Source organism: Lactuca serriola, chromosome 8 (assembly GCF_051521515.1).
Source record: "Lactuca serriola cultivar US96UC23 chromosome 8, Lser_US96UC23_V15, whole genome shotgun sequence".
Lineage (NCBI taxonomy): Eukaryota > Viridiplantae > Streptophyta > Magnoliopsida > Asterales > Asteraceae > Lactuca > Lactuca serriola.
Window position 1 is genome coordinate 76,552,247 of NC_136415.1, and position 72,089 is coordinate 76,624,335.

General features: G+C 34.8%; 3 protein-coding genes and 3 pseudogenes across 5 annotated transcripts; 2 read left to right on the top strand and 4 right to left on the bottom strand.

Annotated features, from left to right (window-relative positions):
* Window positions 1–5,575: 5,575 nt before the first annotated feature.
* On the top strand, window positions 5,576–8,727 carry LOC145067067 (uncharacterized). Its single transcript, XM_079014283.1, has 3 exons — window positions 5,576–8,008; window positions 8,106–8,554; window positions 8,670–8,727. Exons 1-3 carry the CDS (start codon window positions 5,576–5,578, stop codon window positions 8,725–8,727), a joined length of 2,940 nt encoding a protein of 979 aa, XP_078870409.1.
* A 1,518-nt stretch (window positions 8,728–10,245) lies between these two features.
* Window positions 10,246–20,302, bottom strand: LOC145065737 (TMV resistance protein N-like). The gene is made up of 5 exons (XM_079012794.1): window positions 20,091–20,302; window positions 12,407–13,260; window positions 11,749–12,321; window positions 10,814–10,889; window positions 10,246–10,720 (listed from the first exon to the last, which is right to left on the bottom strand). The coding sequence occupies exons 2-5, from the start codon at window positions 12,974–12,976 to the stop codon at window positions 10,578–10,580; spliced, it is 1,362 nt and encodes a 453-aa protein (XP_078868920.1). The 5' UTR covers window positions 12,977–13,260; window positions 20,091–20,302; the 3' UTR covers window positions 10,246–10,577.
* LOC145067068 (disease resistance protein Roq1-like) lies at window positions 19,812–23,535 on the bottom strand (annotated as a pseudogene). Its single transcript, XR_013688820.1, has 5 exons — window positions 23,373–23,535; window positions 21,915–22,469; window positions 20,400–21,512; window positions 20,091–20,306; window positions 19,812–19,865 (listed from the first exon to the last, which is right to left on the bottom strand). The product of XR_013688820.1 is annotated as a disease resistance protein Roq1-like (transcript).
* Window positions 23,536–30,883: 7,348 nt separating this feature from the next.
* On the top strand, window positions 30,884–36,473 carry LOC145065845 (receptor-like protein EIX2; annotated as a pseudogene). The gene is made up of 2 exons (XR_013688542.1): window positions 30,884–31,061; window positions 33,138–36,473. The product of XR_013688542.1 is annotated as a receptor-like protein EIX2 (transcript).
* A 20,425-nt stretch (window positions 36,474–56,898) lies between these two features.
* On the bottom strand, window positions 56,899–57,353 carry LOC145067070 (heavy metal-associated isoprenylated plant protein 39 pseudogene; annotated as a pseudogene).
* LOC145069217 (disease resistance protein Roq1-like) lies at window positions 57,133–70,461 on the bottom strand. Its single transcript, XM_079016168.1, has 7 exons — window positions 70,299–70,461; window positions 67,105–67,659; window positions 65,583–66,702; window positions 65,251–65,457; window positions 58,621–59,475; window positions 57,981–58,537; window positions 57,133–57,208 (listed from the first exon to the last, which is right to left on the bottom strand). The coding sequence occupies exons 2-6, from the start codon at window positions 67,593–67,595 to the stop codon at window positions 58,103–58,105; spliced, it is 3,108 nt and encodes a 1,035-aa protein (XP_078872294.1). The 5' UTR covers window positions 67,596–67,659; window positions 70,299–70,461; the 3' UTR covers window positions 57,133–57,208; window positions 57,981–58,102.
* Window positions 70,462–72,089: the final 1,628 nt, after the last annotated feature.

Sequence of the window (72,089 nt, forward strand, 5' to 3'; positions counted from 1 at the left end):
GTCACTAGGAATCCAACTATTTTGGAACTTATACACAGTAACCTGTGTGATTTTCACTCCACTCCTTCTTTGGGAAATAAAAAGTATGTATTCACTTTTATTGATGACTACACTCATTTTTTCTATGTGTATTTGTTACATTCCAAGTATGAAGACTTAGATAAATTCAAAATATACAAAACCGAGGTGGAATTGCAGTTGGACATTCCGGTTAAATGTCTCAGCCTCTCAGGACTGATAGGGGAGGTGAATATATGGATCCCATATACTTCCAATCAGTAGGTATCATTCATGAGACCACGACACCTTACACATCCTAACAAAATGGTATTGTTGAACGTAAAAATCGAGTTTTAAAGGAAATGATAACTCGATGTTGTCTTACTCGAGATTGAGTGAAGGATTATGGGGAGAGGCCATGTTAACTGCCTGCAATTTATTAAATAGGGTTCCAAATAAAAGGAACAAAATAGTCCCATATGCACTTTGGTTCAAGAAAAATCTGAATCTAAGTTATTTTCGGGTTTGGGGATGTCGGGAAGTTGTAAAACTCACCGAGCCCAAAAAGAAGAATTTGGGAGAACGTGGAATTGGTTGTATATTCATTGGATATGCTGAACATTCTAAGGCATGTAGGTTTTATGTAATAGAACCTAATGATTCGGTTTCGGTTAACACTGTTATCGAATCACAAGATGCAATTTTTGATGAGATGCGGTTTTCATCAATTCAAAGACCTAAGGATCTGACTTTTGGTGCTCATAAAGAGCAAAATTCAGAAAGTCAAGATGGTGGTAATATGACATATCCATGATTTTTATAATATGATTTTATTATTCATAATTATTGTTTATTAGTTTTAAAACCACTTATTATTATTAATAAATGAAAGAAAATTTTTAAAAGACACTTATTATTATAATTAAAATGTTTAACATGTACTAAAATATAAAGTAATAAGATAGACAATTTGCATTTTAAAAGAGACATACATGGATACTATAAATAATATTGCATATCCACGATTTTTAATTAATTATTACTTTGAAGCAACATAAACATATAGACATATATATATATATATATATATATATATATATATATATATATATAATATTTAATTAAATATTATCTATATAACTTTCCATAACATATGATCGATAACATGAATTTACTCTAATTTACATTAAAGTTTCAACCACAATATACAATGATTGTCTTAAAAAAAATACTTAAACCATGAAAAATATAAAATAAAAATTAGTATATAACAAACTTACAAATTAAAAACTTTAAAATAATAACATGGCTCGAAAAATGGTTCAAAGCCCTCAAACCAACTCAAAACTTTTAAACTTATTTTCTTTGTAAATTGTGTATGTGATTTGTATTTGTATGTCTACTCAAATATAATGACATTTTTATAGTAGACTATCAATTAATTTCTTATTAAACATATTATATAAATTATAAAATCTTTTATGATGTATGATTAATTACTTTGAAGATGAAAATATATGAGGGTTTCAAATGCATGTGATGTTTGGATTTTTTGTGTGGGGGGTTTCAAATGAATGAGACAATAAGAAAAATATCTCATTTATAAATATAGTATGATAGTATGATATAATATGATATAGATATAGATATTTATTTTAATTTATTTTGATTAAGAGAAAATTAAAAAGGAACCAAGACCAAAAGAATACACGATCGTTGATACAAATTGTCCATTGACTTCCATGTTGACTTTAAAGTCATGCGAGGCATACAAAGAAACTACTTGGATCTCTTATGTATCATTTTCCTGTGAACAAATTCACGAGTTCTGTGTATCATTTCCAACTTAAATCTATTAGAATAATAATATATCTTTTCTAAATTCATACAAGTTTATGCATTTCAATATATAAAAATAATACTATAGTTTTTAAATAATGTGATTCAAGAGATTATTGCAAGTATTAGATTACGATATAGTTTTTTCATCCACATGAAAAGAAAAATAGCCTATGGCCAAAAAAAAATAGACAATTTTGTGGATACAAATCAAACGTCAACTTCCATGTATATTACGTTTGTCATTGGAAAAATAAATATAGATAAAGGCCAAATGCATATGGATACAAAATTCCCATTGACTTTCAAGTCTCCCGTCACAATGTTTGATTGATGTACTCATTAGTTTGTAACTTGTAACTTTAGTGTGATAAATTAAAATTATTGTTTTCATATTATAAAATAAGACAAATAAAATAACCAAATGAGACAAATAAACAAAGTGAATGTTGCATGTGATTTGGAGAGACTGATGTCTCAAACGTGAGGTCTACGTTGAACATCTTGGTTAAATATCTTGAACAATTTTTTAGAGTAAATTACAGAAATGGTCACTGCTATTTTTTAATCAACTACAGTGTTTTCAATTGTAACCCACCGCCGTTATGATTTGATTTGGTTTTGGTTAGGCTATGCTCCCTAACAAATATTAAATGATTAAATTGCCCCTAACATATTATTAATTTTTTTTCTAAATTATTCTTTTTATTTTTTATTTTAGGGTAAATTACAGAAATAGTACCTGTGGTTATACAATAATTTTGGATTGGGTCCTTGAAAGATTTTTATTGCTGATTTGATCTCTAGGGTTTTAATTATTTTGAATCAAGTCCCAAACATTAACATTGTTTATTTTCTTCCGTTAAATACTTTTAAATTACTATTTCATCCTTGATGTATTATTCACAAACCCATGTCTGCCCACCAGCCCTTTTAGATCTCTTGTCGTCGGTTTCTCACACCCATAACAAAAAACAAGGGTATTCATTTATTTGGAATTTTTGTTCATGAAATGCATATGGGTCTTTTGTTAATGGTTTGTATTAGAAAGTAACACAAAAAGAGTGACGCCGGAACCTTTTGAAGATTTATGGACTGCATGTAAGATGAATATTGATGGATTTGAAGGGTTCAAAAATGGTGGAACGGGAAGACGAAGTCTAGGTTCAAGAATGGTGGAACACGAAGACGAAGAGTAAGTGTAAGATGAATATTGATGGATTTCCTGGAGAAGATGAAGTTGTGGTCTTGTGGGTGGTTTCCCAGAGAAGAAGATGGTGAGGGGTGGGTTGGGTAGAGGAGTAATGGGGTTAATATTTGGTTTATAGAATCGATTTGAAGGTTGTCATGAATGTGCAGGTTTTTGAAAGGCTAATATGTAGGTCTGATGCTTGGCAATTGGTATCAATTTGCATATTTTATAAGGGATTGTGCTTTTCATATGGAATTGATTTGCAAGGTCCAATGCTTGGGATCGATTTGCCTTCATAGGGTGGATATGAAGATGTGAGGGAGAGGGAAGGCAGAGGTTGGGCCGGTCTTCTTTTATCAATTCCAAAAAAATTATAAATAATACAAAAATAAGTGAAGAATAGTAAGGCTATATAAGTAAATTCACATACTTTTAACATTTATAAACTAAACGGTGTTAATAATAGGTGACTTAGTTATAAACTAAATGGTGTTAATAATAGGTGACTTAATTCAAAATGACAAAATTGCAAAAATGGTCCATGTGGTATGCAAATTTTTGGGGTTTTAGTCCAAACAATAACTTTTTTGGTTTCGTAGTCCTTTTGGAGTGGTTTGTATGTGAAAATGGTCCCTCCAAAAATTGAAATGACTATAATACCCTTGGGGTATTTATTTTTCATTTTTCTTTCATTATTCTTAAAATTTAATATTTATTTATTTATTTTAACAATTAAAAAAATAAAAAAGGTCTCTCTCTCTCTCTCTCTCTCTCTCTCTCTCTCTCTCTCTCTCTCTCTCTCTCTCTCTCTCTCTCTCTCTCTCTCTCTCTCTCTCTCTCTCTCTCTCTCTCTCTCTCTCTCTCTCTCTCTCTCTCTCTCTCTGCAAATACAAACTCAAGAACACATATTCATATTCATGAACACACACTCAAGAACACATACATACTTCAACTACCGTCCGCCACTACCACCGTGTCCTTCACTTCCTTTTTCTGTAAATTGATTTTTCTGTTAACCTCCACCATTTCCTTCTTCTCCGCACACACGAAATCAAATCTGATGAATAATTTTCAGATGAACACCTTTAAGAAGAAAAAATCAGATTGAGTGCGTGGGTCTCCGATCTCCTCCTCGGATGACAAGCTCCTCCTGTTAAAGCAAGCCCTAACGCCGCCGCCGCCTGGTAGGTCTTCTCTTTTAGCGAAGACAAGCTCAAGGATATGATGATTTTCAGATCTGAGGACCTCGTTTTCAGATCCGAGTATCTCGTTTGCAGATCTGGTAGCGGTGACGAGCTTAAGGTTTTTTCTTCTCCGGTGGTGGTGGCAATGACGATGATGGAGTTGAAAATCTGGTTCGTCTTCTCCGGTATTTTTATGAAAATGGTGGCGATAATCAGAATCTTTGCCTGAGAAAGGGGGTAAGGGAGACCGAGATCAAGATCAAAGTTTCGGTAAGCTTGATAATTAGAATCTTTTCCTGATTGTCTTCACATCAAACTCACTCACACACACATACTTAAGTCGCAGGATTTGGTTGTATCCTATGAGTTTGAGAAATTTGGTTTTAATTGTTGATGCAGAATCGATTTTCCTGGTGGGTTCATCCCAATGACATGATTTTGAAGTGTATGAGCTAATCTATGTTGTATGAATCGAGTGTTTAAGAAGGGAGAAATCAGATTTATGATGCTAGGAATGATTATTTTCAAAAAAGAAATCAGATGCTTGTTGTTGATGGATATGATTCTAGACATCTTTTTAGTTTTTGGTTTGATTGTTTCTTGAAGACCGAAAGATAAAAGGGGTGAATACTTCTTGATTTTTAATTTCTTGTTTTGTGAAAAGGACGATGAGAGAGAGAGAGAGAGAGAGAGCCCTTTCATTTTTTAATTATTAAAATAAATAAATAATTATTAAAACTTTAAAAAAATGATTTTAGAAATAGAAAATAAATACCCAAGGGTATTAAAGTCATTTCAGTTTACCAAGGGACCAAATCCGCAACCAAACTAGCTCAAAAGGACCACGAAACCAAAAAAGTCGGGGTTTGGACTAAAACCCCCAAAAAAATGCATACCACAGGGACCATTTTTGCAATTTTGTCATTCAAAATGAATTGAAAACCTAGGAATGAAATCAGCACTAAAAATCTTTTAGGGACCTAATCCAAAATTTCATATAACCACAGGGACTATTTCTGTAATTTACCCTTTATTTTAAAGAGTTGGCCGGCCAAATTTTCAATTGAGTTGTGGATACAAATTCTCCATTGACTCAGTCTTCCAATATTGCAACAAGTTATTCTTCATTTATGTCTTTATAAATGTACACATTACTTGATCATAATAATCCATTCTTACATCATCACAACTCATCTTTCAGTTTAAACTTTCTTCCAAAATAAAATTGAGTTAGCATTCATAATGGAAAATCGGAGGGGTTTGGGGCTCTATCTCATTTTCGTATGTGTTGTCATCATGGCTCTATCTCATTTTCGTATGTGTTCTCAACTTCAAACACAGTATCCAAGATCCTTTTGAAATGTTGTCATCATGGGTTGGGAATGAGTGTTGCATGTGGGAAGGAATCCAGTGTGATGGTGTCACCGGAAATGTTCAACGCCTTAAACTTAATGCAGATTCCTACTACGACTTCTTTCCTCGTAATAAGGTGAGCTCTTCTTTGGCAGAGTTGAGGCATCTCAAATACCTCGACTTGAGTGGGAATGGTTTTTTTCTAGGAAGTCAGATCCCTGAGTTCATTGGATCCTTGAAACAGCTGACCTACCTCAATCTATTTGATGCTGGTTTTGAAGGTATTATTCCTCCTCAAATTGGAAATCTTTCTAATTTAAAGGTTCTTAATCTCGGTTCAAACTTTTTAAAGGCAGATGAAATGGCATTGATTTCTCGCCTTCCGTCGCTCGAGCTTCTCGACTTGAGTTCAGTGGATCTTAGTGGAGCACAAAACTGGGATCAAACTTTGCTTCACATGACTCCCTTGTTGAAAGAGTTAAGTTTGTCGAATTGTCGACTTTCCAATGTTGAACTTGGTGTTTTTCTAAATTTGAGTAGAATACTTCCCAACATCAAACACCTCGATCTTGGCTTCAATTCTTTCGAAGGTCCACTCCCCACCTTTTTTCAAAACATGACCTCCCTCACATTCCTCGATCTTTCTGGATTTAATCTTAGTTTGGCATGGAACTTTCCAGACCTACTAAGCATGATCCCTTCTCTATCAGAGCTGCATTTGTTTGATTGTGGGCTTGATAGGACGCATCTATCTTCCCCTCGTCTTAATTTCAGTAAACTTGATAACATCCAACACCTCGATCTTGGATTTAATCCACTTGGAGGCATATTTCTGTCCTTTCTGACAAACATGAGTTCCCTAAGAGTCCTTGACCTTTCAGATACCATGCTGAATTCATCCCTTCCTATTATGCCTAAACTTCTAGAGCTTCATCTTTCTTATAACAAGTTTAAGCAGATTGAGGATGTTGGAATCTGGAGACCGTGCCACCTGACACAATTGAGAGTGACAAATAATGAGTTTGGTATGGAAATGATTGACTCACCAAAAAACGCATCAGAATGCTCCCAGGATTCTTTGGCGAATTTAAGAGTTCTTGATCTATCATACAACAAACTGGCTGGTTCAATCCCTGAATCTGTGAGCAGATTAAGATTTTTAGAAGTGCTAGATCTATCTCAAAATCACTTGACTGGTCCTGTTCCAGAGTTCCCTGGTAACCTTACCAAACTTGACCTTTCTTCTAACCAATTGACTGGTTCAATTCCAACGTCCCTTGGAAAATTAGCAGCTTTAACAGATTTGAATCTAAGTTCTAATTTGTTAAATGGGTCTATTCCACTTTCAATAGGGAAACTTGCCAAACTCCGTTCTCTTGTTCTCTCCAACAATTCTTTAGAAGGAGTAGTTACCGAAGCCTATTTTGCCAACCTTTCCATGTTGAAGGACTTGGATACTTCTTCTAACAGTAAGTTGACATTCAATGTTTCACGTGGGTGGATACCTCCATTCCAATTAAAATCTCTTAATTTCAGTTCTTGCAATATCAGTAATGGATTCCCGCAGTGGCTTCGAAAACAACGGAAGCTTCAAATCTTAGTGTTGTCAAATACTACACTTTCAGGACCTCTGCCCACATGGTTGCGGAAGATGCCCATCATTCCTGTCTTAGACCTGTCTCACAACAAATTCAGCGGACCTCTGACAAACCTTCCCAATGGTGGATATGATAAAGTGTATACATATTCTCCTGAGCCCGCATTACTTCTGGAATATAACCTTTTCAATGGGTCGATTCCAAGGTCATTGTGCAGAAGAACATATTTAGTAGGACTTGATCTTTCCAAAAATATGTTAAGTGGGAAAATTCCCAACTGTTTGGGGAATCTGAAGTATTTGACTAACATGATATTAAGCTCAAATCGGCTCTCCGGTGTCATTCCAAGTTCAATAGCTCTTAATTCATCATTATTTTGGTTAAGTTTGAATGACAATAACTTTATTGGTGAACTTCCACGAGAATTGGCGAATCTACAACGTTTGCAAGTCTTAGATTTGGGTGATAATAAGTTCTCTGGAAATATACCAAAATGGATTGGAGAAAAACTTATAGATTTGGTAGTTTTGAGGTTAAACAACTTCACCGGTAGAATTCCTCGATCTCTGTGCAAAATTTCAACTCTTCAAATTTTGGATCTTGCATACAACAACTTAACAGGGACCATCCCCCGTTGTGTAGGAAAGTTGAATGGCATGGTTGTGGGTCACTTGATGAATGTGTATTATTCAGATATCGATGATGATAAGAATGTGATTCAGGGCATGAAAGGTGTTGATCTTGAATATACAACAATTTGGGGTATGGTTTATAACATGGATCTTTCAAGCAATAAGCTTGTGGGAGAAATACCGGTCGAGCTAACTGCGCTTTCTAAGTTGGTGGGTCTCAATTTGTCTAATAATCATCTCAGTGGGGAGATTCCACACAACATTGGAAACATGACAGTTATTTTCTCTTGATTTCTCAAAAAACGAGTTGAGTGGGAGGATCCCTTTAAGCATTGCAGCTTTAACTTTTTTGAGCCATTTGAATTTGTCATACAACAACTTGTCGGGTCAAATTCCAACAGGAAATCAACTGCAAACGCTTAATGATCCTTCAATATATGCTGGGAACAAACATCTATGTGGGCCTCCATTGCCAAACACTTGCTCAAATCATCAAGATCCAACAACAACAAGAAGCAAGAAGAAACACAAAGCAACTGATGAGTGGATGAAGGTATGGTTGTTTTACGGGGACATAATGAGTGGTTTTGTAACAGGGTTTTGGGGTGTAATTGGAGTTCTGTTGTTCAAGAAGCAGTGGAGACAGAAGCTTTTCATGTTTGCTGAGGTAATGGTAGACAAGATATATTGCAGTCATGGTAAGAGTTTCCAAAATCAGGAGAGGAAGAGAAGCTGCATAGATCCTCTGGAATGCAAGTAGGTCTCCAGTATATATTATCAATGATTGTTTTTCTTTTTAGAAATGCTATTGTGCTTATTATTATATAATAGTTTTTTGTATGACTTTTGTAATATATTTGGTGTTGTTTAGAGGTGGCAATTTACAAAATTTATATTGTATTGGGTATTTATACATGATCAAGTTGTAGATTAGACTACTATGGATTTGAGTTGTAGGATTTTTTTTTTTCTTTTTAATTCTGCTATCTTGCTGCTCTCGCCCCTGACATGCTATTGATCCATCAACTTTCATCCACATTGGTCCAGATAAGTAAGAACCAAGTAATCTACTCATTATTTATTTCTTCATTTGTAAATTTTCTAGTTTTTCTAGTGAAGAAGGATGTGTGGGTGAAAGGTGGAAATTTTTTGTTGGATTTGGTATTTATAAAAGATTAAGGTCTGCTTGTATGAATACGCAATGGTAGTGGTCTTGGTTGATTATTTGGTTCTACTGCTCTCATGAGTTTGCATGAAAGTTATGAGATTAGATGAAAGGTTAATCAGTATGTAAAATGTCATCCTTTTTTTGTTTGTATGTATCTAGCTCTTTTTCCTTATAAATTTTCCATCTATCTGTAATTTCTGATTTTTAACATCTTTGTAATATTTCACCTCTTGTTTTTGTCCTGCATGATTGATACGAATAGGTAGGAGTTTGTGCATGAACGATTCTTACGAAAGAAGAGGTAGATTTTATAATATTTAGTCAAATATATTTCCGCAAATATCCTTGTACTTTTCCTCTGAATTTAACCTGTTTGTGCAGTGAAAATAAACCCGAACATATTGCTTGAGTTTTTTTTTTCATCTCCTATATTTTTTTTGATTTGACTAAGATAGTTGTGTTATTACCATTTCATCGGGTGTTCAAGCCCTTGATGTGTATTTGAGCAATTTCTTGATGTTCCTTTTTAGTTTGTCAATGTGCATAGATTGGACATGACTCATGAGTCCATGTCAATGATATAATGAATATTTGATTGAAAACTTCTTTTAAGAGAATGGACATTTAGTTTGTCAATGTACACAGGCTTGGTATCCTTTTTGTTGACTTCTTTTAGATGTAAGTAATGAGTCATTGAAGCATGCATAGTCTTTTGTTTGATAAAGTTGTTGTTCATCTCTACTATCTTGCTTCCTTGTTTCTTTTGAACCATCTCATCATTTTACTCAATTTTCTCGTCACGTATGATGCATATTTATCATCTTTTGAGGCATGAAGTGAGTTACTTTTGAGTGCTAACCCTTTAACCGTCCTTCCTTGTAAACAGTTTCTGTTCAAAATTTTACAAAGACAATTGCTTCTTCAATAGTAGCAAATTTGAATTGTCCGGTAAAGATCTTAATGCTATGCTCACAACTAGTTTTCAAGAATTAATATCATGAAAAGTGTTGATCAAGAAAATGGAAGAAGTTGGCATATAGTTTAAACATGGACCTTTCAAGCAATAAACTTGTGGGAGAAATATTGCTTGAGCTAACTGTACTTTCTATGTTTATAATATAGCTTAAGATAACGTTTTATATTATCTTTTTATTAATTTATTATCGAGTGAACCAACCTATTTGTCAAAATTTGCATTTATACAAATAAAGAAATTTGTAGCTTTTTTTTTTCGTAAATGGAATAAGCATACAAGTATTGAAGTAAATATAAAAACATGTTTAATATATAAACAAACATGAATGTTGTAATATTATCTTGAGGAAAAAAATCGACCCGTAGTTTTAATTACAAGATGAGGGTGAAAGTGGGAGACATGCATACGGAAATGTCATTTAATGTTAATAATGATGTATGACAAAACCCCTGAATAAGTTGTATTCTGAGCAATTAATCTGTTGCAACTTTTGTTGTTTGAATTTTAATTTATGGCAAAATGAGGTAGAGTGTGGTATTGCTGACATCACTCCCTCAAGTCTAAGAGCTCAGATATAACACAATCATTGTGATACTCTTGTACGATTTCAGGATTGAAGGTCCTGCTGAAAGCTTCTACCAACCTTTGGCTGTTCCAATGGTCACTATCTCTGTGTGGCAATACTTTTTCAGTTTTCCGATGATAAAAACTGGATCAACGTCCCCAGTGACAGTCATTGTCTTGTCTTTCATGTTGAAAGCTATGGACTGATCAACCCCTGTATGTATATATTTCAAAACGAGCTTTAGTCAAACATATGGTTTCACGTGAAAATAGAAGGAAAACAAAACAAACACAATATATTATTAACCTGAAAGGGTGGAAACTGCCTTCAAAACCTTCCGCTTTCCTTTATCATCGTGTACATTCACTTTGACAACCACTTTCTGCAATTGAATACAAAGTAATAACAACCAATTATGAAAGTTAATCTCCAGAATTAATTTAAACGAGGCTAAAAAGAGTAAGTTTGGTTTTATTTTTGCAGCATGGTTTTAGGCTTTCTTCTGCAGATATAGACAACATATCCATGTTCTCATCTGTAATAGCTAGCTAGGTTCAGCAGCAATTTTATTTTACCTTTCCTAATTTCTTACTTCATTTTTTGGACCATAGGTATATATATGATTCCACGAGTCAACAATCTTTTCAATGTAATATCCTATTGAATATGTAGAGAATTAATTCACAAAAGTATTATATGCTGGAATGATATTTTACAAGAATCATTCTTTTATTTTTTTTTAAGTATGTATGCAGTTTCTGTAGAAAATCAATTTTCAGAAAAGTAATTACAATTTTTATAATTATCTAAAATGATTAATGAAACAGATAAGATAATTACTTATGCAGTTCCTATGACAAATTCTGAATCCGGCAACCCAAACTCCCCCTAAAGAGGTAAATGATGGTAGAAGAAACTGCCGACAGAAATTAATAAGCCTTAAAAAAAAAAAAAAAAAAAAAAAAAAAAAACAAAAACAGCAAAACAATACAATCATACAAAGAGAAAAAACCACTACAGTAGAAGGCAAAGTAGGGGGAAATTCCATAATGGTGAAGTAAGGGAATACTGAGACTAATCGCATTTAGCTAATCATATATGGTAGAATCAGGGGGAAAGTGGGAGACAGGTGGAAATGTTATTTTGTAGACTTTGGTTTTCAAAAACACACGTTACCACTGACTACTCAAATGAAAACGTGCAAAAGAAGAAGTTTCAGAAAGTGAGTTAAGTCCACAGACCTGTGTGTAGTAAGGCCGCCATAAGATCTCAATCGAAGACTTTGAATCATGTTGTCGGATTGTAAATGTGTTTGAACCATCTTCATTTTCCTTGTCCCAAAATAATTCCGAGCAATCTGTTGTTTTCACCTCATCACCTTTACCTCCCCAAGGAATGAGATCACCTCCAACATAACTGTTAGCTGCTAAACCACTCAGATGCCCTCCGTCTATGGAAAATGATATCATATTGTATGAAGAATTCAACAATGCTGTGTGCCTCAGTGAACTAAAGGAAACATATCCTATGATTGTCCCACTTCCATCATATTTAGGATCTGCTGGTGCTTCACTAGACCCTTGCCAAAGCACGGAGAGAATATCTTCATCCACCTCCTGCCTGATGATTATATTTATACGCGGATGACTTGCTTTGGTAACAATGCATATTAAGAACCCACAAAAGTCTTTGTACCAATCATATGGAAGACGCAATGTAAATGTTGTCCCCTTAAACAGCCTACCAACAAACCCCCTTGGAATCATCTGATATCCAAGATTGACACTTATAAAGTGATCTTCAAGTGCATTTCCCTGCCATGGAAAGGACATTAAATTATTCTTCTTTTTGGGTTTTATATAAAGAGTGAAATTCCAAAAACGTAAAGATAATGCAAACCTGGAGCATGGAGTGTACTAATATGTCACCAAAAAGTGGAGGACGATCGTTCAGCCCCCGAAGTGAGACTTTCCACAACCATTTACAGTTTGAAATATCTCCAAACCTTTCAAGTGATGAACAATGATCTGCTATAACAACAGCTATATTTGATGGCAGCTCTGACAATTCTACAAGGTCATAGCATTCTGTTATGTTGAGATATTGGAGCTGAGGAAGTCGCAATCGACTAAAACTTAGTCGTGAAAAATGATTTCCTTTTAGATTGAGTTCTTCCAAGTTGGGAAACTCCCAAACAGCAGAGTCAATGTCTTCATCTCCCAGACTGCAGTACCGGAGATTTAACTTTCTTAACCCTCTGGGAAAAAACCGTAACACTGTATTGTTGTTGTGAGGTAAACAAGGCTCCTCTAAACAACATTCTTCTACATCAATCAGGTCCTCTACTGGGTTTCTAATTTTTGTGTCACCACACGTCCAACAAGTAACGACCAACTTTGAAGAATACTTTTTGTAGGATGCAACTTCTTTCCCACTAATATTCGAATGAAGATGCAGTAAACCGTTCATTTTCTGTTGGATCCCTGAGAGCTTAAAAATTTGGGGAAATCTGATAAGGAAAGGGTCTCGAGTTTCTTTAGTCGCTTAATGGGTGGAAATACCTTAAGACCAGAACAAAATTCTATAGATAGGAAAATGAGCCTTTCCAAGTTTCCAATCGATGGATGAATCTTTTTTAAACGCCGGCATCCACGAAGAATGAGTCTTTCAAGATTTGGAATTCTATCAAAATCTGGTGTCATGATTAGGTTATTCAATCTTACAAGTTCCAAGATTTTCAGATTTGGCAGATGCTGTTCCATACAAGTGCAAACAAGTCAAAGTATATCAAGGTATTAAGAGCTTAAAGTAAATTAAAAAATATATACACTTGAAACAAGCCAAAACATATGAATTATATACTAAAAAATTTATACTATTTGCAAAAGTTTGGGCTTCGGCCGGCCCCATAAAACATAAATTGTTGTGTACGGAGAAAAATTGTTGTGTGCAAATCACTTCCCATTAAAAAATATATAAAACTGGGACTAAAACAGTCGACAAGCTATTTATTTGGTTTCACCCGAAAATCAAAGAACAACACAATCCAAATAACCAGTTTAACAAATGAACTAGACAGGTTATAGTTGACCAGAATCGTGAACACCTCTAACTTGACTAAGGGAGATTCCTACCTTACATGATGTGGATCTTTTTTAACAAGCCTTTGATATGTTTTGGTCGTGTTTATCACCACCACAAATAAAGGTTATCTTTTATATTTAATTAAGATTAGTATTTCCTTAATATTTATCAATTTTATTTTGGTAAGTAGGGTTCGACAAACATTATAAGTATGACGGAATTGAAGAATCGGTTGTTGGAACGCTTCCAACCATCTAATGACGGAACTATGATACAACCGGTCGTTTCGGTCATGTTTATCAGCGCCCAAATAAAGAGGGTTATATATATATATATATATATATATATATATATATATATATATATATATATATATATATATATATACACGGGACGGTTCACTTGAGATTAAAAAAAAGTAGAGATCTTAAGATTCAACCTCAGTCACATATTTCTCATTTTCCACTCTAACGTTGTAACGTACTGACAGCAGTAGGGTATGTCTAACCATAAATGATTATACATATATGTCTATTGAGTAATCATATATGATTATGACGGTGGTAGAAGAGGTGGTGGCGACAGAGGTAGCGGGGGTATAAGTGATGGAGGTGACAGTGGTGGGGTCGACTAGTGTCAAAGGTGGTGGTAGTGGTGGTGGTGGTGGCGGTTGTGGTGGTTGGGATGGTGTCAGGGGAGAAAGGAATGGGCGGCGATATATAATCATTTATGATTATAACAGGCCTACCGCGCCGGTACGCCGGAGGGGTTAGAGCCGGAGGGGTTAGAGAGGCAAATGTAAAATATGTGGCTGGACAAACATTACAATTATGACCTTAGGATGGTTTTTATGATTATGGAATAAACATTTTGGGTCTTAGACTTTTAGAGACCCCTGTTTGTCGAATTATAGGAACAGTTTTGGTTTTTCTTTGCATCTTATTTCTGACTTGTATCAGCCTTATGTTGTTAAAGATCATCACTAGCCCAATAAAACAAATATTATTTAGAAGACTTTAGCTTGTTCTAGAATGTTCTAGAAGATTCTAGAACATTATGGAAGACTATGGAAGACTCTGGAATATACCGGAAGAGTCTAGAATACTCTAGAACGACATGGAAGACCCTGGAAGGATATGGATCATTCTAGAAGACACTGGAGCAACCTAGACCTCTCCAGAACATGGTAGAACGTTCTAGAAACATATGGAAGCATGTAGAGTATGTTAGATAGTTCTAGAGTTATCTAGTATGTAGTAAGTGTATGCTAGTATCTAGAACCTTCCTAAGAGGCCTATAAATAGGTATGGAGCTCATTTGCTCCAAACCATCCAAGAAAGCCTCAAAGAAAGCAAAGTGTGTAGTAGTCTCACAAAGTGTAAGTTCTCCTTAAGTGTCTTAATAAAAGTCTTGTTGTTTTCCATATAAAAGAGTCGTGCTCTACAATCTGGTATCAGAGCAAGGTTTCTTGATAGTGAGAACGAGTGATTCTCGTTGTATCGTGAGTAGTTTGTGACTCTGCAAGTTTAGTATCGAAACTAGCTTGTTTGGTATTACCGAGGTACTGCCAACACGATGGGTGATCTCCAAGTCGTCGGAGGAATCAAGAAACTCAACAACAACAACTACAAAACGTGGGAAACATGTATGAAGTCCTACTTACAAGGACAAGATCTATGGGAGGTCGTTGGTGGAAGCGAAACTACGCCACCAGAGGAAGACGTTAATGGTGCTTTACGTAAATGGAAAATCAAAGCAGGCAAAGCAATGTTTGCCTTGAAGACCACAATCGAAGAAGAGATGTTGGAGCATATTCGGGATGAGAACACCCCGAAAGAAGCTTGGGATACGTTTGTGACGCTTTTCTCAAAGAAGAATGATACGAGACTACAACTTTTGGAGAACGAGCTATTATCAATCTCACAACGTGACATGACGATTGCTCAATATTTCCACAAGGTCAAGTCGATATGTCGAGAGATTACTGAACTAGATCCGCAATCCGTCATTGCAGAAGCTCGAATGAAGAGGATCATTATCCATGGACTGAGGCCGGAATATAGAAGCTTTGTTACTGCTGTACAAGGATGGCCCGCTCAACCATCACTTGTAGAGTTTGAGAATTTGCTGGCTAGCCAAGAAGCTATGGCTAAGCAAATGGGAGGCATCACGCTGAAGAGTGAAGAAGAAGCACTCTACACAAGTAAAAGTCGGAGGAATTTTAAGCCACCTCCTAAACAAGGATACAAAAATGCTGACAAAGGGAAGAGTCAACCAGGAACCTCACAACCATGGAGATCTCAAAAGACCGACAATAAGAGTTCTCGGGGGAGGAGGTTCGAAGGCAACTGCAACAACTGTGGAAAGTGGGGTCACATGTCCAAGGATTGTTGGTCAAAGAAAAAGTCTGTGGAAAGCAATGTAGTAACTTCCAAAAAGGAAATAGAGGATGAATGGGATGCTGAGGCATTATGTGTCATAGAAGAAAATGAGTTGGCACTCATGACAATGATGGGAGAGCGTATCAACTATGAAAATGACTGGATCATTGATTCAGGATGCTCCAATCACATGACTGGCGATCAGAACAAACTACAAGACGTGAAGGAGTACAAAGGGAGTCGCATGGTACTTACAGCCAACAATGCACGACTTCCAATTGCTCAGATTGGAAAAACGACGATCATGCCTGGTAATAAATCTGACATGGTGTCACTACATAATGTGTATCACGTGCCAGGTATGAAGAAGAACTTGTTGTCAGTATCACAACTAACATCGTCAGGCAACTACGTCTTGTTTGGCCCACAAGATGTGAAGGTCTATCGAGATCTTAAAATATCAGAAACGCCAACAATGGAAGGACGAAGAGTGGAGTCCGTTTATGTGCTCTCCGCAGAGTCTGCCTATGTAGATAAGACTCGTAAGAATGAGACAGCAGATCTATGGCATGCACGGCTGGGACATGCTGGTTATCACAAGTTGAAGGTAATAATGGAGAAATTCATGCTCAATGGCTTACCTCAACTTAAAGTTAAAACAGATGTTGTTTGTGCTGGATGTCAGTATGGTAAAGCTCATCAATTACCATACAAGGAGTCAAATTTTAGAGCAAAGAAGCCACTAGAGTTAATTCACTCAGATGTGTTCGGTCCAGTCAAGCAGACATCAGTTAGCGGGATGCGGTACATGGTGACGTTCATTGATGATTATTCGAGATATGTGTGGGTTTTCTTCATGAAAGAAAAATCTGAAACATTCTCAAAGTTTCTAGAATTCAAGACAACGGTCGAAGGAGAAGTGAGAAAGAAGATTCGGTGTCTACGCTCAGACAATGGAGGAGAATACACCTCAGAAGAATTCAATCACTATCTAAAAGAATGTGGTATACGTCATCAATTCACATGTGCCAACACACCTCAACAAAATGGTGTAGCTGAGAGAAAGAATCGACATCTTGCAGAAATTTGTCGAAGCATGCTACACGCGAAGAATGTCCCAGGAAGATTTTGGGCTGAAGCAATGCAAACTGCTGCCCATGTGATCAATAAACTTCCCCAACCAAGGTTAGGTTTCATCTCACCATTTGAGACACTATGGAACATGAAACCTACTGTTAGCTACTTCCGAGTATTTGGCTGCGTTTGCTACGTATTTGTGCCTAGTCATTTACGTAGCAAGTTTGACAAGAAAGCAGTCAGGTGTATATTTGTTGGATACGACAATCAAAGAAAAGGGTGGAGATGTTGTGATCCAACAAGTGGAAGATGCTACACTTCAAGAGATGTAGTATTCGATGAAGCATCTTCATGGTGGTCCTCAGAGAAGAAAGTACTACCAGACTCGGAAAATATTGAAGAAGTTTTAAAACAAAAGATGGGGGAGCAAACTGCACATATTTGGTCAAGTGTTGATACACCTGAAGATCCGAGCGACACTGATGTCATTGAGCAAGAAGTAACTCAAACAAGTGATGCCGGTGAAAGGGAGCCGCCGCCTCCACAACTTCGAAGGACGGAAAGAATCCGAAAGCCTAATCCCAAGTATGCTAATGCGGCCATTTTAGAAGACAGTGTTAAAGAGCCGGAGACATATGAAGAAGCAGTTAAGAATAAAGCATGGCAAAAGGCAATGGAAGAAGAAGTTATAGCCTTAAAGCAGAATCAAATGTGGGAACTGGTACCAAGACCAAGAGATATAAAACCGATTTCCTGCAAGTGGGTTTATAAATTAAAACGACGCACAGATGGATCAATTGAAAGATACAAGGCTCGTTTGGTGGCTCGAGGGTTCTCACAACAATATGGATTGGACTATGATGAAACATTTAGTCCAGTGGCGAAGATAACTACTGTACGGGTGCTGCTAGCTCTTGCGGCTAGTAAAGACTGGAAATTATGGCAGATGGATGTGAAGAATGCTTTCTTGCATGGAGAATTAGATGGGGAGATCTACATGAACCAACCAAAGGGATTTGAGGATGAAGTTAATCCCAATCATGTGTGCAAGTTGAGAAAAGCTCTTTACGGATTGAAGCAGGCACCAAGAGCCTGGTATGGTAAGATTGCTGAATTTCTTACCCGAAGTGGTTATTCAGTTGCACATGCAGACTCAAGCCTGTTCGTCAAAGAAAAAGAAGGGAAGTTGGCAATTGTGTTGGTTTATGTGGATGACTTGATCATCACCGGGGATGACGAAAGAGAAATCCATCAAACAAGAGAAAATCTATCGGTGCGATTCCAAATGAAAGAGTTGGGGGAGCTTAAACACTTCCTGGGGTTAGAAGTTGATCGTACAAAGGAAGGGTTGTTCCTCTGCCAACAAAAGTATACAAGAGATATACTTCAAAAGTTTGGCATGTTGGAGTGTAAGCCAATATCAACACCAATAGAGCAAAATTCCAAGATATGTGCTCATGAAGGAAAAGAGTTGGATGATGGAACGATGTATCGACAACTAGTAGGTAGTCTTATCTACCTAACTTTATCTCGACCTGACATTGCTTATGCAGTTGGAGTTATGAGTCGATACATGCAAAGTCCGAAGAAACCTCATTTGGATGCTGCCCGACGGATCTTGAGATATGTCAAAGGTACAATTAACTATGGTCTCTTGTATAAAAGAGGAGAAGACTGCAAGTTGGTTGGATATTGTGATGCTGATTATGCAGGAGACCATGATACCCGAAGATCAACCACTGGGTATGTGTTCAAGCTTGGGTCGGGACCAATATCATGGTGTAGTAAAAGACAACCAACAGTATCATTGTCAACCACGGAAGCGGAGTACAAAGCAGCGGCCGTAGCAGCTCAAGAAAGTACATGGTTGGTACTCCTAATGGAGGACCTACATCAAAAAGTTGACTATGCAGTACCACTTCATTGTGACAACCAATCTGCAATTCGGCTGGCAGAAAATCCAGTATTTCATGCTAGAACAAAGCATGTGGAAGTGCATTATCACTTTATCAGAGAAAAAGTCTTGATGGAAGAAATTGAGATGCGGCAGATCAAGACCGATGACCAAATAGCAGACTTGTTCACCAAAGGGCTGAGTACTGGAAAATGTGAAGGTTTTCGCTGTCAGCTTAACATGGTACGAAGAATGAGGGCTAGTGTTGAGGGGGAGTGTTAAAGATCATCACTAGCCCAATAAAACAAATATTATTTAGAAGACTTTAGCTTGTTCTAGAATGTTCTAGAAGATTCTAGAACATTATGGAAGACTATGGAAGACTCTAGAATATACCGGAAGAGTCTAGAATACTCTAGAACGACATGGAAGACCCTGGAAGGATATGGATCATTCTAGAAGACACTGGAGCAACCTAGACCTCTCCAGAACATGGTAGAACGTTCTAGAAACATATGGAAGCATGTAGAGTATGTTAGATAGTTCTAGAGTTATCTAGTATGTAGTAAGTGTATGCTAGTATCTAGAACCTTCCTAAGAGACCTATAAATAGGTATGGAGCTCATTTGCTCCAAACCATCCAAGAAAGCCTCAAAGAAAGCAAAGTGTGTAGTAGTCTCACAAAGTGTAAGTTCTCCTTAAGTGTCTTAATAAAAGTCTTGTTGTTTCCCATATAAAAGAGTCGTGCTCTACACCTTATGTTTAAAATCAGATTGTTTGATTGTTTAATTGTTTAATTGTGCATGGCAGGTGATGTGGAGCTTACAATTCAATCATCACATTTATTCCTCTAGAGATTTAATATTTCTCAGCAAATATAACCAGATATAATCCCACATATAACAATTTGCCGTCTATAAAACTAAAAAATATAACCAGGTTAAAAACCAGAAAACACGATTATAAAATAAAAATACAGGTTTACTACAAGTGATATTGCTTAATGACACCAATGACCAGTGATACAACTATGTGCTCATAGCCATAGAGCTACTTATAATTTCCTCTCTGAATTAGGCAAGTCAAGTCTATAAATATTCATCCACTTTGTTTTAATTTGTTATTTAGATAAGAGTATAAGAATTACCTTATAACCCCTCCAAAGTCGTTTCTGCGAGATGTCATCCAATATCAGACAACAAAGGTTCTCTGGTGGAAAGTTAGTAGGAAATGGACTTGCAATATCACCTCTCCAATCAATCCACCGGAGGTTTTTCAGGTTGTTCAGGTTTGCAACCGAAGGAAGTTCTACTAGATCATAGCTATTGCATTCGAATCTTATTGCTTTAATCATGTCAAGTTCCTGTAATAGATGCAAAATGATATCAGGATTCTAGAACGTCTTCCTTCTTCCAAACTATACATATATAACATGTATAGATAGCTTAATCATTACCTTCGTCGCATCCATAGCACAAATTTTTAGAACATCTTCCTTCTTCGAAACTCTACTATGTTTTTCTGGATTCTCAGGGTGTTCCCCCTAACAATGTAGCGTCCCATTTCTTGCAACAGATCATGCATATCAAACCTTCCATCTGAAATAGTTATAAGCGCCTTTTCTAACAACACCTTTATGCCTATAACAGGGTAAAAACCACAAGCATCAAGCATCGCCATTATCCCTTCATTTTCATTTTTATACTGACCTCTGAAGAAGCATGCAATATCAAGAAAATACTCTTTCTCAACCGGTGTAAGTCCATCAAAGCTGATTTTTAGCTTTTCCACAATATTTGTATCTGGGATGTCTTTCAATCTGGCTATTGCACTCCTCCACTCATTAATGTCTTTTCCACATAGAAAACAACCAAGAACTGTAAGTGCTAATGGGAGTCCACCAGCATAAGAAACCACACTTTTTGAAAGCAGCTCATAATCTTCTTTATGTTTGTGACCACATGGTGCATGCTTGCAAAAGAGCTCCATAGCCTCATCATTGTTTAACAAACTAATATTGTGTATCTCATCTACTCTAGGCGCAGTAGTTGATATTACATGTACATCTCTTGTTGTGATTATTATTCGGCTTCCTTCACCGAACCAATCATGTGATCCAGCTAATGCTTTTAATTGGTCAAGCTGATCGACATCATCAAGAACAATCAGCACCTTTCTACGGCATAACCTATGTTTTATCATGTGTTTTCCTTCCTCAACTCTCTCTACCTGCACTATCTTCTCTCTCAAAACACCATAAAGAATTTTTTGTTGCAATTCTTCTAACCCTTTCTTACTTGATTCCTCCCGGATATTTTCTAGAAAGCAACAACCATCAAACTTTCTAGATATTTCCTCATAAACAGAAGATGCAAGAGTAGTTTTACCACCACCTCCAACACCCCATATTCCAATCATCCGTACACCACCTGAACCAATTTTTAACTTCAATTTCAAACTTTGCACACGAGACGCTATTCCAATAAGGTTGGCATTTGTGCTTGGACTTACTAGCTGCAACCTCTGTGAAATTTTTTCAACAATTTCTATGATAACCTTTGATTCATGCCTACATGTTGAAATTTGGACATACAACAATAATTAAAACATGCTCACATTACAATAGAGGTAAATTTGCTTTATGCTCCATGCTCCACTAAAATGAAGAAAAGGAGTATTAATCACCCTTTATATTTCTTAGAAGTTGTAAAGTCAATAGCACAAGTAGTTTGTAACTATTTTCTTAGGAAAAGCAAATGATATCAAATAGTTAAAAGTAAAGCAAGATGGGTTTGTTGTTGTAAATTGAAGCGAGGGGTTAAATACAGAATTAAAATTAGAATTAGAACTCAATTAAGTCTATAACAGTTCAAGTAGACCAGGATATGCTGGAATTTTGGTTGAGGTTGCTGCTAATAAAGCACACATGATTTAAGCATAAACAGTGCAAAAAAAGAAAGAAGAAGATTACCCGTTGGCAATGTGCTTTGGTTCCCATCCAGAAATGTTACTTGCATCCACAAGTGCTTTTCTCCATGATTCAACCTTGGTTCTGTTCTCCAACTCATGCTTAACAAATGCTTCTCCATATTTTTGTTTCTGTTTTCGAACTTCAGATGGATCAACGCCATAAAATATGGGTATAACTATTTGGCCTCTCGTATCTTTGCATTTCATGATATGTGCAAGTTCATCTAAGCACCATGAAGAATCTGCATAGTTTTCAGAGAATATGATGACGCCAATCTGTGACTCTTCTATAGCCTTCATAAGAGATGGATTGATCAATTCGCCCCGAGGAAGTGTCTCGTTGTCTTTGTAAGTGTGTATCCCTTTTTGTACAAGAGCTGTGTAGAGATGATCCACAAACGTCTTGCGAGTATCTTCTCCTCTAAAACTTAGGAAATCATCATGATTCCACGATTGAGAAGAAAAGGCCGGAGATGATGATGAAGATGCCATCGGTTTGTTGATTTGTTGTGATAGAATGTATGCGGTTCCAGCACCTCAATAAAACAAACTATATCTGTAGAAAGAGAGAGATATGAGTTTCCAAAAAAATTCCAATTAATGAAAGCTCAAGAAATATCTCACCACTTGACATGTGAGTGCAAGTGAGTGTCAGTTTCAGCTTTTTCGGGTTCGTTAGGAGTGCTGAGATGTGTGTGTGTGTATACAGATTAGAGAGGGGACGACCACTTTTTTTGTAAGAAACTTTTGCTGGGAGATAGAGAGTCAACCTCTCGGAAGTTGACAAGTTCTTAGATACAACTATTTTCCTTCTTTTATTCGTTCTTATTCTTTTATCAATTTTTTTCTGCAATTTGCAATCAAATTGTATCAGACTCTTTACCTATATATACCAGCGCCATACTCTAGCATGTTTGTTATCTATCAATTCCAACAAAGAACATCATCATGTGAATAATAAACAATTTCCTATAACTTAATATCATTATCAACTAACGATGCCTAGAGTTTCAATTTGAAACACCGTATCATTCAACATATGTTAACAACAATCTATCATGTGCCTATGGTTTAGGTATTATTGATGTTTTTGAAATAAGACTTGCATCATATCCCAATCAAAAAAAGAGTATCTTCGATCTGATTACAATGTTATGCACTAATGATATAATCCCCAATTATCTGGTGCTTAATCCCTCCAATTACATACCCTTATAACATACAAATCAGCATATTAACTTCACAAATTGTTTAATTTAATCATCTAACAATAGGAATTAAAAACTTCACAACGTTTGACTAATTTGGGCCAAAATACGCTTCTCACAATCCAGATCGACTTTTTTTTTTTTTAACTCGTTGATAAAGTTTAATTAAAAACTCATATAAATTTCATTAACACTTCAATTTCATTATCGATGACTTAAACTTCATCAAGTTATCAGTTTGAGCAACGTACCTCAAATTCTCAGCAATACCTAGTAGACTCCTTTTCTGCAGTCAACTTATTGGCAAGCTTATACGTACTTCAATTTTCATAGCGTTCTTCTTCTAGTTTCTTTCAGCGTGGATCGATACCTTTCCTCTAGCGTTGACTTCTTTCTCTCAATTCTCTAGATCAGTTATCGAGGGGATTAAATTAATGAGAAAGTAGTTATAATTTCCTTTATGTATTTACTCAAGTTATGGAGTTTCAATATCTAGTCCCTAGATTTCTGTATTCAACGTTCTCGCCTCCAGAACCTTAAATTTTGATAATATATCCTTAGAATTTTGTTTTGCCCTATCTATTATGCTAATTTGTAAATTATTTATCCTTATTTATACACCTCCAAATTTCATTATTTACTCCGGCTCCGAATTTTATAAAAACCAGTATAATTTGGAACCTTTTTTATTTAACTTGGAAAATTTTATGTTTTAGTTATCAGTTGAGACTTAATTTGTTTTATATCAAAATTTTATTTTTTTTATATCGTGCTTGATGTAAAATGTAGTTTTGGTTCCTTTTGTTTACCAAAATTCTAAATTTTGATCCCAGTATTGGCTTTTTTGCGATTAATGGTTCAGGATTTTTGGTAACACTAGCACGGCCGTTCCAATAACTTTTCCAAGCATCGTTTGGCATGAAGCTCGTTTATGAACAAACAATGGCGGAGCGCCCCCCCTGATTTTTTTTGTTATATATAGTCCTTCTACTTTAATTTTGTACATATTAGGCCCAAAAATATACAAATTTTGGCCATGCCCCCCCACCCCCCCACCCCCCCCCCCCCCCCCGGTTCATCGATTTTTATACATATTATACTTTCGCTCCCCCCAAATCAAATGTTGAAGCTCCGCCCCTACAAAAAACAATTGAACATGTATGCACATAAAAGACACTTAAATGAACGAGCATAAATGAAAATAAACGAACAACACAAATGAACGTTTATGAATATAATTAAACGAACGAGACAATTGTTCATGTTCGTTCGTTTAACTAAACAAACAATAATTTGAACGAACATGAACAATTGTCTCGTTCGTTTAATTATATTCATAAACATTCATTTGTGTTGTTCGTTTATTTTCATTTATGCTCGTTCATTTAAGTTTCTTTTATGTGCATACATGTTCAATTGTTTTTTATTACATTACTCTATTATATGTTTGTTTATGTTCATATATGTTCATATATGTTTGTTTGTTTCTGTTTGGTTATGTTTGTTTAGTATGTTCACAAACATGAACAAGAAAACATGTTCGTTTGTTCGGCTAACTTAAATGAACATGACCATGAACAAACCCTCATTTGTATTTGTTCAATTCGTTTACAGTACTAAACACCGTTGGTGACCTTTGAGACTATTACCATCCGTTAAGCTTAATTACTAACATTATGAAAGGACTAAAATGCCCTCAAGCTATATTATGGAAGAAGGTAGATATTGTTTTCTTCTTCCTAACAACATACATTCACACCTCTCAACACCACCATAGGCTTTGATCATTTCCTTTATTATCCACCTCTCTCTTAAGCTCCACTAAAGGCATGTAGACATCACCACTAACACGCCAACCTCTTTCGTCGATATCAACAACAGTCACTGCTACGCCATCTCTGACTCAACATGGTCTTCACCTCATCAAAACCAAACTTGTCGATCCCAATCACCTTCTCCATGTTTTCAATCGATTGATTCATCAAATTGATACTACTCAAACCCTAAAATCTTTCTTTATTCTCACTACGCTTCTCTGTAACTCCAGTTAGTCAAGACATGATAGTATTATGTTGTGGAAAATGATTAGAACCAAGGTTCTGAAAGGCATGAGGTGTGGCGTGGCAGCAAGGCCGAGCCTCAAGCTTAACGAGTTATGGCGAGCCATGGCGTTTTTCAAGGCGTGATGTAAGGCAGCGAGTTTGTATTAATTTATAATTATATATATATATATATATATATATATATATATATATATATATAGAGAGAGAGAGAGAGAGAGAGAGAGAGAGGGAGATTTATATTAAATATAACAAGTTTTTAGAAGTGTTACATCAACAAATAATAACCAAAAGTTAACAAAAACACAATACTTGTATGTCCGATTAGAAAAGGTATAAAAAAAGAGCAAAAAAAGTGTTTCAAACGAAAAAACATGCGACATAACACGATCTTTGGTGTTGGGCACTTGATGGCCATGTAAGATCATAAAATTGGAAACTTTATGGTCAACGACATCATTTTGGACTTAGATTTTGAAATTGGACTTAAAGGCTTAAGGATTAAGCTCTTAATGAGTGGATTGGTAGTCAGTTGCGTACGTTGGGCGTACAAGGCGTACGACGTGCGTACACAATCAACAAGCATGTGCCTGGTCAACCATCGAGTACGCTGGACATACAGATGAGTACGTTGGGCATACTCAGTTGGGCTGACTTAGTTGACTTTTTGGATTTTGAGTTTTACCTGAATTTGAACAAGTTTGATCTAAGGGTATTTTGGGTATTTTGGATTGTGTTTAAGAATTGGTCATTCAGATGGATAGGTGACCTATAGAGGGGTGTTCTCAACCAACCTTGGGCTTTGACTTTTGTTGACTCCGTTGACTGCCGACTTTTGACCAAGTTTGACTTTAGGTCAAACTTGATGGTTTTAACTGGTGAATAAGATTTTATATGGTTCTGATGTTAGTGGATCTGCGGGAGCAAGCAATGTATCATGGAGCGTATCACAATGTTCTCGGGTTCCTTCATTTTAGGTGAGTTTCACCTCATTGTATCGTAGGTCGAAGGCACCCATGTCAGCCCACTAGTTCTGGTTATATGTTAATAGAAGGATGCCTTACGGACTGTATATAGTCATGTAGGATAGACTGAGGACTCTTGGTCTAGGCTCTCTCACATGTTCCTTGTTTTGTTGTGGTTCTAGAGTAGGACCACATGTTCGAGTGGCTATCTTACCTCTGAGTATATATGGTTATCTATTCTTGGTGCGGTAATATTTAGTATGTTGCTATGTTGTAGTGACCTGCTAGATCTGTATCCTTGTATCGAGTATGTTACTATACTGTAGTGATCTGTTAAATCTATATCTTGGTGTGTAGGATGTTGTTATGTTGTAGAGATATGTTAGATCTGTATCCTAGTATGTAGGATGTTCCTATGCTGAAGTGATCTGTTAAATTGGTATCCTGGTATGTAAGATGCTGCTATGCTATAGTGATCTGTTAGATCTGTATCCTGATATATATGATGTTGTTATGCTGAAGTGATCTGCTCGTTTGCTATGCTAAAAGACTATTATTTAAATAGGAAAAAATGGTGAGGTAGGTAAGGTAAGGTGAGGGGGTGGGGTGGGGTTGGGGGTGTATTTATTTAAGTAAATAAAAAAATCAAGGGCAAAATAGTCTTTTTAGGTAAGACATAGATCAAACACGTAAAAAAACAAACAGTAGGGACCTTTCGAGCTACAAAACAAGTTAGGGACCAAACACGCAAATTACCCTAAACCATAGGGACCATTGGTGTAATTTACTCTAAAATTAATTTTCGGTGATTTTCGATTCGATCTTCAACGATAGATGATTTTAGTAGCTTGAGACATTCTAAAAGTAATTATGAATATGATATCTTTAATATACATTATAAACATAAGATTACACATAATTGGTCCTTAATACGTAGCGGTTCGTGGTGGTTTGACCATCGAACACTGACTAATTTTTACCAATTGTTACAGCAACTGCCACACAGTGGCAACCCTTGCCCACGTCGTGGCGGTCCAATAAAATATATGTGCTTTTATTTAATCCCACGCTGTGGGCATCCTTGCACCATGTCGTGCCACAGGTTTTCCCCCAAAACTCCATCTTTACCTCCTAACAATATAAAGCTAAACTAGTCTTGAACACAGGTGTTATAAAGGTCATGATTTCTGATCAATATACTTACACAACACTCATAGATGGGCTATCCAAAGCAAAGAGATTGGAAGATTCAAATATGGTTTTAGAAGATATGTATATTACTTTTTTTGTGGCAGATTTTTGTGATGATTAGGAAATTTGTGAGGTAGTGCTGGTTGTGATCGTGGCAAAAAGAGCAATACGGTGGTGGTGTATGGCTACATGATGGGGATTTTGAGACCCTAAAAGCGTTTCAGGTAGCTTCTATTTAAATAATCAATGAACCAGATAACTGTCTTATTTGAACTAATATTATTTTATGTTCAAATCATGGTTTCTACATGTCTCCTACTCAACTATAAATAGAACCTTATACTTTGGAATTTTCAAGTACTCTTTTTTTAGATACTAGATCCAAAAATTTATCCTCTCTCGCCTCTCTCCTAATCTTCTATGGTTCTTGTGTTGTGGGTGTGAACCATTAGAGGCTCGCACACAAATAGAGCTTGTTTTCAAAGATAATTCTAGATTGCTTTGTTGGAATCAAAGATTTGTTTACAATAACAAATAAAAGGTATGCAATTTTGTGAATTTTGCTTTCAATTAGGGTTTAGAAGATTTGATGTTCAATAATATGTTGCTTAAATAGTGTTATGACATAGATCAAAGTAGGTTGCACATACCCTTAAGAATATAATGATTTTTTTCGTATTATTACATGTAAAACCTATCAATATCTTATATAAGTTAACAATGACAAAAATATGATTAAAGTCACCAGATACATTCCTCGTTTGATATGGTCCTAAAACATAAGATTTCATGAATATAGCATATAATATCCTAAAAGGAAATCTATTATAACTTTTCAGATGGTAAAAGTAATATGATTATTTGTTACATGTTTTTTATTCATTTGGTGATGATATTACTAGCTTATAAAAAAATCTATTATCACAATGTTTTTTCAATCTTATTCATACAACAAGCAACAATGCCCAAATTATTCATAAATAAATTTCATTAAAGTATATTTCTGGTATACCCGAAAATACCCAACCCGAATCATCAACCCGGATACCCGAACTATAAGACCCGAATTGTAAATAGTTCATGTTTCGGTTCATATTATTTTATGAAAAAACTCAAATTACCCGAAGCTCGAAAATTACCCAATCAATAGACCTAATTAGCAATAGTGATTAGTAGTAGATAATAAGCAATAAAGAAAAGATAAAACAAGGGAAAATTAGTCCTATGCTAAAAGCATAACATCTAAACTGTTAGATTTAACAATGCAGGGACCACCGGTGGTAACAAAACCCTCCATACGGATCACTAATTCACCCATGACAAAAAGCGAATAGTAGGACCAAAAGCGCTATTTTGGCAAAACTATAAGGACCAAAAATGTGTTTTACTCTAAAATGAATTAAATATATATTAAATAACGGAAATATGACCAGATCTCGTAAAAACGAGGAAGTTCGAGTAAAGCGAAAGATGGAAGAAGGAGAATTCATGAAGTAAATCAGTGAATTGAAAATCATAGTACAGTCGATTTAAGTATATGACTTGTAATATTGAGGAGAAATCATTCTGGGTTGAACTGGGAGCCGATTTATTAGTCGAGGTACGTTGATTATATATGTAAAGTTTGCTTAAGTTGTGTTAGATTAATGGTTGTAAGATGATTAGTTGTTGGGATGTAAGCTAAATCAAGACATAGAACTAACTTAGAAGAAAGTTGAGTTGAGATTGTGTTTCCTGACCTAATTTTGTCAATTTCTCGATTAAAATGGGTAATGGTGATTTGAGTGAATTAGGCAATGTTAAGTAATGAAATTGAGAATATTATATATTATGCTAAAACTATGGGATGATGTCAACTTAAATAAAAAAGAATCAACTAAATGATGAGGTCACGTATTGTGTTGCAGGTTTTCCATATCTCAGTTACTTGCAACAATATAATTTCTTCCTTTAATTTGATAACATCAAAAAGATTAGGGTCCCACATTGACACAAGCTCACCAGATCTTTCAATTGCCTCAGCTACTGCATAATTGCAGGTTCTTTTTCCCCAGCAAAAGTAACCTGATTTTTAAGCACCATATTTCTAACCCAAGCTCTCTTAAAATCCTTCTCCACTCCATTTAGGGTAATTATCTTTATCGCTTTGTTCACATTTAGGTAACTTCTTTATTTTTGTACACATTTGACCATTTAACTTGTTATATGTGTTTACATATTGGCAATGTCACCGGCTATAGCAGGTGACAATGCTAATATGTGAACAAATTAACAAGTTAAATAGTTAAATGTGTACGAAAAAAGAAAATTGCCTAAATGTGAACAAAACGAAAAGTTAATTACCCTGATAAGTCATTTTTTTCACTTTTAATAACGATTTTATTTTTCATATTTCCCTGAAAACATCTCCTGCTTACACTTTTTTCCTTTGAGGTTGTGAATGTTCTTCATTTTGCTTTCCTTATTTTATAAATGTAGTAATGCTTTGTTGACAATCACTTTCTTCAAACCAAACTCCACCACACTATGTGCTCTGGACCATTGGGATCACCCTCAAAATTTACAAACTTTTCTGTTTGGACCAACTTTATCTTTTTTGCTCATAATTAGACAGGTTATTGTAATTACTTTTAAAAACAAGTAAGAAAGCATTGAGTCAGTATAAGTAACATAATCAACCATTCAATGTTACATTCCTATAACACTATTAGTTACCAAAATATAAGCATATCTAGTAAGTAAGACAAGAGAATAAAAGAATGGCATCAATTGGTAGAAATGCTATATATAATTATAATGTTTTGCTGTTGATGAGATTGAATTCAATACCTAGACAATGCCTCTGTAGTACGTACATTAAGTTTCAATTTGGTTTGAGAAAGGGAGGGCTTGAATTGAGATATGGATTAGTCTTTAGTGGAATGTCTTTGAGCATTCTTTTTGTTATAATTAAGTAGGTTATATTATAAAACAAAGCAACAAATTAAAATTTTCAATTCATGTATCAGGTGAAAACATTGCAAATAGGCATCTGGCGAATGTCAAAGATTTGGTGATAGCTTCAAGAATGCAAAATCCATTTTAATTGGGAAGGTAATTTCTTGCAAGATATATCATGGTTATTAATTTTTAAATATGCCGACCACTGGGCTTTGAAAATTCTACATGTTAATTACTTTACTGTAGGTTATACACACATTTTAGCTATCCAAAACATTCTAATTTTGTAGGGTTTTTTATCATTATATTTATGTTGGTTCAACCTACAGAGCGTGAAAAAGCTTTTATGTATTCATTATCTCTTGTGTTATGATGCTTTCCTTGTTTCTGTAATTTTAGTTTTTCCCTTGGTTCAACCCTTTTGTATTATGTGTTTTGAGGGTATATATATATATATATATATATATATATATATATATATATATATATATAACGACTAACCTTGCCCTTTACTTTATTTGATTTGTTTCTTTAGGTCATTGAAGATGCATCATATATTATACTCATAACCATGTTACAGGTCATTTTTTTTAACTCGAGTGGGTGATTTTTTCTATGTGAACCTCATAATAGTTGAAAAACACCATGTCTTGTATACACCACACTTTAATAAAATAATCAAATAAACAAACCGAATGTTTCCTGTAATTTAGGGAACCCAAGTGTCAAAGATATAACATAAACTTTGGGGGCTACTTTGTGGACTTTAAGAATCATATGTGAGGTAACATATTCACAAGTTCATGTATCATTTAATGTAGTTTTTTAAATTCACATGTTCCTGTATCATTCCTGACTTTAATACATAAAAATAACAATATAGTTTTAAAATAATGTGATTCAGGAGATTGTAAGCATTAGATTACACTTTGAATAAGTTTTAAAATAAAAAAAATATATATATTTTAGGTATTTCTGTAAATCATTAAATTTCAAAATCAAGTTTATAATCTTTAATTATGATAAGTCTTAAAACCATCATATATATTGTTTTTGTGGGCAAATGCATTTACGTGTGACATGGGGAATTGATTTAGCCAAAAATCACTTTCTTTGATTGAGAGAATTAAAAAGAAAAATAGCCCATGACCAAATCAATACAATTTTGTGGATACAAATCAACATTTGATTTCCATGTCTTGTTTTGGTCAAAGGAAAAGTAAATATAGATAGACTATAAGCATGCAGTCTTGTCTTGTGGATACAAATTTTCAATTGACTTCCAAGTCTCCCATCACAATAACTTGTTTCATCACATCACATGCATGGGCTACATAGTCATCATATTTGTAACTTGTAAATTTTCTGTTATAAATTAAAATTTTATTTTCATAAACACTCCACAAAATGCAATGTCAAGTCTTGTACCCTTCTCCAGCATACTGTTAGGAACAAGCTAAAAAATCAAAAATTAAAATACGTTTCCTTTCCTTGACACATTAACATTGTTACATCAAATAATACTAAAAACAACTTGTTCTGTTGTATCTAGTTTTTTAAATCGTTGAAACCAAAAATCATTTTTATAATATAGAACAATAATTTACAAAAATTTATAATCTATCTTTGATTTCTCAAATACATAAATGCTTGTTTGTCAATATATATTGTGCTTTTTTCAATTCATAAATTGTTAAAGACTTGTGACCAAGTAATTACGTGTGCTATGGGGAATAAACTTAGACCAAAACCACTTATTTTGATTAAGAGAAAATTAAAAGTGAACCTGGACCAAAAGAATACAAGTTTGTGGATACAAATTGTCCGTTGACTTCCATGTTGACTTCAAAGTCTTATGTATCATTTTCTTGTGAACAAATTCCCAAATACATGTATCATTTCTAACTTAAATATATTAAAACAGTAATATAGTTTTTAAATTCACAAGTTTGTGTATTTTAATTTATAAAAATAATAATATAGTTTTTTTATAAATAATGTGATTCAAGAGATTGGAAGTATTAGCTCATGACCAAAAAATACAATTTTGTGGATACAAATTAAACATTGATTTCCATGCCTATTTTGGGGAAAAGTAGATATAGACAAAGACCAAAAGCATGTGGATAAACTTGTTTCATCACATTTTTTAAAACACTTGAATACTGTAGTAGTGAATGATATACTGCTTAGTTTGCAACTTGTAATTTTGTTGTGATAAATTAAAATTATTATTTTCATATAATAACATAAGACAAATAAAGAAACTGAATATTGCATGTGATTTAGGGAGGCCAAGTTCTGATACAAGTAATGTCAAAAATAATAATAAAACTAAATGGAGCCTCTTGTGTATCATAAATGTGAACATATTGATTAGTAATCTTGAACACTGTTTTTATTTAGACTTTATAATAATATCAAAATAATAACATGATTTCTAAATAATTGTAACCATCACTTAAAAATATTTATAATGTATCTATGATTTATCAAAATGGAGATGCTTGTTTGTCAAATACTGTGTTTTATTCAATTCATATTTTGTTAAAAATTTGTGGCAAAATAGAATTCCATGTGCTGTGTGGAATAGTCTTGTCCCACAAACCACTTTTTTTGATTGACAGACAAAAAAAAATAGCATAAGAATATAAGGTTGTGGATACAAATTCTCCTTTGACTTCCAAGTCTTCCAATATTCATTTATGGCTTTATAAATGTACTCGTTGCTTCATCATAATAACCCATCACTTCTTCATCACAACCCATCTTTCTACTTCAACTTTCTTCTAAACTAAAACTGAGTTAAGGTTGATAATGGGGATCCATCTCATTTTCATATGTGTGTTTTTGTTTGCAGCCACATATACTTGTTTGGGGGTTGGAAATGTTAGTGTCCTTTGCTCTGAGCAAGAGCGACTTGCTCTTCTCAACTTCAAACACAGTATTGTCAAAGATGACTCAGGAATGATGTCATCATGGGTTGGAAATGAGTGTTGCCTGTGGGAAGGAATCCAGTGTGACGGTGTCACTGGAAATGTTCAACGTCTTCATCTCAAAGGAGATTACTTCTATGACTACTTAGTTGGTAAAAAGGTGAGCTCTTCTTTGGCAGAGTTGAGGCATCTCAAATACCTCGACTTGAGTGGGAATGATTTCCAAGGAAGTCGGATCCCTGAGTTTATTGGATCCTTGAAACACCTGAGTTACCTGAGTCTCTCTTATGCTAATTTTGATGGTATTATTCCTCCTCACATTGGAAATCTTTCTAATTTAAAGGTTCTTGATCTTAGTTCAAATTATAATGAACTCAAGGCAGATGATATGGCATGGGCTTTTGGCCTTTTGTCACTCGAGCTTCTCAACTTGAGTTATGTGGATCTTAGTGGAGCACAAAACTGGGACATGATGCTTCACATGATTCCCTCCTTAAAAGAGTTAAGTTTGTCACATTGTAGACTTTCCAATGTTAATCTTGGTCCTTTTCTTAATTCCAGTAGAATACTTCCTAATATAAAACACCTCGATCTTGGCTACAATTCTTTCAAAGGTCCACTCCCTGGCCTTCTTCAAAACATGACATCCCTAACATTCCTCAGTCTTTCTGGATTTAATCATAGTTTGGCATGGAACTTTCCAAAGCTACTAAGCATGATCCCTTCTTTGTCAGAGCTTCATTTGTCAGGTTGTGGGCTGGATAAGACGCATCTATCTTCTCCACATCTTAATTACAGTACACTTTCTAACATCCAACACCTTGATCTTAGCGATAATCCACTTGGAAGCATATTTCCATCTGTATTGACAAACATGAGCTCCCTAGAAGTCCTTGACCTTTCAGATACCATGCTGAATTCATCTCTTCCTATTCTGCCTAAACTTCTAGTCCTTCATCTTTCTAGTAACAAGTTTAAGCAAATTGAGCATGTTGGTATCTGGAGACAGTGCCACCTGAAACGATTAAGTGTAACAGATAATGAGTTTGATATGGAAATGACTGACCCACCAAAAAACGCATCAGAATGCTCCCAATATTCTTTGGAGTTGCTGGAATTAAGTCAGAGTTTAAATGGTAGAATTCCAGAAACACTTGGAAGACTGGCGAATTTAAGACACCTTGATCTATCGCAGAATGGACTGACTGGTTCAATCCCTGAATCTGTAACAGGATTAAGATTTTTACAAGTACTATATCTATATGAAAACCAGTTGACTGGTCCCATTCCAGAATTCCTTGGGAATCTTACCCAACTCGCCCTTTCTTCTAACCAATTGAATGGTTCAATTCCAGAATCCCTTGGAAAATTAGCAGCTTTAACAGAATTGTATCTAGAATCTAATTTGTTAGAAGGGACTATTCCAGTTTCAATTGGGCAACTTGCCAAACTCCGTCATCTCTATATCTCTAACAATTCTTTGGAAAATTAGCCCATTTGGCTAACCTTTCGATGTTGAAGTACTTGGATAGTTCTTCCAACACTAAGCTGACATTCAATGTTTCATGTGGGTGGATACCTCCATTCCAGTTGAAAACTCTTTATCTCAGTTCTTGCAATATTGGGAATGGATTTCCGCAGTGGCTTCGACATCAGAGGAAACTTAAGAGGTTAGAGTTATCCAATGCTACACTTTCGGGGCCGCTGCCCACATGGCTGCGGAAGATGCCCATCATTCCTTATTTAGATCTCTCTCACAACAAACTCAGCGGATCTTTGAAAAACCTTCCTAATCCGAAAAATGATGATGTATATGGGTCTTTTGCTGTATTACTTCTGGAATATAACCTTTTCAGTGGGTCAATTCCAAGGTCATTATGCAGAAGAACAGATTTGAAAGGGCTTGATCTTTCAAGAAACATGTTAAGTGGGAAAATTCCCAACTGTATGGGGAATCTGCAGGGTTTGGCTATCATGAGTATAAGCTCAAATCAGCTCTCTGGTGCCATTCCTAGCTCAATTGCTCTTATTTCATCATTATTTTGGTTAAATTTGAACAAAAATAACTTTACTGGTGAAGTTCCTCCAGAATTAGGGAATCTACAAGGTTTGGGAGTCTTAGATTTGGGTGACAATAAATTATATGGAAATATACCCAATTGGATAGGGAAAAAACTTACATCTTTGGTGGTTTTGAGGTTACACAAAAACAACTTCACTGGTAGAATTCCTCCATCTCTTTGCAAAAATTCAAATCTTCAAATTTTGGATCTTGCATACAACAACTTAACCGGAACCATCCCTCCGTGTGTAGGAAACTTAAATGGCATGGTTGTGAGTCACTCGATATATGAGCATTATCCAGATTTCGATTCTGATAAGAATGTGATTCAGGTCATGAAAGGTGTTGATCTTGAATATACAACAACTTGGAGAATGGTTTATAACATGGACCTTTCAAGCAATAAACTTGTGGGAGAAATACCGGTCGAGCTAACTGCACTTTCTATGTTGGTGGGTCTGAATCTGTCTAATAATCATCTGAGAGGGGGTATTCCAGAGAGCATTGGAAAGATGATGAAGTTGGAAACTCTTGATTTCTCAAAAAACAAGTTGAGCGGGAGCATCCCTCCAAGCATGGCAGCTTTGACTTTTTTGAGCCATTTGAATTTGTCACACAACAACTTTTCGGGACAAATTCCAACAGGAAATCAACTGCAGACGCTTATTGATGATCCATCAATATATGCTGGGAACAAACATCTATGTGGACCTCCATTGCAAAACACTTGCTCAAATCATCAAGATTCAACAACAACAACAAGCAAGAAGAAACACAAAGCAGCTGATGAGAAGATGGAGGTATGGTTGTTTTATGTGGATATAATGAGTGGTTTTGGGACAGGGTTTTGGGGTGTTATTGGAGTTCTGATGTTCAAGAAGCAGTGGAGACACAAACTTTTCATGTTTGCTGAGGAAACCATGGATAAGATATACGTTGCAGTTGTGGTAAGAGTTGCCAAGTTCAAGAGAGGAAGAGAATAGCTGCATAGATCATGTGGAATGCAAGTAGTTCTTGAATGCATGTTATCAGCGATGGTTTTGCTTTTGAGATATGCTTATTCTAATGTATTACTATTTGGATTTTGTATTTGTATGACCTTTGTGATATCAGTGTTGTTTAGAGGTGCTAATTTACAAAATTTCTTTTGGATTTGGTATTTATACATGATCAAGTTGTAGATTTAGATTACTATGTATTTGAGTTGTAGATTTTTTTTTTTCTTTTTAATTCTCGACCTTCTGCTGCTGCTCTCACTCCCAACATGCGGTTGCATCCCTCAGTTTTCCTCTACATTGGTCCAAGTAAGTAAGAACCATGTAACTGACTCATTATTTATTTCTTCATTTGTAAAATCTCTAGTTTTTCATGTTTAGAAAGAGGATGTTTGGGTGAAAGGTGGAGTTTTTTTTTTTTTGTTGGATTTGGTATTTAGATAAGACTATTGGTCTAGTATGAATCTGCAATGGCAGTGATCTTGGTTGATTGTTTGATTATATTCTCATGAGTCTGCAAGTTATGAGATTAGATTAGGGTTAATCTCATATTTTTGTGTTTGTTTGTATGGTGTTCAGTCTATTCAGACAATCACTCTGATTGACATGAAGTTGTATTGTTGGTATTTGTTACAGAAATCTGTTGGTTTTGGATAGGATAGGATAGCTATGTTTTTCTCATCATCATCTATGTTATGTAATCCTCCACAAGGCATATCATCATTGACAATAGATGTAAAGAGGGTCATAAAGTCACTTCTGATACTATATTATTTCTAAGTTTATGATATTTTGTCAGTTTTTTTGATTTTGGATTTTCTTGACCCATCCCCCTTTCTACTTATGTGTTTTAAGTTTTTCATATATTGTATCATGCTTAACCTTGTTGTTTACTTTATACATTTTGTTTCTTAATTTAGATCATTTTGAGTGCATCATCGCATGGCTCTTCATGATTGCTCCTCTCCTCCATTAAACCATGTTAATTACTGGTGAGTTTTGTTGTGTACTTTGAATTGCTTCAAGTGGATAAAATATTTTGCCTGAACCATATAATTTGAAAACACATTGTCTAATATATACCACAGCCTGATTAAATAATAAACACAAACAAATAAATAAAATGAATGTTGCATTCAGTTAAAGTAGCCCAACGTTTAAGGTTTAATACAGTGTGAAAAAATAATAATAGAACAAATATGTGAACATTGGGGGCTACTTTATCGACTTTAAATTCATATGTGAGGTCTACCGTGAAAATAATTAGACTTCTTATGAATAGATTTGACTAGTTATCCTCAGAAAAGCATTTTTGTTCCAAAACAATAAAAGAATTTGTTGCAATTTTGGTGGTTATTTTGATGTTTTATAGCAATTTTGGTCATGTTCCAAGTAAAGTTACCATCTTACCGTTTATCTAAAAATATTGTAAGTTCATATATATTAAAATGCCTTTAAACATTCTTTTTATTAAATTTGTTTGCAGTTTTGGTTATATTTTTAATGGAACAATAAATTATTAAATTTGTCTATTGTATCAGGTGAAAATTACCAATTGTGTTTGGAATCTACCATGAGATTAATCTCAAATCAGCTCTCTAGTATCATTCCATGTTCAATTGCTCGTAATTCATTATTATATTGCTTAAACTAGGTGTGAGACCCGTGTATTACACGAGTTTATTAAAAATAAAAATTTAATATCAATATTTAATCATTAAATATTTTATAAAGTAATACTTTTACATAACATAATATAATCTTTTGTAATATTTATAAAAGAAATCAAATATTCTTTAAAGCATTTATTAGACTTTATTATCAAATTAATAGAATGATTCTCTTTCCTTATATGAAATTTAATTTTAAAAAAATGAAAATTCCTAAAAAATAACAAGTGGAAAATAATAATTCTAAAACTCCCATAAAATTACAAGTGGCAAAACTTTTGAGAATTTGACAAGTGGCAAAAAAAACCTTCATTTATTAGAGAGGATAATGAACAACAATAGCTTTATTGGTAAACTTCCTTGGGAATTAGGGAATCTACAAGTTTTGGAAGTCATAGATTTGGGTGACAATAAACTCGGTGGATATATTCCCAAATGTATTGGGAAAAAACTTACATATTTGGTAGTTTTGAGGTTCAACAAAAACAACTTCACTGGTAGAATTCCTTGATCTCTTTGCAAAGATGGGATCTTGATTTCAATGTACAACGTCCAAAAGCTTACCTTGAACATGGGTGGGTAATAAATTCAATTATGCATAACATTCTGTTCTTCCCTTTCTGAAGTAAATTCGTGATTTTTCTTCACGAAAATCATTTGATTTTGGAATAACTAACAAATTAGCAAATGGGTGCTGTTTTACAAGAAGCAATCGGTCATTACAAGGCCCTTATGACCCAATTAACATCATGAAGAACTAGGTAAGTATTGTATACTAATTCTTGTAAAAAAAACATGGTGGTTGTTTTGTGAATCCAACCATGAAGTTTGAAAATTTCCATTTTTCAATCAATAATTGGTACTATATTCATCTTTATGAAGGTGCTTCAACGCCGATGATTACATCTACTTCAAGGTCCTTGTGAGTTTTTATGTTCTTTCGATCTTTTACTCAGATTATACATAAACCGACATACTGGTGTTTATGGGTAATGGATTTTTAGGTTGATGTTAATATATATCATGTGTAAACCATAATATGCTCAATAATTTGCAATTATTGATGAAATAATAAAAAATTGACCCAAAATCATTCATTGATCGGTGATATTCTACACCATGTTTAGCTATGGTCGTTAATTTTATAATTGACCCAAAATCATGCATTGATTGGCTTGATTCTTTGTTTTGCAGCTTCTCTATATGTGTGTGAATGCTAACTCAGGTGATGCCTTCATTTGATCAACTTAGTGTGTTTAGCCTTAAAGAGAAATATTATATACTCCCTCTGTTTTAATGAAATTGTTTTAGGTTATGTATCTTTCATCTCACATCTGTTTTAAGGTTGCTAGAAGTTACATTTCTGGTATAAAGGGTGTCCCTGGTTGTACTTGCATACTTTGTTAGTCAGTATTAGATACATACCATATATAGGTTATGTTGTAATTTAGTTGCTACCTACAGTCAAAGTCAAACCATTCTTGTTCCATTCATATATGTTTTTTTTACAATTAAGTTTCATCACGTGCATTGTAGCAATTATTCTAATAAACGTTTATGGGTTGTGTTCTTTAATGCTTGCAGATCTCGAAGTGGTGGTTCGATGGACTCACAAAGTGGGAAACGAAAGGAAGAACAAACGAAGAGACCGATAAGGGTAACAAAGTGGGTGTGATAAACTCATTAGGACATTGTGTTCGATGGACTCACAAAGTGGGAAACGAAAGGAAGAACAAACGAAGAGACCGATAAGGGTAACAAAGTGGGTGTGATAAACTCATTAGGACATTGCTTTATTTATATAAGGGGGACCAGTAACGATGTGTCCAATCTTAGGGACCAAGGGTTGACTGTGGACCAGAGTCAATTGCCACATAAGCTGTGACTAGGCAGCCACCCCACCGGTTTTTTTAATGCTTTGTTATGGAAACTTTTTATTATAGGTCAAGGGACCATTTCAACCGGTCAATTTATATGTCGTTCCCTTAATGTACAAAAAAGATTAATTGGGTGACCTTTTAAAACAAACTTGACAAGTTCGTTAGGATAACATGACATTTTCCCTTTTCCTATTAACAAATCCACATGTTCGTTTATCTCATTTCCGACTTAGATATATCGAAATCATAATATCGGTATTTAAATTTATAATTTCGTGTATCATTTCAAGAGATTGTAAGTATTAGATTACACTTTGGATAAGTTTCAACGTGCTCCCAACCTGTTTGTTTCTTTGTCACTTTAGCCCAACCAATTTATCACTTTTATTTTAAAAAGTTTGTCATCTTATTATTATTTTTTTTTTTGCATATGAAGGGAACCAACTTGTGTTTTACCGGCTAATTAAGGTAACAAACCCATTATAACCGGTTAGGTTTGTTATTTGGCTTTTTTATTTGGCTAGAAGGTGTTGACATGTAGCTTCGTCATTCTAATTTCTTCCCATCTGTCAAACTTTCATCTACATATCAATCATATGGCGGTTGGTTTAGTGATAAACTGATAACAATTATAAAGTCTTCCCATATGTGGAGATAAAGGCAAGAGAAAGGCGCGCACACACATACACACATACACATTGCTCGGTTTCATCCCCTGCCTCCCCCATTACCAAAACTCTAGTGCATACAGAGAAGATCAATGGAGAAGTACTTAGGAAACGCGTACAGAGGAGACGCATGTGTTCATACACATCTCCTTCCTTTTCAATTTCAGTTATTTCTAACATTTTCCTCAATTTCTCGATGCCTTCCTTCGATTGTGTGTTTTGTCCGTTTAGTTTCTCATCGACCATAATCACTCTATTTCTATTTTAGGTATAAACAAATTGAGATTTTCTATTAGGGATTTTGATCATCAAATTTTACAGAAATTTTTTTCGTTCCATGTTTAAGAGTCCCATGGAAATTTGACTTGAAGTTCAATATATAAAAAGAATCGCTTGATATAAATTTTGTGTTCTTTTTGCTCGTTAGTTTTCAGGATGAATTTGGGAATGGTTTCTGGTCAGTGGTCAACCAACTTCAGGAAAATTGATTATCATGTTCAAAACCGTCAAATCTCCTCCCATGTGTGTTACCTGAAGGAGGCCAATGTTGTCCAAACACGGTGGCGATTGAGTTGAGTTACACACAACGGTGATAAACGACCCCTACAAAGAATCTGGTAACTCCACCTTATACTAGGCTTTTGTAATCGTAGGAGGCGGTGGTTAGATCAGAAGGCGACATCGATGGGGGTTGTTGGAGATGATAACAAGGAGACATTGATTTTTGAGAAGATTGATCACAAGAAAAGCAATTTCGAGTGGTTGATGATCTACGAGTATTTTGGTCTCAGAGTGTGTGAGAACGGTTGTTGACAGTGCAGAGCACATATTTGGTCATCAGAACAGCAAAATAAAATTCTTACATCGTCAGAACATTTGGTGCCAGCGTTGCTACCTGCAGTGGCAGCCAGGATACAAAGAATCATTGTGGTGCTCGTGTAAAGAACAATATGTAGAGGAGTAAGATGTTGGTGATTTTAGTGTCACCATGTCATTTTGTGTAACTTGAATTAGCATGTGAGCTAAGGGGCTTCTTAATTTGTTTTCTAATATGTGTACGGGTTGGTACGGAGTGCACGCATGTATAAGATCAAATTAGTAGCCGGTTCGATGACTAGTCGGGGGTCTGGGGGCAGCGCCCTTGGCTCCGGGGTTTCCAAAGGGACAGCGCCCCTGGGGTCCTGCTAGTGTGATATTTCGATTCTTGAGGGTGATTATGGTAAAACTAACGAAACTCGTTAGTTTTGGTAACCCTAAATCCCCATTAAAATCTGGATTACCTTAACTTGCTTCTAAAGGAATCCATAGCGGCCCAACCCTAATGAAACCCTAATATCGTTTATTATATAAACGACTCTTCTTTTCAGAAAAATAGGACGATCTTAAGCTCTCGTTTTCATCATACTTTCAAAAATCCTGTAGCATATTGGCTTACGATTTCTTTGCCTAGAATCGTAAGTGTCCACTATGATTATCCTAGGATGAATTTCTTGTAACTCAAGCATAGGGTAGAAATATCAGTTCGGAAAGTGATATTACGATCCAAGTTGGTATCCAGATCTCCACTATAAACCCTAAATTTCCCAACATTCAAACTGATATTTACTATTCTTGGAGATGGGTGACTCAAACCACTAAGTTTGCAAAGCTGGAGAAGTTCGAAGGTGTCGACTTCAGGAGCTGGAAGAAGAAGATGCACTTCATGCTGACTACTCTGAAAGCAACATATGTGCTGACTACTCCAAGACCAGCGGAGCCAGAGGAAGGTGTTGTTGAGACTATTGAAGAGATAAGAAGAGACAGAAGTGGGACAACGATGACTACATCTGCAAAGGTCACATTCTGAACGGTATGTATGATGCTTTATTTGATATCCATAGTGAAGCCTTGTGTGCCAAGGAGTTGTGGGACACCCTTGAGTTGAAGTATATCACCGAGGATGCTTCTAGCAAGAAGTTTCTGGTCAGTGACTTTAACAATTATAAGATGGATGACTCAAGGTCTGTTACTGAACAATTCAATGAACTCCTTGGCATATACGGTCAGTTTAAACTGCACCATATGAATATGTATGAGTCCATTGTTGTGTCAACCATCATTGATAAACTGCATCCATCCTGGAAAGACTTCAAACACAAGTTGAAAAATCAAAAGGAGGAACTGTCTTTGGTTCAACTTGCTAGTCACATTCGTATTGAAGAATCTCTTCGCGCGAAGGAAAGTGACAAATTTGAAAAACCCAAAGGAAAAATTTGAGCCTGGACAACCCTCGGTTCATATGGTTGAAAACAAACCAAGGAACCAGAACCACAAAGGACATGACATACGTAAGCAGGAACATGTCCCAAGCAACTCCAACAAAAAGAGAAAGGATCTGGTTTGTTGGAGGTGCAATCAGGCTGGGCATTGCAAGCATGACTGTCGTGTGAATTTGGGCAACAATGGTGCTGGAAACAGTGGAGTCAATGGGAAAGTGAACGGGCCTTCGGCCAAAGTTAAAGGAGGTCAGTTTTTGACTAACTTTGATAATTCTAATCAAAATTATGTTTATTATGTTTTCATTTATCCCTGAATCATTCTATGTGCAGGATGATGATGTTGCTTGGTGGATCGACTCCGGAGCAAAGAACCATCTATGCAAGGATAAACGGATGTTTGAATCATTAACTCCGCTTGAAGATGGGTTGGTGCTGAAAATGGGAGACGATTCTTTTATTCCTATTTGTGGTTTAGGTGTCGTGTGTCTTGAATTTACGTTTGGAAATACAATTAAGTTATTTGATGTTTTGTTTGTTCCCAAGATTCACATGAATCTTGTTAGTTCTAGTTGTTTGAATTCTGCTGATTTTAAACAAGTTATTGAGTCGGATAAGTTTGTTTTGTCTAAGGGTGGAATGTTTATTAGCTTTGGATATTTAAATAATATAATGTTTCGTTTAAATCTTGTTGACAAATCATTACCTGTTCAAAATTTTGCATTTTTGTATCTTTTGTTTCTAATGTTGATAAATCTATGTTTTGGCATGTAAGATTAGGTTATGTCAACTTTAGAAGGATGCATGAGATGTCAAAAGATGGATTAATTCTAGCCTTTGATATGGCATCTAATAAATGTAAAACATGCATGCTTACAAAAGTGACAAAACATCCCTTTCCTAGTGTCACTAGAAATCCAGCTATTTTGGAACTTATACATAATGACCTGTGTGATTTTCACTCCACTCCTTCTTTGGGAAATAAAAAGTATGTAGTCACTTTTATTGATGACTACACTCATTTTTGCTATGTGTATTTGTTACATTCCAAGTATGAAGACATAGATAAATTCAAAATATACAAAACCGAGGTGGAATTACAGTTGGACATTCCGGTTAAATGTCTCTGCCTCTCAGGACTGACAGGGGAGGTGAATATATGAATCCCATATACTTCCAATCAGTGGGTATCATTACGACACCTTACACGGCCCAACATAATGGTATTGTTGAACATAAAAATCGAGTTTTAAAGGAAATGATAAAGTCGATGTTGTCTTACTCGAGATTGAGTGAAGGATTATAGGGAGACGCCATGTTAACGGCCTGCTATTTATTAAATAGGGTTCCAAATAAAAGGAACAAAACAGTCCCATATGAACTTTGGTTCAAGAAAAATCCGAATCTAAGTTATTTTCGGGTTTGGGGATGTGGGGAAGTTATAAAACTCACCGAGCCCAAAAAGAAGAATTTGGGAGAACATGGAATTGATTGTATATTCATTGGATATGCTGAACGTTCTAAGGCATATAGGTTTTATGTAATAGAACCTAATGATTCGGTTTCGGTTAACACTGTTATCGAATCACAAGATGCAATTTTTGACGAGATGTAGTTTTCATCGATTCAAAGACCTAAGGATCTGACTTTTGGTGCTCATAAAAAGCAAAATTCAGAAAGTCAAGATGGTGGTAATATGACATATCCATGATTTTTATAATATAATTTTATTATTTATAATTATTGTTTATTAGTTTTAAAACCACTTATTATTATTAATAAATTAAAGAAAATTTTTAAAAGAGACATATTATTATAATTAAAATGTTTAACATGTACTAAAATATAAAGTAATAAGATAGACAATTTGCATTTTAAAAGAGACATACATGGATACTATAAATAATATTGCATATCCACGATTTTTAATTAATTATTACTTTGAAGCAACATAAACATATATATATATATATATATATATATATATATATATATATATATATAATATTTAATTAAATATTATCTATATAACTTTCCATAACATATGATCGATAACATGAATTTACTCTAATTTACATTAAAGTTTCAACCACAATATACAATGATTGTCTTAAAAAAATACTTAAAACAAGAAAAATATAAAATAAAAATTAGTATATAACAAACTTACAAATTAAAAACTTTAAAATAATAACATGGCTCAAAAAATGGTTCAAAGCCCTCAAACCAACTCAAAACTTTTAAACTTATTTTCTTTGTAAATTGTGTATGTGATTTGTATTTGTATGTCTACTCAAATATAATGACATTTTTATAGTAGATTATCAATTAATTTCTTATTAAACATATTATATAAATTATAAAACCTTTTATGATGTGTGATTAATTACTTTGAAGGTGAAAATATATGAGGGTTTCAAATGCATGTGATGTTTGGATTTTTTGGGTGGGGGGTTTCAAATGAATGAGATAATAAGAAAAATATCTCATTTATCAATATAGTATGATAGTATGATATAATATGATATAGATATAGATATTTATTTTGATTTATTTTGATTAAGAGAAAATTAAAAAGGAACCAAGACCAAAAGAATACACGATCGTTGATACAAATTGTCCATTGACTTCCATGTTGACTTTAAAGTCATGCGGGGCATACAAAGAAACTACTTGGATCTCTTATGTATCATTTTCCTGTGAACAAATTCACGAGTTCTGTGTATCATTTCCGACTTAAATCTATTAAAATAATAATATATCTTTTCTAAATTCATACAAGTTTATGCATTTCAATATATAAAAATAATACTATAGTTTTTAAATAATGTGATTCAAGAGATTATTGCAAGTATTAGATTACGATATAGTTTTTTCATCCACATGAAAAGAAAAATAGCCTATGGCCAAAAAGAAAAAAAAATTTGTGGATACAAATCAAACGTCAACTTCCATGTATATTACGTTTGTCATTAGAAAAATAAACATAGATAAAGGCCAAATGCATATGGATACAAAATTCCCATTGACTTTCAAGTCTCCCATCACAATGTTTGATTGATGTACTCATTAGTTTGTAACTTGTAACTTTAGTGTGATAAATTAAAATTATTGTTTTCATATTATAAAATAAGACAAATAAAATAACCAAATGAGACAAATAAACAAAGTGAATGTTGCATGTGATTTGGAGAGACTGATGTCTCAAATGTGACGTCTACGTTGAACATCTTGGTTAAATATCTTGAACAATTTTTTAGAGTAAATTACAGAAATGGTCACTGCTATTTTTTAATCAACTACAGTGTTTTCAATTGTAACCCACCGCGTTATGATTTGATTTGGTTTTGGTTAGGCTATGCTCCCTAACAAATATAAAATGATTAAATTGCCCCTAACATATTATTAATTTTTTTTCTATATTATTCTTTTTATTTTTTATTTTAGGGTAAATTACAGAAATAGTACCTGTGGTTATACAATAATTTTGGATTGGGTCCTTGAAAGATTTTTATTGCTGATTTGATCCCTAGGGTTTTAATTTATTTTGAATCAAGTCCCAATCATTAACATTGTTTATTTTCTTCCGTTAAATACTTTTAAATTACTATTTCACCCTTGATGTATTATTCACAAACCCATGTCTGCCCACCAGCCCTTTTAGATCTCTTGTCATCGGTTTCTCACACCCATAACAAAAAACAAGGGTATTCATTTATTTGGAATTTTTGTTCATGAAATGCATATGGGTCTTTTGTTAATGGTTTGTATTAGAAAGTAACACAAAAAGAGTGACGCCGGAACCTTTTGAAGATTTATGGACTGCATGTAAGATGAATATTGATGGATTTGAAGGGTTCAAAAATGGTGGAACGGGAAGACGAAGTCTAGGTTCAAGAATGGTGGAACACGAAGACGAAGAGTAAGTGTAAGATGAATATTGATAGATTTCCTGGAGAAGATGAAGTTGTGGTCTTGTGGGTGGTTTCCCGGGTGGGTTGGGTAGAGGAGTAATAGGGTTAATATTTGGTTTATAGAATCGATTTGAAGGTTGTCATGAATGTGCAGGTTTTTGAAAGGCTAATATGTAGGTTTGGTGCTTGGCAATTGGTATCAATTTGCATATTTTATAAGGGATATTATTGAGCTTTTCATTTGGAATTGATTTGCAGGTCCAATGCTTGGGATCGATTTGCATTCATCTGGTGGATATGAAGATGTGGAGGAGAGGTAAGGCTATATAAGTAAATTCACATACTTTTAACATTTATGAACTAAAAGGTGTTAATAATAGGTGACTTAACTCAAAATGAATTGAAAACCTAGGAATGAAATCAGCACTAAAAATCTTTTAGGGACCTAATCCAAAATTTTCATATAACTGCAGGGACGATTTCTGTAATTTATCCTTTATTTTAAAAAGATTTGGCCGGCCAAATTTTCATCTGAGTTGTGGATACAAATTCTCCATTGACTCAGTCTTCTAATATTGCAACAAGTTATTCTTCATTTATGTCTTTATAAATGTACTCGTTACTTGATCATAATAATCCATTCTTACATCATCACAACTCATCTTTCAGTTTAAACTTTCTTCTAAACTAAAATTGAGTTAGGGTTCATAATGGAAAAGCGGAGGGGTTTGGGGCTCCATCTCATTTTCGTATGTGTTTTTTTGTTTGCAGCCACGTATACTTGTTTGGGGATTGGAAATGTTAGTGTCATCTGCTCTGAGCACGAGCGACTTGCTCTTCTCAACTTCAAACACAGTATCCAAGATCCTTTTGAAATGTTGTCATCATGGGTTGGGAATGAGTGTTGCATGTGGGAAGGAATCCAGTGTGATGGTGTCACCGGAAATGTTCAACGCCTTAAACTTAATGCAGATTCCTACTACGACTTCTTTCCTCGTAATAAGGTGAGCTCTTCTTTGGCAGAGTTGAGGCATCTCAAATACCTCGACTTGAGTGGGAATGGTTTTTTTCTAGGAAGTCAGATCCCTGAGTTCATTGGATCCTTGAAACAGCTGACCTACCTCAATCTATTTGATGCTGGTTTTGAAGGTATTATTCCTCCTCAAATTGGAAATCTTTCTAATTTAAAGGTTCTTAATCTCGGTTCAAACTTTTTAAAGGCAGATGAAATGGCATTGATTTCTCGCCTTCCGTCACTCGAGCTTCTCGACTTGAGTTCAGTGGATCTTAGTGGAGCACAAAACTGGGATCAAACTTTGCTTCACATGACTCCCTTGTTGAAAGAGTTAAGTTTGTCGAATTGTCAACTTTCCAATGTTGAACTTGGTGCTTTTCTTAATTTGAGTAGAATATTTCCCAACATCAAACACCTCGATCTTGGCTTCAATTCTTTCGAAGGTCCACTCCCCACCTTTTTTCAAAACATGACCTCCCTCACATTCCTCGATCTTTCTGGATTTAATCTTAGTTTGGCATGGAACTTTCCAGACCTACTAAGCATGATCCCTTCTCTATCAGAGCTGCATTTGTTTGATTGTGGGCTTGATAGGACGCATCTATCTTCCCCTCGTCTTAATTTCAGTAAACTTGATAACATCCAACACCTCGATCTTGGATTTAATCCACTTGGAGGCGTATTTCTGTCCTTTCTGACAAACATGAGTTCCCTAAGAGTCCTTGACCTTTCAGATACCATGCTGAATTCATCCCTTCCTATTATGCCTAAACTTCTAGAGCTTTATCTTTCTTATAACAAGTTTAAGCAGATTGAGCATGTTGGAATCTAGAGACGGTGCCACCTGACACAATTGAGAGTGACAAATAATGAGTTTGGTATGGAAATGATTGACTCACCAAAAAACGCATCAGAATGCTCCCAGGATTCTTTGGCGAATTTAAGAGTTCTTGATCTATCATACAACAAACTGGCTGGTTCAATCCCTGAATCTGTGAGCACATTAAGATTTTTAGAAGTGCTAGATCTATCTCAAAATCACTTGACTGGTCCTGTTCCAGAGTTCCCTGGTAACCTTACCAAAGTTGACCTTTCTTCTAACCAATTGACTGGTTCAATTCCAAAGTCCCTTGGAAAATTAGCAGCTTTAACAGATTTGAATCTAAGTTCTAATTTGTTAAATGGGTCTATTCCACTTTCAATAGGGAAACTTTCCAAACTCCGTTCTCTTGTTCTCTCCAACAATTCTTTAGAAGGAGTAGTTACTGAAGCCTATTTTGCAAACCTTTCGATGTTGAAGGACTTGGATACTTCTTCTAACAGTAAGTTGACATTCCATGTTTCACACGGGTGGATACCTCCATTCCAATTAAAATCTATTAATTTCGGCTCTTGCAATATCAATAATGGATTCCCGCAGTGGCTTCGTAATCAACGGAAACTTCAAATCTTAGTGTTGTCAAATGCTACACTTTCAGGACCTCTGCCCGCATGGTTGCGGAGGATGCCCATCATTCCTGTCTTAGATCTCTCTCACAACAAATTCAGCGGACCTTGACAAACCTTCCCAATGGTGGAAATGATAAAGTGTATACATATTCTCCTGAGCCTGCGTTACTTCTGGAATATAACCTTTTCAATGGGTCAATTCCAAGGTCATTGTGCAGAAGAACATATTTAGTAGGACTTGATCATTCCAAAAATATGTTAAGTGGGAAAATTCCCAACTGTTTGGGGAATCTGAAGGATTTGACTAACATGATATTAAGCTCAAATCGGCTCTCCGGTGTCATTCCAAGTTCAATAGCTCTTAATTCATCATTATTTTGGTTAAGTTTGAATGACAATAACTTTATTGGTGAACTTCCACGAGAATTGGTGAATCTACAACGTTTGCAAGTCTTAGATGTGGGTGATAATAAGTTCTCTGGAAATATACCAAAATGGATTGGAGAAAAACTTATAGATTTGGTAGTTTTGAGGTTACACAAAAACAACTTCACCGGTAGAATTCCTCGATCTCTGTGCAAAATTTCAACTCTTCAAATTTTGGATCTTGCATACAACAACTTAACAGGGACCATCCCCCGTTGTGTAGGAAAGTTAAATGGCATGGTTGAGAGTCACTCAATACCTTTGTATCATTCCGCTTCCAATTATGATAAGAATGTGATTCAGGGCATGAAAGGTGTTGATCTTGAATATACAACAATTTGGGATATAGTTTATAACATGGATCTTTCAAGCAATAAACTTGTGGGAGAAATACCAGTCGAGCTAACTGCACTTTCCAAGTTGGTCTCCAGTATATGTTATCAATGATTGTTTTTCTTTTTAGAAATGCTATTGTGCTTATTATTATATAATAGTTTTTTGTATTTTTAATTTGTATGCCTTTTAGAAGTGCCAATTTACAAAATTTATACTGTATTGGGTATTTATACATGATCAAGTTGTAGATTAGACTACTATGGATTTGAGTTGTAAGATTTTTTTTTTCTTTTTAATTCTGCTATCTTGCTTCTGACCTTCTGTTGCTGCTCTCGCCCCCGACATGCTGTTGCAGCCATCAGCTTTCATCTACATTGGTCCAGATAAGTAAGAACCAAGTAATCTACTCATTATTTATTTCTTCATTTGTAAATTTTCTAGTTTTTCTAGTGAAGAAGGATGTGTGGGTGAAAGGTGGAAATTTTTTGTTGGATTTGGTATTTATAAAAGATTAAGGTCTGCTTGTATGAATACGCAATGGTAGTGGTCTTGGTTGATTATTTGGCTCTACTGCTCTCATGAGTTTGCATGAAAGTTATGAGATTCGATGAAAGGTTAATCAGTATGTAAAATGTCATCCTTTTTTTGTTTGTATGTATCTAGCTCTTTTTCCTTATAAATTTTCCATCTATCTGTAATTTCTGATTTTTAACATCTTTGTAATATTTCACCTCTTGTTTTTGTCCTGCATGATTGATACGAATAGGTAGGAGTTTGTGCATGAACGATTCTTACGAAAGAAGAGGTAGATTTTATAACATTTAGTCAAATATATTCCCGCAAATATCCTTGTACTTTTCCTCTGAATTTAACCTGTTTGTGCAGTGAAAATAAACCTGAACATATTGCTTGAGTTTTTTTTTTCACCTCCTATATTTTTTTTGATTTGACTAAGATAGTTGTGTTATTACCATTTCATCGGGTGTTCAAGCCCTTGATGTGTATTTGAGCAATTTCTTGATGTTCCTTTTTAGTTTGTCAATGTGCATAGATTGACATGACTCATGAGTCCATGTCAATGATATAATGAATATTTGATTGAAAACTTCTTTTAAGAGAATGGACATTTAGTTTGTCAATGTACACAGGCTTGGTATCCTTTTTGTTGACTTCTTTTAGATGTAAGTAATGAGTCATTGAAGCATGCATAGTCTTTTGTTTGATAAAGTTGTTGTTCATCTCTACTATCTTGCTTCCTTGTTTCTTTTGAACCATCTCATCATTTTACTCAATTTTCTCGTCACGTATGATGCATATTTATCATCTTTTGAGGCATGAAGTGAGTTACTTTTGAGTGCTACCCCTTTAACCGTCCTTCCTTGTAAACAGTTTCTGTTCAAAATTTTACAAAGACAATTGCTTCTTCAATAGTAGCAAATTTGAATTGTCCGGTAAAGATCTTAATGCTATGCTCACAACTAGTTTTCAAGAATTAATATCATGAAAAGTGTTGATCAAGAAAATGGAAGAAGTTGGCATATAGTTTGAACATGGACCTTTCAAGCAATAAACTTGTGGGAGAAATATTGGTTGAGCTAACTGTACTTTCTATGTTTATAATATAGCTTAAGATAACATTTTATATTATCTTTTTATTAATTTATTATCGAGGGAACCAACCTATTTGTCAAATTTTTCATTTACACAAATAAAGAAATTTGTAGCTTTTTTTTCGTAAATGTTGGTGATTTAATCACCAAATATATTTTAGTGTAATGGATTTAACAAGTGTTTTAAGAAAAGTGTTTTAGTTATAATACAAGTTAGGAGGTGTGGGAGTGCACACTTGTATTTACTAAATATTGTTAGTACCAAACCCTGATCTACTGTGTCAAGTCTGAAAGTTGAAAACTGTTCTCGTTTTATCCGTTGTGTGGATAAGTCCGGGAAACACAACGACTTCATTGAAACACAGAAAAACGGAAATCGATTTCTTCTTCATTCTCTCTCAAAATTCATTCTGTGTTTTGTGCCTAAAATCAGAACCGTTTTTCAGGAATTATCCTAGTTTGGATTTTGTGATACCTAAGGCAATTAGGGTCGAAATATCAAACAAGGAAAGTGTATAACACGATTCCTGTTTGTGATCCAGATTTCTTATAACCCAAATTTTCGAAATTCCCCAATAGTAAATGGAATAAGCATACAAGTATTGAAGTAAATATAAAAACATGTTTAATATATAAAGAAACATGAATGTTGTAATATTATCTTGAGGAAAAAAAATCGACCCATAGTTTTAATTACAAGATGAGGGTGAAAGCGGGAGACATGCATACGGAAATGTCATTTAATGTTTATAATGATGTATGACGAAACCCCTGAATAAGTTGTATTCTGAGCAATTAATCTGTTGCAACTTTTGTTGTTTGAATTTTAATTTATGGCAAAATGAGGTAGAGTGTGGTCGCTACAAGAAAATACCTTATTAGTGACTAATTTTTAGTGACGACCTGAAATTTGGTCACTAAAAGCATCTTTAAGTCACTAGAAATTAAGTGGTCACTAAATTTTGGTAATCCTACAAATTTAATGACGAATTATATGTGGTGGTCACTAACTCGGTCACTAAAACGCGAAAAAATTAAATTGCTTTTGTTTCATATCATAACAACTATTTCGTGACTAAAAATAATTGTCACTATGTTAACTATATAGTGACTAAGAATAATGGTCAATATGTTAGAAATTTAGTGACAAAAAAAGTGGTCACTGCATTGGAGGTTTAGTGACCAAAAATAATGGTCACTACCTATTCTTATTTAAAATTACACGTTTACTCTTTAAAATGGGGAAAAACAATTAGTGACCACCCAATAGTGGTAACTGATGGATTATAAGAAAAAAACAATTAGTGACTATAAAGCAGTGAATAAGGACACTTGACTAATTTTGACCAAATTATAATTACACAGATAATTTTTATAAATACGATTAATTGGTTTAGTAAGGGGGATAAACAAGGTTGACTAATTTTGACTACCAATAAAGATTATTATGCCCTAAATCGACTCAACACATCTCTTTTGCCCTAAATTGATACACAATAATCTCCAGTTTGACAACATCGCACCGACCTATCATTGTTGGACCATTGTCGCCGGTCCATCGCCGCCTGTCCGTCGCCACCAGTCTATCGTCGCTCCATCACATCTCTCTCCAAGCATTCAGATACTCCGAGATAAGCGCCCTTCATCGCTACAATGGCGTTACAAATTCATCATGTTTGCCGGCCGATTCCGTTGCCGCCATCAACTGGATCACAGTCATTACGGCCGACTAAACAGTTTACCATCGGCAGAGACGTTCAGCGATCCGTTGCTTCAACCAAGTCGGTCGATAGTAAAACCAAAAAATACTTGAGGTCTTCGGTGAAGGTGAGATCTCGCTTAGAGATGTCCGGTCCAACGGTCGTTGTAGGTTAGATTACCGAGGTTGATAAGGATACATTTTGGCCAATCGTTAATGTCGTCGGTGATAAGATCGTTGTTCTGGATATGTACACTCAATGGTAATTAATTAGCTCAATTATATTCTCCTGCATTTGCTATTATTTAATTCTTTGATTGCTTTTATGAGGAGGTCAAATAGGGTATACTTCTCTGTTGTGATATCAAAACCCTAGACTTGGCTCCGTAGAGTGTTTGTTTATGGAATAAATCATCAGAATCAACAATTTACAAGTATCATAAAGGAAATTGGAAGTTAATGTCTTAATGAAGTTTTCATGTATGGAGGGCAGGGATTAAGGGATAAATGTGTTAAAAATATTCTTGTTTCCTAATGATTTTGAATATGGAAGTAGGAAACAAATGTAAGCTTTCTTGAATCTTGACATACACCATCTTACTTTGTTTTCTACATCTATTCATAAACATACAAATCCAGGTTGGAAATTAAGCAATCAGCTGAAGGAACGCAAAAAGTTCCTGGACTCTCGGAGGTGCCTGTGTACAAGACATATGAAGTATGGGAACTGCTCAAAAGCGGGAGTCGTGTCAGATCTGTTGGATCTACCAATGCCAATGAGCTAAGTAGCCAATCTCACTGGTAAGTGTGTGTGTGTGTGTATTCAGTTATAGCATTGTAGTTGTGAATATAAAATCAAGGTGGAATCTTTATGGAAAATATTGTTGTGTAGCTTATTGAGAGTGACAGTTCGTGGGGAGACTTTGGTGAATGGACAGTTCGTGGTTATTTAATTTGGTGGGAAGTGAACATGTGGAGAAGATTGAAAGAATCCGAATTCATAAATAAATCACTTTCAGCTTTAGGAGATGTGATTTCAGCTTTAGGAGATGTGATTTCAGCTCTTGCATCAAAGACTTCTCACATTCCTTACAGGTATGTCTCTCATCTACCCCATCTTAGATTATTTATTTATTTATTTACTTCTTATTTCAATCTTCTTTTTGACCAAATCAGGAACTCAAAGCTTACCCATATTCTTCAGAGCTCTCTAGGTGAGCTTTCTTTGTACATAATGTTGTGATAAAATTACAATACTACAATAAATAAATTAGTAAAAGTAGATTGATATTTTCTTGCAGGAGGTGATTGTATGACATTGATTTTCATCGGATTTGGGAGAAATAATTTGTTCCCTGAATTTTGCATGCAGAGTGAGAGGTGTTGAATATGACCAGCTAGAAAACAACCTGATGTCACTGAGCTATTCAAGTACAAACAACTGGTAATTAATTAGCAAAATACTTTCATTTATTTATTATATTGTTTTCTTATATAATTAAATTAATTATTTGTTGTTTATTTTCTTAAAAAATAGACTGAGAAAGCAAAACATGATGAGAAAGAAACCAAAAAGTTGCAGGATAATCTTCAGTCTGTGCAACTCCGTCTTTCTGCAAGAGAACACATATGTAGAACTCTACAAGAAAAGGTAAATCAAGATATAATAACAACATTAAAGAACAATTACTGATTATTATTATTATTATTATTATTATTATTATTATTATTATTATTATTATTATTATTATTATTATTATTATTTATTTTGTGGTTTTAGGTGCCTAACTACAATATCGGAAAAAATACCTCCCTCTCAGAAGAATCACAAAATTTGTGTCCACTCCCAATTTCAGCAACATTGCCTCAAATAAGTTCAAGATTGTATGTAGTGGGGAATCCTTTATAGTTTTCCTGAGGTTAGAGCTTTCTTCCTTTTAGTTAATAAATTGTTAGTTTTATTACAATTTTATTGAGATAAAAAAAAAATACTTGATTGTGACAGGTTCAAACACATTCTATTGTTAGCTCTTTGGCTTATATCCTATTGAGGTAAAAAAAAATATTTGAGCTTGAAGAAATGGAAGAAAAAAATAAATGATTTCATTACTTTGTAACCATATATTATTTATGGTGTTGATAATTAGATTATTAGATACTCTTTCTTTGGGACAAAGGAGACATTTGGTTCTACTCCATACTGGCTTTTATGGCTCAGGTTTGACCTTCATTCTTTGGTCAACTAGGTTCAAGATTTTGTTTCTCATTATTTTTCTACTCTCTTTTATAAAAATTGTAACTTTTGGTTGTGTGAGTGTAGGTATAGCATCTCAGTGAAATTGCTATGATCTATAATGCATTACCTTATATGAAGGTAACAACCCTCTATTCCTACTACCATATAATATGATCATTTTACCCTTTTCTGTTCCTTGACTTTTTGTATTAAGTAGAAAAGAGACACATATATAGATAGCTTACTAGATTTTTTCCCATGAAGTCGTGTATGGGTATCCAGTACTAGAATAAACTATCTGAATCCGAGTAAATGACCATTTTACCCATCTAATTAGAAATGATTCTTGTTAACAAAGAAGTAGTGTCTAACTCTTTCTTGAGTAAATGGTCATTTTACCCTTCTCTTTGGCCAATGATCATTTTACCTTTCTATTTAAAAACAATGCTTGCTAACAAGGAAACAGTATCTTAATTTTGTTAGATTAAATGATCGTTTAACCCTTCTATTTAGAAACAATGATTACTCACAAAAGAAATAGTATCTTACTCTTGTTTGAGAAAATGATCATTTTACCCTTCTATTTAGAAACAATGCTTACCAACAAAAGAAACAATATCCTACTCTCCTTTGACTACATGACCATTTTACCCTTCTATTTAATGAATGACTATTTGACCATTCTATTTGGTAAATGACCATTTTATCATTGTATTTTGCAGGAGTCTGAAAAGTATTCCATAAGGATGCCCAACAAATGGAACTTTTCATTTGATTACTTCTATTTTGCTTTTGTAGTGTTAGCAGCTCTATAATTTCATGTATAATTTAGGTGGGAAATCATCCGTTCTTATATGAAGATTTATTTGGTTATTGTTGTATTATAAACATTTATAGCATTTGCCTTTTCTTTTGTCTAATTGGATATTATTATATTTCATTTTAAAAATGACATTTAATATTTCAAAATTTCTTAATTATTGACCCTTTTTTGTCTAAAAGGCTAAATCAGTGACGACCAGTTATAGTCACTAATTAGATAAACCAGTAACCACTTTCTATGGTCACTAATCAGATAAAACAGTGACGACTTTTATTGGACACTAAGTAGATAAAATAGTGACGACTTTCATTGTTTAGTGACAACATTTAGTGACGAAGCGGGTCGTCACAGATTTAGTGACGACTATATTTTAGTCACTGTTTAGTGACCACATTTATATCTGGTCACTAAATCGGTTTTGTGACGGACCTATAGTGACGAAAAGTGACGACCGAAATTTTGGTCACTAAATCATTTAGTGACGACTCATTCTATTGCTAGTGACCATTTTGTTTTGGTCACTAATTGACATATTTTTTGTAGTGGGTATTGCTGACATCACTCCCTCAAGTCTAAGAGCTCAGATATAACACAATCATTGTGATACTCTTGTACGATTTCAGGATTGAAGGTCCTGCTGAAAGCTTCTACCAACCTTTGGCTGTTCCAATGGTCACTATCTCTGTGTGGCAATACTTTTTCAGTTTTCCGACGATAAAAACTGGATCAACGTCCCCAGTGACAGTCAGTGTCTTCTCTTTCATGCTGAAAGCTATGGACTCGACCCCTGTATGTATATATTTCAAAACGAGCTTTAGTCAAACATATGGTTTCACGTGAAAATAGAAGGAAAACAAAAACAAACACAATATATTATTAACCTGAAAGGGTGGAAACTGCCTTCAAAACCTTCCGCTTTCCTTTATCATCGTGTACATTCACTTTGACAACCACTTTCTGCAATTGAATACAAAGTAATAACAACCAATTATGAAAGTTAATCTCCAGAATTAATTTAAACGAGGCTAAAAAGAGTAAGTTTGGTTTTATTTTTGCAGCATGGTTTTAGGCTTTCTTCTGCAGATATAGACAACATATCCATGTTCTCATCTGTAATAGCTAGCTAGGTTCAGCAGCAATTTTCTTTTACCTTTCCTAATTTCTTACTTCATTTTTTGGACCACAGGTATATGATTCCACGGGCCAACAATCTTTTTTATGAAATATCCCATTGAATATGTAGAGAATTAATTCACAAAAGTATTATATGTTGGAATGATATGTGACAAGAATCATTTCTTTTATTTTTTTGAAGTATTTATGCAGTTTGTGTAAAAAAAAATCAATTTTCAGGAAAGTAATTTAACAATTTTTATAATTATCTAAAATGATTAGTGAAACAGATAAGATAATTACGAAAGAAGAGCAATTTTGTCATTTACCATATATACATGTCAAATCCTTTGAAAGATTTACAAACCAGATTCAAATGAATGGACTTTAGTGGGTGTCCAAGAAAAAAAAAACATATTTGTTTGGAAAAACCGACAGTTGGTAAGATTTGGAATCTATAATGTGTTTGGTTGGTTGGTTGGATTTGAAAGTTGGAGACAGACGGAAATATTATTTTGTAGATCGACTTTGGTTTTCAAAAACACACGTTACCACTGACTATCAAATGAGAACATGCAAAAGAAGAAGTTTTAGAAAGTGAGTTAAGTCCACAGACCTGTGTGTAGTAAGGCCGCCATAAGATCTCAACAGAAGACTTTGAATCATGTTGTCGGATTTTAAATGTGTTTGAACCATCTTCATTTTCCTTGTCCCAAAATTCTGAGCAATTTGTTGTTTTCACCTCATCCCCTTTACAAGCTCACCTCCAACATAACTGTTAGCTGCTAAACCACTCAGATGCCCTCCGTCTATGGAAAATGATATCATATTGTATGAAGAATTCAATAATGTTGTGTGCCTCAGTGAACTAAAGGAAACATATCCTATGATTGACCCACTTCCATCATATTTAGGATCTGCTGGTGCTTCACTAGACTCTTGCCAAAGCACGGAGAGAATATCTTCATCCACATCCTGCCTGATGATTATATTTATTCGCGGATGTCTTGCTTTGGTAACAATGCATATTAAGAGCCCAGAAAAGTCATTGTACCAATCATATGGAAGACGCAATGTAAATTTTGTTCCCTTAAACAGCCTACTAAAATACCCCCTTGGAATCATCTGATATCCAAGATTGACACTGATAAAGTGATCTTCAAGAGCATTTCCCTGCCATGGAAAACACGTTCAATTATTCTGCTTTTTGGATTTTATATAAAGAGTGAAATTCCAAACGTAAAGGTAAAGTAAACCTGGAGCATGGAGTCTAGTAATATGTCACCAACAAGTGGACCAAGTTTGTTGTACCCACACAATGAGACTTTCCACAACCACTTACAGTTTGAAATATCTCCAAAGCTTTCAAGTGACCAACAATTATCCGCTATAACAACAGCTATACTTGATGGCAGATCCCACAATTCTACAAGTAATTGGCACCATGACACGTCCAGCCATTTGAGCTGAGGAAGTCGCCATCGACTAAAATTTAATCTTGAAAACTTATTTCCTTTTAGATTGAGTTCTTCCAAGTTGGGAAACTCCCAAACAGCAGAGTCAATGTCTTTATCTCCCAGACTGCAGTACCGGAGATTTAACTTTCTTAAGCCTCTGGGAAAAAACCGTAACACTGTATTGTTGTTGCGAGGTAAATAAGGCTCCTCTAAACAACATTCTTCTACATCAATCAGGTCCTCTGCTGGGTTTCTAATTTTTGTGTCACCACACGTCCAACAAGTAACGACAAAGTTTGAAGAATACTTTTTGTAGGATGCAACTTCTTTCCCACTAATATTTGAATGAAGATGCAGTAGACCGTTCATTTTCTGTTGGATCCCCAAGAGCTTAAAAAGTTTGGGGCAATCTGATAATGAAAGGGTCTCGAGTTTCTTTAGTCGCTTAATGGGTGGAAATACCTCAAGACCAGAACAAAGTTCTATAGATAGGAAAACGAGCCTTTCCAAGTGTCCAATCGATGGCTGAATCTTTTTTAAACGCCGACATCCACGAAGAATGATTCTTTCAAGATTTGGAATTCTATCAAAATCTGGTGTCATGATTAGGTTATTCAATCTAACAAGTTCCAAGATCTTCAGATTTGGAAGATGCTGTTCCATACAAGTGCAAACAAGTCAAAGTATATCAAGGTAATAAGAGTTTAAAGTAAATTAAAATATATATATATATATACACACACACGTGAAACAGTCCAAAACATATGAATTATATACTAAAAAATTTATACTATTTGCAAAAGTTTGGGCTTCAGCCGGCCCCTATTAAAAATGGGTACTGATTCATACACAACAAAAAATTTCCATACAAAAACATTCGACAACTCCATAAAACATAAATTGTTGTGTATAGAGAAAAATTGTTGTGTGCAAATCACTTCCCATTAAAAATATATAAAACTGGGACTAAAACATTCGACAAGCTATTTATTTGGTTTCACCCGAAAATCAAAGAACAACACAATCTAAATAAACAGTTTAACAAATGAACTGGACAGGTTATAGTTGACCTGAATCGTGACCACCTCTAACTTGACAAAGGGAGATTTCTACCTTACATGATATGGATCTTTTTTTAACAAGCCTTTGATATGTTTTGGTCGTGTTTATCACCACCACAAATGAAGAGGGATATCTTTTATATTTAATTAAGATTAGTATTTCCTTAATAGTTATCAATTTAATTTCGGTAAGTAGGGTTCGACAAACATTATAAGTATGACGGAATTGAAGAATCGATTGTTGGAACGCTTCCAACCATCTAATGACGAAACTATGATACAACTGGTCGTTTCGGTCATGTTTATCAACGCCCAAATAAAGAAGGTTATATATATATATATATATATATATATATATATATATATATACACGGGACGGTTCACTTGAGATTCAAAAAAAATTAGAGATCTTAAGATTCAACCTCAACCACATATTTCTCATTTGCCACTCTAACGATGTAGCGTACCGACAGCAGTAGAGTATGCCTAACCATAAATGATTATACATATATGTCTATTCACAGACTGAGTAATCATATATGATTATGACGGTGGTAGAAGAGGTGGTGGCGACAGAGGTGGCAGGGGTATAAGTGACGGAGGTGACAGTGATTGGGTTGACTGGTGTCGGAGGTGGTGGTAGTGGCGGTTGTGGTGGTGGAGATGGTGTCAGAGGAGAAAGGAATGGGCGGCGATATATAATCATTTATGATTATAACAGACTTACCGCGCCGGTACGCCGGAGGGTTAAAGCAGCAGATGTAAAATATGTGGCTGAGGTTGAATATCAAGATCTCTATTTTATTTTTAATCTTAATGGAACCTAACTCTCTCTCTCTCTCTCTCTCTCTCTATATATATATATATATATATATATATATATATATATATAGGTTTAAATGTGGATGAACAAATGTTGCATGGATGTAGGGATTAGTATGGGCCAAGTATTATTTAATTTTAATAAATAATTAATTAAATCTTCCATCCTTTAATTTAGGCAAATTACTTTATTTTAAACCTACTTGTTCCATCGACATCGACAAAATCATATCCCTCCCGCTTCTACACTTCTACCCATCTCAATCTCTTACCAGTGATTAATCCTAACCCACCCACGTTCAAAGATGACAAGATCGTTGTTGTAAGGAACGACTTCAAAATCGAAATAAGAATCAGGAACCAACCCTCCAGTGCTCGTATCGCTCGTTTCCTCAAAGCCGGAAAGTACGCCTCCTGTGTATCTCGCTGCCGTTCTTAAGTACCTAGCGGATGAAGTGATTTCCTTGATCCGTTTTTTTCTAATTTAATCGTATTATAATTTTTAGGATTTCTCAGATTTCCGTCGAAAACATGCAAATCGTGAAATTGATTGATTACAGGTTTCGAGTTAGCTGGAAATGCAGCAAGGGACAACAAGAAAACTAGAATCGTCCCAAGGCACATCCAATTAGCTGTTGGGAACGACGAACAATTGAGCAAGCTTCTCGGTGACGTCACCATTGCTAATGGCGGTGTTATGCCTAACATTCACAACCTTTTGATTCCTAAGATGGTTTTTTTAGGGTTTCTTACGTTAGGGACATGCTTTTATTTAACTAGTGTGTATATCTGTTGAATTTAGTATGGACACCTTAAACTTCCTGATAATCAATATTGGTTCTGTTACTTACATATGTTGTGCTAAAAGATTGACATAATTGATATTTCTGTGTCTGAGATAGGGTAAATTGAATTGATGTTAAGATTTGTTATTAATCGATTGATTTTAAATCTTTTAGCTTTTTCATGGTTTGGTAACTTATGCTATGAAAGTATTTGTGACAACCCGAAGTTGTCCATCGCCGAAACCCATTCTACCCGTAAAAATTCACCGTTTATCAATTCGTTCCGATTTCGTTTTTGGGCTAAATTATTTAAAACTTATATGTTTATTTTAATCTAATGAGTGTCCAAACCCCTTAGGAACTCATGAAATTAGCCCAAAATGTTTATTTCAGAAATTTTAGAAACGTCCCCGCCGAGTTACGGAAACTTAATCGGGTGCGACCAAAAGCCACGTCTAACGTCGGTATCGGGTAGAATTCCACCGTGTCCCGAACTTAGGACCTATTTAAAGCTCAAAAGACTTCATTTGAAGCCTTTCCTCTCTCTCACTACTCTCTCTCTCTAACCTCTCTCCTAAATTCAAGTATAAGGGTCCAAATCTCAAATTTAAGGCTTCTAATCACCAAGGTACCTTCACTAACTTGTTATGCAACCCCTTTAGCCTTCAAATTCGAGTTTAAACCATGGATTAGGACCATTATCATGTGTTTACGGCCCTAGATCAGTCCTAGGCCGTAAACTCATATAAATGGGGTTTTTGAGCAACAAAACCCTTCCAAAATACAATTAGACCTTAGATTTGGCTAGATGACTTAACGGAATGGACTTAGAATGCCTCAAACCATGATTTAGATCCTTGTTCATGTGTTTACGGCCCTGGAGCATGCTTGGGCCGTAAACACATATAAAAGAGGTTTTATGCCCTTAAACCCTTCCAAAACACCAATAAGGCTTAGATACGACTTGTAGAATTATGGAAGTGGCCTTGGAACACCTTGAACATCAATTTAGAGGAGTAAACTTGAGTTTACTGCCCAAGAACATGCTTGGGACGTAAACTCCTATTCTTGGGGAGTAAACTCCTCTAAATGTGTTAAGATGCCACTTAAACACGCCTTGGGATAAATTATAGAAATGACCACAAACAAGAATTGGACCTTAAAACATATTAAAACACCCATCTAAGGAGTTCACGGCCATGAGAGGGTTCATGGGCCGTAAACTCCTAAAACCATGTCCAAAGTCCCCCAAAAATTCATACAAGGCTTGGGAAAAATCATTGGAATCACATGTGATTGTTTAAGGACCAAAACTTTAAGGATTGGATGTGAGGGGGAGTTTACGGCCGTAAACTCCATGTTTACTGCCGTAAACTCCAATAAATGGTCCCTAAATGAGGTTTGAACCATTCCAAAGTCAAAAATCCAAGTCTAGCATTTATTCCCGATTGTTATGAAGCCATTTTGCACCCAAAATCACCATCCATGAGTTCACGGCCGTGAACTCATATGGATGAGGTATATAGGGCCGAAAACTCTTGTATGAGTTTACTCTTGAAGAGTAAACTCAATATCCAAGCCATATGTGTCCTTAAATGCCACCCGGGTCCCTCCAAACACTTGTAATGAAGAGTTTTCGCATCTAGGAGCATATGTCCCTAACAAATAAATTATTCAAAGTCCTAATTAGATATAAATGTCTATCTTGACATAATACATAGGAATCTTGTGTGGTTGCAAACCTAGAACTGACATTTAGGATCCCAACTGACGCGTTTCTCAACAGGTGAGTTCATACCCCTACCCTTTTTCAAATGTTTTTAGGGGGGAATACAAGCAAAAGTACAAGGAAATCTTGTACTCAAACTTATTATTTTCAGTTCAAATGTTTATATTATGTATGTTTTAATATCGAAAAACTGTGTTAAACAAATAGTTCGAATTACGAAGTTAGCTTTCAAACAAATCATAGATTTCTTGATAAAGTGTTACAATCTAAATTATATTTCATAATCTACGAATAACTCTTACTAATCATCAATTAGAACTAATACGAATACGAATACGAAAGCACAACTAGGAACAGAATACGAATACGAAAGCACAACTAGGAACAGAACGAATACGAAAGTATAACTAGGATTAGAATGAATACGAATACGAATAGTATTAGGAGTAGGAATAGGGATACGAATACGACTGCGAATACGAATACGAATACGAATACGAATACGAATTAGAATTAGAATTAGGATTAGGAGTAGGAATACGAATACGAATTAGAATTAGAATTAGAATTAGGATTAGGAATACGAATACGAATGCAAATACGAATACGAATAGGACTACAAATATAAATACAAATACAAATATAAAATACGAATATGAATATGATCAAAGATAAGAATACGAAAATGAAGGCACACATCTAGGTACATTCAAGTGTAACACAATTAGGATATCAGAATACCTAGCTAATTTGACAAGTATAAAAGGTAAACAAACATGACATTGGGATTCAATAACTAAACTTACTTTTAGGAAAATATAGGATTTTCCTGGGATAACATTTGTACATAACCAGAAACGTGTAACAATTCAGATAACTAAACTATTAGGAAAATATGGGATTTTCCTGGGGTAACATACAATGTGTAATCGAATTGGTAACAAATGATAACGAAACTGTTTTACATAAGAAAATATAGGATTTTCTTGGATAGCAATCTTTTCGGAAAAACCAAAGGAAACTCGTACCTTTTCAGAAAACAAACCTCTTATGAACTCACCAGCTTTATGCTGATTTTCAAACTGCTTGTATTCTCAGGTCCATATTAGACAGGTACCCGCAATCTTTTGGAGAAGACGGAGTGTTCAGAAGACTCGTCTCTACTTTTGTTTATATATACATATGTATAACACTTGTAACACTTTACTTTTGAACATATGTAAATTCTAATATGTAATGTAATGGTTGTTTACTTTGCTTACTATGTGCATTGGATTTGATACTCAACGTGGAGTCCGCCCCGGAAATGTTTCCGCCTTCGGTTTTCGGGGTGTGACAGTATTGATTTGGGTGCTCATTTGTTGTTGTGAATACTAGCTTTGTAAATGGTTATTTGCAAGGTTAAGAGGTTATGAGTGGAATTGAGTTCGTAGACACTTTTTTTTGTTTGTATTATGGAAAATATAATTTCATTCTCATTTATAATACTTTTTACATGAATTTCAAGAATCATTCTTAGAAGAATGATATCTTCATTTGTATAATCTTATCCCCATGCTTATTTTTATTTTTTAATACAGGTCTTTGTTTACTCGTTAGTTGAAGATTTAAAGTCAAAGGAAATAAATTCCTTCCAGGAAGAATGAGAATGAAGGTTCTTTCATTAATGACATTGTAGTCTTATAGAATGAAGATTTTTTCAAGAATGACTTACTATAAAGCTTGTATTCATATAGAGCGTGGCAAAAATTCAAAAAATGATATTGTATTTTTGTAGAATGTGACAGTGAAAATTGTTTTGTTTATTTTTTGACCTTAGATTCTCAATAATATTAATAATAGATGATTATTCTTTAAGAATGTTGTTATTCTTCAACTCATGGTTCAAAAATTTGTTATTCTTAAAAATGTTCATTCAATCAGAATATGTATTCTGTCAGAATTTGTATTCAATCAAAATATGTATTCTATTAGAATATGTATTCATCCACTTTGTTTTAATTTGTTATTAAGATAAGAGTATAAGAATTACCTTATAGCCCCTCCAGAGTCGTTTCTGCGAGATGTCATCCAATGTCAGACAACAAAGGTTCTCCGGTGGAAAGTTAGTAGGAAATGGACTTGCAAGATCACCTCTCCAATCAATCCACCGGAGGTTTTTCAGGTTTGCAACCGAAGGAAGTTCTACTAGATCATAGCTATTGCATTCAAATCTTATTGCTTTAATCATGTCAAGTTCCTGCAATAGATGCAAAATGATATCAGGATTCTAGAACATCTTCCTTCTTCCAAACTATATATATATATATATATATATATATATATATATATATATATAACATGCAAAGATAGCTTAATCATTACCTTCGTCGCGTCCATAGCACAAATTTTAGCACAAATTTTTAGAACATCTTCCTTCTTCCAAACTCTACTATGTTTTTCTGGATTCTCAGGGTGTTCCCCTCTAACAATGTAGCGTCCCATTTCTTGCAACAGATCATGCATATTAAACCTTCCATCTGAAATAGTTATGAGCGCCTTTTCTAACAACACCTTTATGCCTATAACAGGGTAAAAACCACAAGCATCAAGCATTGACATTATCCTTCCATTTTTATACCGGCCTTTGAAGAAGCATGCAATATCAAGAAACAACTCTTTCTCAACCTGTGTAAGTCCATCAAAGCTGATCTTTAGCTTTTCCACAATATTTGTATCTGGGATGTCTTTCAATCTGGCTATTGCACTCCTCCACTCATTAATGTCTTTTCCACATAGAAAACAACCAAGAACTGTAAGTGCTAATGGGAGTCCACCAGCATAAGAAACCACACTTTTTGAAAGGAGCTCATAATCTTCTTTATGTTTGTGACCACATGGTGCATGCTTGCAAAAGAGCTCCATAGCCTCATCATCGTTTAACAAACTAATATTGTGTATCTCATCTACTCTAGGCGCAGTAGTTGATATTAAATGTACATCTCTTGTTGTGATTATAATTCGGCTTCCTTCACCGAACCAATCATGTGATTCAGCTAAAGCTTTTAATTGGTCAAGCTGATCGACATCATCAAGAACAATCAGCACCTTTCTACGGCATAACCTATGTTTTATCATGTGTTTTCCTTCCTCAACTCTCTCTACCTGCACTATCTTCTCTCTCAAAACACCATAAAGAATTTTTTGTTGCAATTCTTCTAACCCTTTCTTACTTGATTCCTCCCGGATATTTTCTAGAAAGCAACAACCATCAAACTTTCTAGATATTTCCTCATAAACAGAAGATGCAAGAGTAGTCTTACCACCACCTCCAACACCCCATATTCCAATAATCCGCACACCACCTGAACCAATTTGTAACTTCAATTTCAAACTTTGCACACGAGACGCTATTCCAATAAGGTTGGCATTTGTGCTTGGACTTACTAGCTGCAACCTCTGTGAAATTTTTTCAACAATTTCTATGATAACCTTTGATTCATGCCTACATGTTGAAATTTGGACATACAACAATAATTAAAACATGCTCACATTACAATAGAGGTAAATTTGCTTTATGCTCCATGCTCCATTAAAATGAAGAAAAGGAGTATTAATCACCCTTTATATTTCTTAGAAGTTGTAAAGTCAATAGCACAAGTAGTTTGTAACTATTTTCTTAGGAAAAGCAAATGATATCAAATAGTTAAAAGTAAAGCAAGATGGGTTTGTTGTTGTAAATTGAAGCGAGGGGTTAAATACAGAATTAAAATTAGAATTAGAACTCAATTAAGTCTATAACAGTTCAAGTAGACCAGGATATGCTGGAATTTTGGTTGAGGTTGCTGCTAATAAAGCACACATGATTTAAGCATAAACAGTGCAAAAAAAGAAAGAAGAAGATTACCCGTTGGCAATGTGCTTTGGTTCCCATCCAGAAATGTTACTTGCATCCACAAGTGCTTTTCTCCATGATTCAACCTTGGTTTTGTTCTCCAACTCATGCTTAACAAATGCTTCTCCATATTTTTGTTTCTGTTTTCGAACTTCAGATGGATCAACGCCATAAAATATGGGTATAACTATTTGGCCTCTCGTATCTTTGCATTTCATGATATGTGCAAGTTCATCTAAGCACCATGAAGAATCGGCATAGTTTTCAGAGAATACGATGACGCCAATCTGTGACTCTTCTATAGCCTTCATAAGAGATGGATTGATCAATTCGCCCCGAGGAAGTGTCTCGTCATCTTTGTAAGTGTATATCCCTTTTTGTACAAGAGCTGTGTAAAGATGATCCACAAACGTCTTGCGAGTATCTTCTCCTCTAAAACTTAGGAAAACATCATGATTCCATGATTGAGAAGAAAAGGCCGGAGATGATGATGAAGATGCCATTGGTATGTTGATTTGTTGTGAGAGAATGTATGCAGTTCCAGCACCTCAATGAAACAAACTATGTCTGTAGAAAGAGAGAGAGATGAGTTTCCAAGAAATTTCCAATTAATGAAAGCTCAAGAAATATCTCACCACTTGACATGTTGACTTGTTGAGATAGCTATAATATATACAAACACACACACACACACATATGGAGAGAGAGAGAGAGAGAGAGAGAGAGAGAGATTTGAGTTTCCAAAAGAATTCCAATTTCCCAAAAGCTTTAAAAAAAAAAAAGATGAATCTAGTTGATTTCAGATTGATGATATGCCAATATAAGCAAGGCACTTTATTTATTATCCACATTAGCAAAAACTTACATTTTATTCACCAAAATTACCCAATTTGTAATCTAAAACCTTATAAGATGATATTTGGCCCAAGTTGTTGTCATTTCATCCTCCACATCATTTTCTAAGTATACAAAACATGATGATGAATAAAGTTCTACAATTCAAATTATCTTAAAGTTATTAGCATTATTATTGTTATTATGACTAATAATAAAAGGGTTAGATACTTATTTATGCAACGATGTTTTAACCTTTTTGGACCTCATGCAACATTGTTAATTTTAATACAAAATAGACAATAAAGTTTCATGTTAGTGCCAAAACATGCGTTATGATCTTCTAAATCGGTTACTTTTAATTTTTTGGCTCGTAAAAGAAATCCACCTCTCTATCTCTCTATCAAGGAAAACGGTGCCATAAAAGTGTTCTTAAATTTAGTAGGAGGATTCATGGTGGGGAAACAAATAGTTGGTGGTACCAAGGTTCTAAATAACGTAAGGCGTGACTTGGCGGCAATGTCAAGCCTCAAGCTTTTCCGAGCCTTGGCGAGTCACGTCGTTTGTAAGGCGTGACTTAAGGCGGCAATTTTGTATATAATTCATATTTTTATATGTATTTTCTACTATTATTCATTTTTATACACATATATCGGTCAAGGCGGCGTTTTGGCAAAGCTTGGCGGCACATGCAAGCCTTGGAGTCATGACGTGCCATGGCGGAGCCATGGTGAGCTTTTTATAACCTTGGGTGGTACTAATTGATAGCGGGGCATCCCATAACTTCACTTTAATGAAATTTTAGTGGAAAAGGAGGGATTAGCAATCTGGAGTACCCTCCAATGGGAGTGGCGAGACGGTAGAAGGCGAAGGCGTGTGTAAATCCATAAAACTTTGGATGAAAGGGATCAAAATGCTAAATGATTTCTTCCCTTGTTGCTCGTTGGGTTGCATTGTCATGGTGATTCAATAGTTGGCTTCATTAGGTTCGATTCAAGTAAAATGGAAAACATAGGGAATGAAGTTCGAGTGGAGAAGTGAACATGTAACTTTGAGAGAGAGCACGTCGTTAAGGAGATCCTTGGTCTCATAAAAAAGTTTATGGAGGGACACTATGAAGAAACGATAGTATGTTCTAAGAGATCGGGGGTATTGGACGCATTTGATGAAGTATTTCAAATCCGCAAAGGGTTACCATCCGATCACGGACGTAAACATGGAATTGTATTGAAGGACATAAAAGAACCATTAAATATCCGTCCGTATTGATATCCTAATTTCAAAAATATGATGTAGAAAGATTAAAAGAAAGGCTGGTAACAGAGTTGTAAGAGGCGGAATGATTAAGTATAGATGGGGCGCTTTCTCGAGCCCATTTTTGCTAGTGAAAAAGAAGGATGGGTTTGGAGATTTTGCATCAATTATCCTTCTTTAAATAAATAGGTTCCCAATTCATATAATCGATGGATCATGCATTCATTATTTTCCTTTTGTACCAAATCAAATAGATGATAATTGAGGAGGTGGTGACACTTGGTTTAGGCCTGAACAGTGAAAGTGAGTGTCAGTTTCAGCTTTTTTCGGGTTTGTTAGGAGTGCTGAGATGTGTGTGTGTGTGTATACAGATTAGAGAGGGGACGACCACTTTTTTTGTAAGAAACTTTTGGTGGGAGATAGAGAGTCAACCTCTCGGAAGTTGACAAGTTCTTAGATACAACTATTTTCCTTCTTTTATTCGTTCTTATTCTTTTATCAATTTTTTTCTGCAATTTGCAATCAAATTGTATCAGACTCTTTACCTATATATACCAGCCCATACTCTAGCATGTTTGTTATCTATCAATTCCAACAAAGAACATCATCATGTGAATAATAAACAATTTCCTATAACTTAATATCATTATCAACTAACGATGCCTAGAGTTTCAATTTGAAACACCGTATCATTCAACATATGTTAACAACAATCTATCATGTGCCTATGGTTTAGGTATTATTTATGTTTTTGAAATAAGACTTGCATCATATCCCAATCAAAAAAAGAGTATCTTCGATCTGATTACAATGTTATGCACTAATGATATAATCCCCAATTATCTGGTGCTTAATCCCTCCAATTACATACCCTTATAACATACAAATCAGCATATTAACTTCACAAATTGTTTAATTTAATCATCTAACAATAGGAATTAAAAACTTCACAACGTTTGACTAATTTGGGCCAAAATACGCTTCTCACAATCCAGATCGACTTTTTTTTTTTAACTCGTTGATAAAGTTTAATTAAAAACTCATATAAATTTCATTAACACTTCAATTTCATTATCGATGACTTAAACTTCATCAAGTTATCAGTTTGAGCAACGTACCTCAAATTCTCAGCAATACCTAGTAGACTCCTTTTCTGCAGTCAACTTATTGGCAAGCTTATACGTACTTCAATTTTCATAGCGTTCTTCTTCTAGTTTCTTTCAGCGTGGATCGATACCTTTCCTCTAGCGTTGACTTCTTTCTCTCAATTCTCTAGATCAGTTATCGAGGGGATTAAATTAATGAGAAAGTAGTTATAATTTCCTTTATGTATTTACTCAAGTTATGGAGTTTCAATATCTAGTCCCTAGATTTCTGTATTCAACGTTCTCGCCTCCAGAACCTTAAATTTTGATAATATATCCTTAGAATTTTGTTTTGCCCTATCTATTATGCTAATTTGTAAATTATTTATCCTTATATATACACCTCCAAATTTCATTATTTACTCCGGCTCCGAATTTTATAAAAACCAGTATAATTTGGAACCTTTTTTATTTAACTTGGAAAATTTTATGTTTTAGTTATCAGTTGAGACTTAATTTGTTTTATATCAAAATTTTATTTTTTTTATATCGTGCTTGATGTAAAATGTAGTTTTGGTTCCTTTTGTTTACCAAAATTCTAAATTTTCATCCCAGTATTGGCTTTTTTGCGATTAATGGTTCAGGATTTTTGGTAACACTAGCACGGCCGTTCCAATAACTTTTCCAAGAATCATTTGGCATGAAGCTCGTTTATGAACAAACAAGGGCGGAGCTTTATGGGGGGGGGGGGGGGGGGGGGGGGGGGCTCCCCTGATTTTTTTGTTATATATAGTCATTCTACTTTAATTTTGTACATATTAGGCCCAAAAATATACAAATTTTGGCCATGGCCCCTCCTGTTCATCGATTTTTATACATATTATACTTTCGGTCCCCCCAAATCAAAGTTGAAGCTCCGCCCCTGCAAAAAACAATTGAACATGTATGCACATAAAAGAAACTTAAATGAACGAGCATAAATGAAAATAAACAAATAACACAAATGAACGTTTATGAATATAATTAAACGAACGAGACAATTGTTCATGTTCGTTCGTTTAACTAAACAAACGATAATTTTTGTTCAAATTATCGTTTGTTTAGTTAAACGAACGAACATGAACAATTGTCTTGTTCGTTTAATTATATTCATAAACGTTCATTTGTGTTGTTCGTTTATTTTCATTTATGCTCGTTCATTTAAGTTTCTTTTATGTGCATACATGTTCAATTATTTTTTATTACATTACTCTATTATATGTTTGTTTATGTTCAATTATGTTTGTTTGTTTCCGTTAGGTTATGTTTGTTTAGTATGTTCACAAACATGAACAAGAAAACATATTCGTTTGTTCGGCTAACTTAAATGAACATGACCATGAACAAACCCTCATTTGTATTTGTTCAATTCGTTTACAATACTAAACACCGTTGGTGACCTTTGAGACTATTACCATCCGTTAAGCTTAATTACTAACATTATGAAAGGACTAAAATGCCCTCAAGCTGTAACACCGTAAATTTCAAACAATTTTTCGCATTTTATAAAAACCATAATTCATTCAATATTCATAAAACATCAAAGTTTGAAACTCAATTTATGCCATATAAAAATCCCAAGATCTCATAACATAAAAATCTCGTGTGTGTGTGTACTGATTAAGCCGGCGCCTTCCCACGGTCATCACTAGCACCTGAAACAAATAACACCATACACTGTAAGCACAAAGCTTAGTGAGTTCCCCAAAATACCACATATAACACATATTAGCCACTTGAGGCTATAACTCTGTGGGTCTGTGCACCCAAACTCTGTGAACCCTC

What these genes read in the sequence shown, in the direction of transcription:
- LOC145067067 (XM_079014283.1), top strand. Translation starts at nt 5,576, where the DNA reads ATGTTGTCATCATGGGTTGGGAATGAGTGTTGCATGTGGGAAGGAATC. An exon ending in TAACTGCGCTTTCTAAGTTG is followed by an intron (nt 8,009 to 8,105) that starts GTGGGTCTCAAT and finishes TCAAAAAACGAG; the next exon opens with TTGAGTGGGAGGATCCCTTT. An exon ending in ATAGATCCTCTGGAATGCAA is followed by an intron (nt 8,555 to 8,669) that starts GTAGGTCTCCAG and finishes GGTGTTGTTTAG; the next exon opens with AGGTGGCAATTTACAAAATT.
- LOC145065737 (XM_079012794.1), bottom strand. Translation starts at nt 12,976, where the DNA reads ATGAACGGTTTACTGCATCTTCATTCGAATATTAGTGGGAAAGAAGTT. An exon ending in GGCGGCCTTACTACACACAG is followed by an intron (nt 10,890 to 11,748) that starts GTCTGTGGACTT and finishes ATTCAATTGCAG; the next exon opens with AAAGTGGTTGTCAAAGTGAA. An exon ending in GGCAGTTTCCACCCTTTCAG is followed by an intron (nt 10,721 to 10,813) that starts GTTAATAATATA and finishes ATATACATACAG; the next exon opens with GGGTTGATCAGTCCATAGCT.
- LOC145069217 (XM_079016168.1), bottom strand. Translation starts at nt 67,595, where the DNA reads ATGGCATCTTCATCATCATCTCCGGCCTTTTCTTCTCAATCATGGAAT. An exon ending in GTGCTATGGACGCGACGAAG is followed by an intron (nt 65,458 to 65,582) that starts GTAATGATTAAG and finishes CATCTATTGCAG; the next exon opens with GAACTTGACATGATTAAAGC. An exon ending in GACTCTGGAGGGGCTATAAG is followed by an intron (nt 59,476 to 65,250) that starts GTAATTCTTATA and finishes TGTATGGAACAG; the next exon opens with CATCTTCCAAATCTGAAGAT.